The sequence below is a fragment of the Cheilinus undulatus genome, linkage group 11 (genome assembly GCF_018320785.1).
Source record: "Cheilinus undulatus linkage group 11, ASM1832078v1, whole genome shotgun sequence".
In the NCBI taxonomy this organism is placed as follows: domain Eukaryota; kingdom Metazoa; phylum Chordata; class Actinopteri; order Labriformes; family Labridae; genus Cheilinus; species Cheilinus undulatus.
Genome location: NC_054875.1, coordinates 49,789,643 through 49,861,561, shown reverse-complemented (window position 1 = coordinate 49,861,561; position 71,919 = coordinate 49,789,643). Strand labels below are relative to the sequence as shown.

The following is a 71,919-nucleotide window of genomic DNA, read 5'->3' as shown; positions in this document are numbered from 1 at the left end:
TTCACTGCACTCAGGTGATCTTATGACTACTTGCACCAACTGGCTGAACCTCTGTTGAATCAATCAATCAATCAAGAACTTTATTTGTCCCCAGTCAGGGCGATTCAGTGTGCAAAAATATGGGGAGCATAAGAAACATAAAAGCAACATAAAACACGTAAGAAGGGTAGAACATCCAAGGGGATGAATTAGGTCAGTCACTTTAAAGGGGTGGGTTTTTATGAGGTCACTTATTTTACATTACTTATTTTTATTTAATTGGCATTACTTTCTAGAAAACTGCTTTCATTTTCACATTAAAGAGTTTTTTTGTAATTTTTTTATGTCATAAAGCCAAATTATATTGACCATAATTGATTTTATAAAAACAATAAAAAGGGTAAAACATCCAAGGGGGTGAAAACTTTTCATAGGCACTGTATCTTGACATCCTGGGACGCAACTAGAACTAAAGCCTTGGAACATACCAAGCCTTAATTCCAGAGAGAACAGCTGTTCAGTCCATCTCAGCTGCCATAGTAAGAGCTCCGTCTGAGGCGGTAAGAAAAAGAAATGTAGCGCCATCTTTTGTTTAAGGTGTAGAATGGACAGGAGCCTTCAGCTGCTGGTGAAATACCACTGCTCCGAGTGTTTTTTCACTTGCCCAGTGAGGTAGGGGGATCCTAGAGCAGGCTTTCTGCACTGGGATCAAGTACCCGGCCATAGAGGGTTTGATGGGGAGTTTAACCCTCGATGCGCTGCTGCCGGTGTGTTAAGGATAGAAACGTAAGTGTGCCAAATGATGCAACCCGCCACTCGGGCGCTGGTTTGTTTTGGGCTTCAGTTTAGTGGGCAGTTGTTTAAGAAAGAAAAGGATAGCAGGCAATAAGCATGTGAAATGATAGCAGTACTGCAAGTCTGATTTCATCTTGGCAAGGTGTAGGGGCAATCCCTGCAGTAGGGCTTATATGAATCTACAAATGCAACGTAACTCCAGATCCAAGAGCTGATTATCACAGCAGCAGAACTGATTCTCTTGGTGGAGGATGATATGTTTTAAGCATTATGAAACTGGGGAACAATGTTGGTACTAATTTTACTTACGGATGTGGTCATTTCCTGTAGGTGGTGTCTCCTGCGCTCGTGACCAAGTCCCGTCCAGGCAGAAAGAGGAAATCAGAACAGGAACCTACAGTTCCACCACAGACCGCCCCCAAGAAACGGGGCAGAAAACCCACCTCGGCTTCAGCAGCATCATCAGCTGCCACAGCATCCACCTCCTCAGCATCAGCCTCTGGTAGCTCTACAGCTGGCAGCTACACCGCAGCAGCCATTCTAGCCGCCGAGGCTAAACGAAGAGCAGCCAAGGAGTCTTCCACTAAACCTGTCGTCCAGGAAACAGCCCTGCCAATCAAAAAACGTAAAACAAGAGAGACAGTTGAAGAGAAGGAGAGTGTCCAGACACCCACTGCTTCGACAGCTGAGACTGAAAGAACGGCCACCACAGAGGGAGAGGGAGCTAAAGGGGAGGGAGTCGCTACCTCAGAGACTAAACCTGCCACCTCTGAGCAGAGCCAATCACATACACAGAAGCAGCCCACTTCTTCAGAAGAAGGCCAATCACACGGACACAAAACACATAGAGGAAGGAAGCACAAGGAGAAGACAGGAACAGCAGAAGGAGAAGGGGACAGAGGAAAAGAGGAAGCAGATGAAGATGTGGGTGATACTGGTGGAGAAGGAGGAGGAGGAGGGAGGAGTAGCAGCAGCAGCAGTAGCATTAGTCCATCAAAAAGACACAAAAGGAAGGAAAGGACACCTCACAAACACCACCATCACCACCACCACCACCACCATCATCATCGCCACCAACACTCCTCTTCCTCCACAGAAGATCAGCCTCCTCTTCCTCCAGCCTCTGCACCCCCAGAATCCTCTAACCAGTCCAGGCCTGAAGCTGAGCCCCAGACTGTGCCTCAACTTAGACCCCAGCCAACACAGCAGGCTCATTCCAGACCAAAGTCAAAGTCCGCCATTCAGCCCCCATCTGAACCCCGACATCCTCCCCCTCAACCACGCCACCCTCCCCAGCCGCATTCCCAGAACCAGTCACCAACTCAACCGCAGGCCCAAGCTCAGTTCCCATCAGCCCAGCCATCTCCTACAAGGCATGTCCTTCCACAGCTAAGTCCCCAACTCCCCCCGTCCCAAACCCAGACTCAGCCCCAAGCATCCCCCCAAAAAGCCCAGGCAAAGCCAGTCCACTCCTCAGCCCAGCACCAAACCCAGCTTCAGGCACAGCATGCTCCATCTCAGCCCCGACCCCCTCAGTCCTCATCAACCCTGCATGCTCATCCACCCCAAACAAGGCATCCACATCTGCAGACCCAGATCCCAACAGCCCTCCAATCCCAGACCCCGCACAGACACCCCTCCCAGCCCCAACCCCAGCTCAAACAATCTCTACCAGAGATGCGGCAGTCACTTCAGCCTCAGACCCAGCTCAAACAATCCCAACCTGAGACAAGGCAGTCACTTCAGCCTCAGTCTCAGGCCAGGACCCCTACCCAACTTCAATCCCTACCCAGGACCCAGCCTCAGAATCAACCCCAATCCAGGGTCCAACTTCAGAGTCAGTCCCAGGCCAGAACACCAACACAATTTCAAATTCAAACCCAACCCAGGACCCAACTGCAGCCTCAACCCCAGTCCAGAGTTCAAGTTCAGAGTCAGCCCCAATCCAGGACCCCGACCCAGCTTCAAACTCAAACCCAACACAGGACCCAACCGCAGCCTCAACTCCAGTCAAGATCATCTACCCAAATTCAGCCTGCACCCCAGTCCAGGACCCAACTTCAAACTCAACCCCAAGCCAGGACCCAACCGCAGACTCAATCCCTGTCCAGAATTCCCGCCCAACTTCAACCTCAAATGCAGCCAAGAACCTCTGCTCAGCTTCAACCTCACCTGGAGCCCAGGCATCAGGTGCAACCCCAACAGCAGATGAGACACCTTCCACAACATCAACCCCAGACTCAATACAGACCAGAACCCAGACAGCCATCCTCCCAGCAGAGACCATCCCAGTCCCAATCCCAGTCCCAACCTCAGTCCCAATCCCAGTCCCAAGCACAACCACACTTTCAGCGGATTCAAATGCAGCCGCGTTCCCAACCCCAACATCCTCCTCAGCTCACCAGGCCCCCTGTGCAGCACCTCTCATCCCACCGGCCAACTCCCAGCCTAACCAGGACCAACTTGGTCCCTGTTCTGCAGAACCAGAGCGAGCAGCCTCAAGATCTGAGCACCCCACGGCCGAGGGATCGAGGGAGCCTGCTGCCAAATCGAGAGGTCACTGTGGAAAGGGTCAGGGCGGAGGAGAGAAGGCAGCCAGTTGAAAGCAGAGAGGTTGTAGGAGGTGGAAGGGGGTCAAACAGTACCTTGAGGTCCATGCCTCCTGGACCTCCGGGAGTAGCCGGGGCAGGAGTCGGTCTTGTTCCTGGGGCAGAGGGTAGAGCTCGGCTCCGAGCAGAGCCTGAGGCAGCAGGTGAGGGGAGAGAGCTCAGAGACATTGTCCCCCAGTCTGCCGTCCCCTGCCCCAGTCGAGAGGAAACCGTTGAGTCCCGGACTGTGGTCAGTGAACGAGTCAGCTGATCAGTGAGGCTGGTGACCGATCAGCTGGCTGATGGACTAAGTCAGCACCCGTGGAAGAGGAGCGTTACTGGACTGTGTTTTCAGGTAGGATCGGTACTCAGAGCCTTTCCTCTGTCTGATTTTGTCTGAAGCCTCTGTAAAGTTCTGGATCTGAGAATCATCAAGGAACTGAGAGACTGCTGAAGACCAGAATGGATGGATGGCGTCTTTTTCTAGGAAAAAACAAACAAAAGGAAAACCGAAAAACAAGTGTGTGTGTGTATATAATCAAAAGGCAGCTGTTGTGTCCCGCTAGTCTCCGTAGGGAGGGGGGGAAGTAGTTTGGAACTAAAACCCAACGCTTAACAACACATTACTCTGAACGAAACGTTGCTTCCGGAATATAACCTCCTTTTTTAGTTGTATTTTGATAGTTTATTGTTTTGTCTCTGTTACAGCTTTAAACTCTGATATTATTGACTGATGGTCCCTTATTATCGTTGTGCTGCTGACTGACGGTTCCTTATTTCGTATTCTGCTCTTTACTGACAGTCCCTTACTGAAACTGACGGTCCCTTAATGAAACTAGTAATTTACTGAAAGCCTCGGAGGGGATGTGAGGCGGCGGTTTGCACCTTAAACTGGTTTCTCCTAAATCTTACAGTTTGTTTTCCACACATGGTTCCATCAAACCCATGATAGATAAAAAGGGGATCGATAATACTGTCCATCCTCGTCCACACTGCCCCCTTGAGGTAGCCGATCTGATGTATGAGCATGAACTGTTGACTCTACACAGATCTGAGTTTTTTCAGTCTCTGAAGCTAATGAGCAGCCCGCGGAGTTCTTGATGCGCCTTATCAGACTAGTCTGCTGTTTGATAAGAAATCCTGGACTGCTGCTTGTTTGTTCTTCGATTTTGTCAGACGCAGAGAGTCGTTCTTCCATGGCAGAGATTCTTCCACACCGGCCTTCATTGAATCTGTTTGTTTTGGTCGTCTTTTTGTTCCCAAAAGAAGCTCTTTCAGTGTCAACCAAACCCACTTTTACAGTAGCTTTATTTGAGTTTGTAGTCCAAATGAACGAGTGGGAGATGGAGTCATTTTTATCGTGTCTTCGTGTTGAATGTCTGGAACAGTTTGCACTCCTCCAGTTTGTACAATCAACCGCCTGCATGTCGCTCGGACACCCTGTAGGCCTTCAACCGGAGATGCACGTACGCAGAGTTTGACCTCGCCGGGGTTTCGCTGTCGGCCATGTTGGTGATGTGTACGTAGACAGAACCCAGGTGGAGGTCCGGTTCAGTTTCACGTGGAGTCAATGTGCTGGAGACAGGAACGCAAACTGTTCACTGAGCAGGAAACTAACTTCTGAGTCTGGGGGTTCAGATTTTAGAGCATGAAGGAGAAACAGAGCAAAGAATCACTTAACTCGGACCTATGTGCGTGTAGCGCTTCTTACATCTCTTTGGTTAGTGATCTATGGAGCTGTAGAAGAAGATAATTTCAGGATTTAGAAGTTAAACAAAATCTTAACCCTTTAGATCCCACTGGTCATGTGTTACTAACCTCAAATGATGGCAAAACAGCACAATTTTAGTATTCAAGAGGGTCCTATTTACCTAGTAATTTTGTAGAAATAAGTTGTAATTATCTAGTGATTTCTCAAGAATAAGCTGGTAATGAACTTGTAGTTAGTTTGAATTTACCAAGTAATAACTCTGGAAAATTAAGTAAGTATATACCTAGTATTAAAGTATTACTTAACAAGTATTACACTGTAAAATTGTGGAAATTCTCTGGTCATTAGGTCATAACCAAGCAGCAACCTCCAGTCCTGAAAAATGAAGCCAACGCGGAAGTGCAAAATACCCTCAACCTAAACGTTGTCATATTTTGACAGTTCTCTGGTAATTAGGGGGCATTTTACCGAGTAATTTCTAAGAAATAAGATGATGATTTTTTCATAAGCTGCTTGATAATACCCAGGTAATTTCTTTTTTGAACCCACTAAATTAAAGTGAGTTCTTCCTGAATAAATTTCAAGTGTTTTTTAGGGTTTAGGGTTAAGGGGTTTGGGTAGGATTAGGGCTGAAGGATGGGAGTCAGAGTAGGGTTAGGGGTTAAGGGTGAGGGTAGAAATCAGGGATTAGGGTGAAATACCACCTATCCTCCAGAAAATTGCCACAATATTACAAGGAATTACTGGATAATGGGGCACAGATGGCCTAGTGCAGTGATACTCAACCCGCGGCTCTCGAGCTGCATGTGGCTCTTTAGTGAGCAGTTGCGGCTCTTTTTTAAGGCTTATTTAAAAAAAAAAAAAACATAACTAACTGTCATCAGTAAAGATTCACGGTAAGTCATATCAATAAATCTATTACCCACACAAAGAAGACAGGTGTTAACTTCCATCCCTATTTCTGACTCTATCCACTGTTTTTCTCCTTAAAATACAGGCATAAAAAGCCTAAAATATACATTTTAAAAAAGGCATTGCTTGATAACTAATACCTTATTACTAGGTAAATACCTCCTTAATATTAAAGATAAGGATAAACTTTATTGTCCTCTAAGGGAAAAGTACAACTTAGTCGCTCACAGTCAACACATTCATCTAAAAAACCAGACAATACACAGAGACAGACATTACCATATTCCTGAGTTATTACTTGGTAAAATGCCAGCTTATTACAAAGTAATTACCACCTTACTCTTAAGAAATTACTAGATAAATACCAATTATTACTGTAAAATTACTAGGTAATTAGGACCCACTTAAATAAAGTGTTAGCTACAGCTTTAGACCTGAGGGGCAGCCCTGAGTCGAGGCTTGTCCCAAGTTTTATGTCTAAGTGATTCTCCAGTATATGGTGTTCCTACCATTATTTTACTTCACCCACAACAACCAATGAAAGCAGTCAGACTGGGTAGCGCCCCCAGCTGGTTGTTCAGCACTTTTACAGCTCACAACTATAAACACGACTACACTTTCCTCTCAGCCAGGAGTTCATTCATAGTGTTTTGCTTGTTTTTATTTTTGCTGCAACTGTAACACACGCCACAACAGCGAAGGATTTCAGTTGCCCTCCATGTTTGTGCTCCTTATGAAGCCACGTTTGATCATGGGAGTTTCTGTGAGATCTACTGTGTAGGGAATAGAGCTGTCAATATTTATCTGCAGTCCCATCATTTTTTACAGATTTCGCATCCTATTCAAATATTTATGTACATTTCTTATTAATATGTATGTAAAACATTCAGTTGCTTTAATCACAGTGTAGTTACACATTTGTCCACTAGAGGGCGCGCCAATGTTACATCACAGATTGCAATGAAAAAATAATGAGCTAACAGCAAAAGTAGTTAATGTTAATTTTTATCTACTTTTTTTAGCCACCTGCCCCATTTAGAGGCCTTTAATGGGTATTTTGGTACTGATGATCAATTTTTAATTGAACAAATGGGTTAGAAATTAAATATCAAACTAAAATAAATTAAATTGCGATGCTTATGGCGGTGATGACATCATGTTCATAAAGAACAAAACATTTTTAAAAATCTTGGTACTATCTTGTTCCGACACGTTTTTACCTAAAAATATGGGGCGAATTTTCTGAATCAAGAACAGAGCGTTTTTGTTCACTATTGTCCCAGCCATGGAGAAAAGGGGTACGACAGAGTATTAGAGCCAAACGAAGAGGAAAAAAAAAGGAATATATATATATATATATATATGTATATATATATATATATATATATAAAACAGAATAAAGTCATAATATTACGAGAATAAAATATTACAAGAAAGACGCGGTTCTACGACGGAGTATTGTCCTGATAATAATAATTTGATGCTGATGTACCAAAAGATGAAGTATTTCCTTATTTGTGAAACCGATACTAAAGTATAGCTTCACAACATGCTCAACATTGCTCATTTTAATGGAGGCGGCACCCCGGCAGACTTTCTTTCTTGTAATATTTTATTCTCGAAATATTTAGACTTTTCTCGTAATATTACGACTTTATTCTCATGATGTCTATATATATATATATCTATATATTTTTTTTTTTCTTCGTGTGGCCCTAATACTCCGTTGTAGCCCGGGATGCACAGGTAACAGGATACCTGGACCGGAACGTTTTCCACCATGACAGCGGGTTACTGTCAGTGGGTATCGCCGTGTCACTCTCGTACATCAGCATCTCTTGGTGTAGCGAAGTCTCACTTACCAAATCACCACCAGTGTGTGCTCCATTTTGGCGATAAACACCCCCAGTAGTGGCCATCACGGCATCTCTACTACTTTATAAATCTTTCAAAGTAAAAAATAGTAAAGTTTACTTTAACTAATGACAACTGAGTAGCTTCTGAGGGGTTGTTCAGTAAAATCTGATTTTTCCTTATTGGTATACTTGTATATAAATACAAGAGAACAGATCTCTAACCAGGTTGTTCCAGTGTTAATTTTGTTGATTCATTATTTTTGTTATCCACCTTATTCCTAGCCCCCATGATTCTTTGCGTGAAATATGGGCGCAACTTCCGGTCCCTTCTATCTAAATTGGACTTTACATTGAATACGAGATGTGAAATGTAATTTTTAGAGCGATTTGGACATAAAATATGAAACCTTTGACTGCTTCACCTCAATCAGGACATTATTATTTCTCCGCCCTCTACTAAAGAGTACAAAGTGACGACATTACCGCAGATAACCTAGACTAGCATATTTAGCTAGCTTTATTAGCTTCCTATCAGTATAGTAATAAACGATCACATTTTGTTAACTGGGTTTGGACACACCTTCAGATAACATTTCTGGTTTGTGGGGTTGCTGAAATCCTTTTTAGCTACCAGCTAATCCCTCTTAAAGTGTGGGAGTTATATTAATAAAATTATCCATGACTGAAGTTTTCAGCTCTTCAGTTTGGTAAATGTCAAGTTTTGACTTAATGATGAAGTAATATTGAAAGAATTACATCCCAAATTCATTTAAACAGTGAGCTGCATGTTTAAAACACTGTTGTTAGACATATAACTTTGTCCCGTTATTAGTACCACGACCGAAGTAACAGGTACTGAGCATTATAGGAGATATTATTCAAACATTCAGCTCATTTAACTTTATTGAGTTAACAAAAAATGAAGCAGTAGTTATTGCAGCAAATATTTATTTCAGGACAACCACTGTTGACGCCAAATCACTTTAGTAATCCCTTGGAAGAATCGCGTTTTGCTATTATTGCTACTGTACAGGAAGCTCCAACCACATTTATAGCAGTAGACCCCCAGGAATGATGTAATATCCTCCTTATTTACTTACTTACAGCTTACAATACAAATAATGTGAACATGTGATTACAAAAATATATCAGTATTTACAAATTCGCAGTGAATTTCTATCAAACAACTGTTGTTTGTAGTTAGCATCTATCATTAGCCGCTGTATTAAGTTACATGTATTTATGTACTTCCGCCTTAGCACCGGAAGTTTCGCCCATATTCAGATTTACAGTAGCGGCCCCTGGAATAAGGTGGATAGTTTTCGTTAATAGCCTTTTTTCCCCTGACGAAAACGAGAGAGTAACTGATAAAAACAAGTGCACATGGACGAAAACTAAAACGAAATGAACTGACTCTTTAGTCAACAAATAAAAACGAGACGAACATGTTTGACAGAGACTTTATCCAATCAGACCTAATTTCACCATGTCGAAAGTAGAGCAGTTGGGCATATATCCAATCACAGCTACTTTGGCTGTGTGGAAAGGTGGGATGAGACACGGGGGAGATCCAATCAGTCGACTAAATTTACTGTAAATTTCGTCGACTAAAACTAGACTAAAACTAAAACAATTTAGATGACTAAATTATGACTAAAACTAAAAGATATTTTTGGAAAAAGATTAAAACTAAATTAAGAAGTGCTGTCAAAATTAACACAGGGTTGTTCAGGTAAAGCCACACCTCTATAATAAAGTTAAATACACTGTAAATTAACAGTGTTAATGAAACTCATATAGAGTTAAATATATCAGCTAACATAAACTCAGCTACACCATCTTCTCAGCCAGGATTTCACCACTTTTATTTTTACCTTTATTCTTTTTTTATAGCAAAACAGAAGGCACACGGGACACTGATCATCCTCTTTGTGTTTGTCTTCTGATTCATAAAGGTTTCCTGTAGATCTCATGTCTGTGGAATCTCCACTGTGGAATCACTAATGAGAATCACCCAGTGTGTTTTTCAAACCAGTGAATATTTGAAGTTGGTCGAGCCTTATCTGAACTCCTGGTTAGGTTTAGAAGTCTAGCTCAGCTCCTCTGTTAGCTCCTTCATTAGCATTCGGCTCTGAACCTGCAGACTCTGTTTGAATGTTAATCTCTCTGTCGATGACCCGCGTCGTCCTCGACTCTTCGGCTCCAGCACTTCAGCGGTACCGTTGGTTTAATGAGTACTCTCTACCAGAAATAACCCAATAAGTGAATGTGTTTATGCTGGATCAAATAAATGTGCCTCGTTCTTTTAACTCCTCCCACCTGATGTGATGTCATACAGGTGACGTAGTCCGTCTCCACCTGATCCTGAAGCGTCCCCCTCTGCGTACGTGGACCTCCGCCTAATGCCCGGTCTGCTCAGAGCAGCTAACGTGTTAGCATGCTGCTGCGTGGTGCAGCTGCAGAAATCAAACGTCCCTCTGTGACTCCACAGGACTCGCCCCGCACAAACACAGTAACCAGCCACCATATTGCATGTTCCAGAGTTTAGTGCCTATAATATTGTGCGTCTTGCCAGAAGCCACCATGTCAGCCAAGCCATGTTGTGTTTCTAGACTTAGTAGTGATGTGTGTGGTGACTTCATAGTTGCTAATATTGAGGATGAATATTCTGCTTTTACTCTGGTTGGAATCAGTGGAAACTCCAATACACTGTCGCTGTAGACAAAACTAGTTTTTACCTGTTTTCTTATTTTTATTTCTAACTAAAAGCGTTTGTTGTCCCCTGATGTGCCCGTCTGCTTGTCTGACTGTCCACACGCACGCACATGCACTCACAGTTACAGAGGTTTAAACATCTGCCACCCAAGTTCCAAAAAAGCTGGGTCGCTGTGGAAAAGTAAATAAAAACAGGATGCAATGACGGTCATATCTCCTAAAGCCATCAATTTACAAGAGAACATAAACAACATATCAGATGTTGACACTGAGACATTTTAACATTTCAGGAAAAATTTAAGCTCAGTTTTAATTTGATGGCAGCAACACATCTAAAAAAAAAAAAAAGTAGGATCAGGGTGACTAAAGGTTGGAAAGTAAGTGGTGAAAAACCAACTGGAGGGACATTTTACAACTAGTTAGACACTAGATGACACTCCTCTTTAGTCCACAGGACATGGCGTCTGGGGTTTCCTCTGACCACAGAACAGTTTTCCATGTTTCCTCTGACCACAGAACAGTTTTCCATGTTTCCTCTGACCACAGAACAGTTTTCCATGTTTCCTCTGACCACAGAACAGTTTTCCATGTTTCCTCAGTCCATGTTAAATGAGCTTTGGTCCAGAGAAGACCGCGCTGTTTCTGGATCCTGGTCACATATGGCTTCTTCTCTCCATGATCCAGCTTTAACTGTCATTGGTGGATGGCACGGCCAACTGTGTTGACAGACAGTGAGACAATTTTTTGCCCCTTTTCGCCACTTCTTCCCCATTTAAGCTGCCTTTTGCAATTAAATGACCCAATTTATTCACTTCTCACTCAAGTTTTGCAATGTTTTTGGCACATTAAACTCAGTATTTGGTCACTTCCCACTCATTTATGACAGTTTTATCCTGCTTTTTGCAATTTTTTTTGCCACTTTTTACCCATTTAAGCTGTCTTTTGAAACTAAATGCCACTAATTAACCATTCAGCTACTCTTTGATGCTTTTTGCCTATTTTTCCCACCTTTTTTTCTGATTTTTGCCCATTTTTGTCACTTTTCACTCATTTTTTTTCCATGTGTTTGCCACTTTTGGACCATTTTTTGCCAGTCTTCACCCATTTTTGCCACTTTTCTCCCTTTTGTGACACTTTTCTACTGCTTTTTGTAATTTTTTGCCCCTTTTTGCCACTTCTTGCCCATTTAAACTGCCTTTTGCAACTTAGATGACACTTTTTGCCTATTTTTCCCACCTTTCTGCCCAATTTAGTCACTTTGGACTCATTTTTTTGCAATGTTTTTTCTACTTTTAACACATTATTTGGTCACTTCCCACCCATTTTTGCCACTTTTCCCCCACTGTTTGCCGCTAAGTGACCATTTTTTCCACCTTTTACTTGTTTAATAGCCACTTCTGGAATGTTCCTGAGCCCATGCAGTGATTTCACTACAGAATCATGCCTGTTTTTAATGCAGTGGCCCCTGAGGGCCCCTTCAGCCTTGTCCCTTGCTCTCAGAGATTTCTCCAGATTCTCTGAGTCTGTTGATGATATTATGGACTGTAGATGGAGGAGATTCAAAGTCTTCATATTTTTACATCCAGAAACATTTTTCTGAAATTGTTCCAACATTTTTAGACTCAGTTTTCCACATATTGGAGAACCTCTACCCATCTTTACTTCTGAGAGACTCTGCCTCTCTAAAATGCTCCTTTTATACCCAGTCATGCTGATAATTAACCACATAAAATTCTCCTCCAGCTGTTTCTCATTAATACCACTTACTTTTCCAGCCTTTTGTTGCCCTGTCCCTACCTTTTTAAGATGTGTTGCTGCCGTCAAATTCAAAATAAGAGCATAATTTTTCTGAAATGTTAAAATGTCTCAGTTTAATATCTGATCCGTTGTTTCTGTTTTATTGTGAATCAAAATTGAGTTTATGAGATTTGACAATCAATGACTTCTGCTTTTATTTACATTTCACACAGCGCCCCAGTTTTTGGAATTGGGGTTGTATTTAATCTGAAGGTAAGAAAAAAACCCCATCAGACCATCCACAGCTTCCTTGGTGTTTTAGAATATCTGTTTACATTTAAACTTGGTCCTGTTTTCATGTTTAGGCTCTGAATGATTCACCAGTACAGATACTGGGACCTCGTTACTACAGGCTACTCTGATACTGGGTAGTTACTGGGGAATACTTAAAGAACATCACTGTTGGTTAAGCTACACATGGCAGAGTTACCAATGAGTAACTCAGCACCACTGAAATGATCATTGCTACTAGGTTAGTAATAATAATGATAGCAGTGTAGCTGGTTAACCAGAGAAAAAAACCAGTAAAAAACTACTGGTTTACCATGCAATTAACGAGCATTTTACTGCTAGTTAAACCTAAACATGTCATTGTTACAAGAAAATGAATATTGCTAGTTTTTTAAGGGAGAAATACGTACTAAACTGCTGGGTAACCAGGTAATGAGTGAGTAACTAACTGTTCAATGACATACACCTAAAGCAGCAAAGCTGCCAGATAACAAAAAAAGAAACTGCTGAATAAATGATAGTATACCTGCACTAAAATGAGCACGGTTACACAGAAAGTCCCTGCTAACAAACTACAAGTTAACCAGTGAATAACTGACACACTAGCTGCTAGTTCACCAGGGAATGAAGGAACTAACTTCACAGACCTACACTGAATAAGAGCCTTAATAAAATTTAACTAATGCAAAATATTAACAGGTGCAAAAATCATTTTCAGCGTTTCTGAACAGAAGTCACATTTTAACCAAAAGCTGATGAGCTCTGTCTAAACACTCTGTGTATAAATTGCACAAACACGTTGCCAACATCTGGACAGGGGGCTGCAGCTGGAGAGGAGTCAGGGTTTACTCTGAGCACAGGTAAGTGCATTTCTACTTCTCTAAATGTTGAACTGTTCCTTTAACAGCTCAGGAGGATGGACCACCTGCTGACCTCTGATCCCAGCTGACCTAAAAACACATCCTTGTTTTACCTCCTTTGGTCCTAAAAGACTGCTGATGAGAGTTTAAAAGGAAACGGATTAAATTCATGGGGACTACATGTCCCATGAGGCACTGCTGCCACCTGCTGGCTAAACTTGTTAATGCTGGGACTGCAGAATGAGAGAATGAGCACACAAACTCAAATCAACTTTGTTTACAGTGTGAAGCACCTTAATTATGGAAGCCATTTAAAAAAGAAAAAAAGTTTAAAAGTATGAAAAAAATCTTTAATTCATAAGATTAAAAAAAATAATTATGAGATGAGTAAATTATGACATAAATAGTTCTGACTTGTCTCATAATTATGACTTACTGTCCCATAATTTGGGCTTTTATCTGGTAGCAATGACTTTTAATTTCATCATTTTGACATCTCTTTATCTTTAAAGGAAGTCACTGATGTAAAAGGAGGAAGAAAGAAAAAGGCCTTGCTAGCCATAAATGTGAAAATTATTCCTAAATGATAATTTTCTCTGTCAAATGACTCAAAGAAAAGCTGGAAAACAAAACCATTTAAATAACTGGTGAACTAAAAAATCTGTTAACTTGTAAAACTTGTGATAAGGATGATGAGGAGAACAGCCTTAATCAGTGAGTCCTCTGGATTACAGATCAGCTAAGACCTAAATGTACGTGTGCTTTCTAATGTCTGCAGACAGGGTCTCTAGCAAACATTTAAAGTAAAGTTAAAGAGAAGTGCTACTGCAACAAAATAAGTGAAATATTTATTTAGTGCAGTGCTTTCCAAAGTGTGAGCCAAGGTACTTTAGATAGGCCACTAAAGGTAATTTACAATAACCAAAAAAAATTTAAATTAAAAGTAACAATAATAATAAAATCCTGTTTTAAATGATCAAAATAATTGGTTACTTATTATTATTTTAAGACTAAGAAGCAACAAAACACAGCCAGAAGTTTTAACTCATGGTGTCGTTTAATCATAAACTTTGTCTGACGTCTATACCGGTGTCATGGTTCAACTGGTGTTGAATTAACTGGTGCCACCAGTGTTAATTTTGGCAGCTATTTTTAATTTTAGTTTTATTTTTTAAATGAAATGCATTTTAGTTTTAGTTACATTTTAGTCTTTTCTGTTCTTTTTAGCTTTAGTCCATAAAGAGTCCTCACATTTTAGTCTTTACTTTTAGTCCGAGCATTTATTCTCTCGTCTAAATCTGGTACCAAATCATGGCAGTGTGTTCTCTGCCAAACCCGGGGTCCCGGCTTTCTACAGCTGAGAGGCAGAATAAATACAGCTGCATTGTTTTTTGACAGATTTACCCACAGTGGAGAAATATCACAGATTTTGAATGTCCAACGAAAACTACATTACATTTTAGTCTAGTTTTAGTCATCGAGAGGAAAACTGAACGTAGTTTTTGTCAGTTTTAGTCATCACAGATCTATTTTTGTTAGTCTTAGTCTAGTTTTTGTCAGTTTTAGTCATCACAGATCTATTTTTGTTAGTCTTAGTCTAGTTTTTGTCTGTTTTAGTCATCACAGATCTATTGTTGTTAGTCTAGTTTTTGTCAAGGAAAAAAAGGCTGTCGACAAAATTTTTTTAGTCATAGTTGATGAAATTAACACTGGGTGCCACTCCCTAGAACACTGTGCCTCTAGCTTTCTTATTTCATACATTTATCAGTGTCTCTGACTTTAATGCTACTAGGGTAGAGTTTACTGGGCCACACAGTACATTAACAGAGATAGATACATTTTAAGTGACTTTACAGATGCCTGAAAAACAAAATTAATGGCAGTGGCTCATTAATTGAACTTAGTTACCCCATAAACATAGATCAATGATAACATTTCTGAGAGCAAAGCATTTTCATGAAATAAAAATAGATGGATTAAAGGTCAAATTTGAGTCTGGTGTTCTGGTTGTTGGGTTTTGGGGGTCTAATGTCAGCATGAGGTTTGGCAAAGGCTGATTTAATGTTTACTTTTGGAGTTAGACTGTTTTTAAGACTCAATACGTAGAAAATATTCAACTTTGTGTTCTGTGTAGCTTCTCTAATCAGGGGTTCCCTCTGTGTTCAATGGTAAAGCTGGATTATGGCGCTAACTGTTAGCCTTTTGTTAGCAGCTAGCTAATTAAAGCTAGCAAGAGGGAAAAAGCGGTAAAATCTTTCTTGTCCATTTTAAACTAACCAGGCCTTACCTCAATAAAAGTGTGTTAAATAAAAACTTCAAAGCAGATTTTATTATGCTTAAGCAGATATATGAAATAACCTACACGTCCCTATCACCCTAATGTCAGCAGAAAGCGCTTGTAGACCAGATTACATGAAGGTGTCCGCCATTCCTGGTTAAAGGCAGTTTCCACATCATAGACATTACATACGTAGACGCCTCATTGACTGTGCCGCTATACGTCAACATGTCCGCCATATTACCAGAGGAAAGACCGTTCCATAAACAATGTAAGTCAATGAGGGGTGAAGGGTTTTGTGATTAACACACAAGTTTACATTTAAGTGGTTGTTATGAGTCGTTTGTATATAACGTGGAATACCTCTGGCAAGATGGCGGCGGCGTTGACGTACGGCCCACCGGCCAATGAGGCGTCTACGTGTATAGTGTCTATGCATCCACAGCTCCAGAGTTCTATCATCTGTGGGACTTTTCTTTAAAATTCATGGTGAGAAGACGTTAAAAATATTAAACATTTGTCCCTGGTGTTACTTGGAGTTTTTTCTTTCAGGTAAGATAGTTAAAGTTTTTTTTTTTAAATAAAGTTTAACTATTTCGTTTAATTTGTCTTTTTATATTAACACCGTGACCCCAGTGTGACCTCTGACCGTTTGGTTATCCTGCCCTCTCATTGGCTGAGTCCACTGATCTGCAGACAGGTGAACATGGCGGCTCAGGTGTCCGCGGTGCTCGTGCTGCTGCTCGGACTCTCCTGTTCTGGATCCAGTTCGGACTCTGACCGCGGGAGGATGGAGCTGCGGCGCGTGCGGAGCCTGGCAGCTCAGCCCAGGTACGGAGAATGTTGGGCGCGTGCTCTGGACCACCTGGACACTCGGTGTAGGGATTTGACGTCAGAGAGCCAGAGCCGGATCGCGCTGAGCTTCACGCTGTGTCACCTGAGCAGGTAAGAAGAGGGCAGGTGTTCTGGTTCTGTTGGAAACGATGGAAAAGTAGCCCACACACCGGGAGTAGTGTAAAGGAGGCAGAGCATAGCTCCACCTGGTCATGGATTACTCTGGTACCATAAAAATACTCACATATTCAAATCTAATTTCAAAATGATTTCAAAATGCTGATTAAACAGTGGCAAAAGTCAGCGATGTACGGAAGCCCCAAGAAGACATGGTTCTGTTTTACTGATCTGATGAACTCATATCAGGACCACATGTACCATGAAGAGGCGTGTCTGTGATTCCAAGAAATTTGAACATATTTATTGTTTGATTTTGAAACACTAAATAATTATCTATTTCATCTAGAAATTCTGAGCCAATATACTCCTCCATATGAGTAAAATAACCTCCAGATATCCTGGCCTTTATGATAAAATATTCCTGTTCTATAGAGAACTCTGGCTGTCCCATATTGGTATGAAAACCTGCATTTTAAAAATGTTATCAAGTACCACAGTTATGATGGCGTATAAGGGTCACACTAAATAACAAAAAAGGTCTGTCATCATACCCTGAAGATGTTCAGATGCATTATTTTTTAAGATGTAAACAAGTATTTAAAAGAATGACCATAGTACAGTAGATTCATTCTGATATCATCAATGCTGAAATAAAAATACAGGATCCCAGTCGCTGTTGTGTGTCTTTCAGCTCAGGCAGAGATATCCCATCATGCCCTGAGGGGTCAGAGGTCAGCAGTTGTACAGGTGTGATGGACTCTGTGGCCTTTAACACCTACACCGAGTTCTTCACACACACCCACGCCATGTGTCACTTCCTGCAGTCTGAAGCCTGGCAGAGCCGAGCCGAGAGCACCATGTACAGGTAACACACCTGGACAGGTACCACACCTGGATAGCTAACACACCTGGACAGGTACCACACCTGGATAGCTAACACACCTGTATAGGTAACACACCTGGATAGCTAACATTTAATGTATAGGCAACACCATGGACAGGTAACAGACCTGGATAGGTGTAGCACTTAAACTACATATAAATGTAGCTTTTCTGTTCTCAGTTCAAATACCTTTCCAGTTACTCAGCTGTTTTATTGATCCAGTAGTGTGATTGCATCCAAACGAGCTTTATATTCCTTCCATCCATTTTCTATCCCGTTGGGAGTCTCGGGGACTGGAGCCTATCCCAGCTGTTATTGGGCCAGAGGCGGGGTACACCCTGGACTGGTCGCCAGTCAATCGCAGAGCTGATAAATAGAGACAGACAACCAGGCATGCTCACACTCACACCAACGGGCAATTTAGAATCACCAATTAACCTAACAAGCATGTCTTTAGTGGTGGTAGGAAGTCGGTGAGACCCCACACATGCAAACATGCAAACTCTGCACAGAAAGGTTCGCACAGGAACTTTCTTGCTGTGAGGCAACAGCGCTAATCCCTGCGCCACCGTGCAGCCCAGCTTTATGTTTAGTGCAATAATCAGGCTCACGACCAGATTGACAAATGCTGATCTGTCCATGAAATGGACCGTACACCCAGACCTCCACTATCCGCACATTTGATAAATGATGGCCTCTGTGTTTTTTTACAGTAATCAAAGATGTCAGTATAAGGACAATGTCAACTGAGATAAGTCTAGAAATATCAGCACATCAGTCCAGACCTGATAGTGTGCATCCCTGGATCAGAGCATTTCCTTCTGCATGAATCCTGAATATACTAACTGACAGACTCTTAGCCATCATCAGTGCTGTCTGCACTTTTTACCAGATGAACACACTGACAGCACATCAAATCAAATCAAATCAAACTTTATTTATATAGCACCTTTCATACATAAAAGAAATGCAACACAAAGTGCTTTACATTAAAAGACATACACCCCCAATCCCCCACCCCCTCACACGCACTCGCACACGAACACACACAAAAACAGCACACTACACACATGCATACCCCAGGCATACACCCCACCACACCCCAGCCCATCCTAACCCAAAGATAAAATAAAATAAAATATGGCTGAGCACTGAGGGACCGGATGAGGAAACACCATTCATTCTTTGGGAGCCATCCACACCGGGAGACGCTCCAGCCCACGACTACAGAGGGCGCCACCACAGAGACCATCCCGACCCAGACAGACAGGAGCCCACACCACGGCCATAAGGCCCTGGAGCAGGGCCCCCAACCATCCAGGCCCAGACAACCCCCAGGACGGCACCCCCGCAGGCAGGCCAGACACAGCTCCTGGTGTGGAGGGCCCCCATGAGGAAAACACTGGAGCTAAAAACTAAAAGACAACAGAGTAAAATACAATCAATACTAAAAGGAATAAAAAACAATATAACAACATAAATGAGTATTAATAAATTTTAAAAAATTAAACAATACAAGCAACATAAATATGTATTACAGAGTAAAAAGAAATGATTTAACAAGCAACTAAAAGACAATTAAACAATAGAAGCAGCATAAGAGAGTGGAAAGAGAATCAGTTAAAAGCCAGATTAAAAAGGTGGGTCTTGAGGCTGCCCTTAAAAACATCAACAGGTTCTCTGGCAGGCTGTTCCACAGACGTGGGCCATAATAATAGAATGAAGCTTCGCTGTGAGTTTTCGTTCTAACGTTGGGAACAGTTAAAAGACCAGTACCGGAGGACCTCAGGGTGCGCGAGGGCTGATAGGGTAAAAGCAGGTCAGACAGATAAGAAGGCCCAAGGCTGTTAAGACACTGAAAAACTAATAAAAGAACCTCGAAATCAATCCTGAAACGCACAGGGAGCCAATGCAATGGTTTTAGAACTGGTGTAATGTGTGCCCGCTTCCTGGTCCTCGTCAGCACACGTGCAGCTGAGTTCTGAAGTAACTGAAGATGTGAAATACTGTTTTTGGGGAGACCAGAAAGCAGGGCATTGCAATAGTCTATACGACTAAAGATAAAAGCATGCATACTCTGGCTATGTTCTTAAGGTGATAAAATCCTATCTTCGTTATATTTCTAAAATGTGGAATAAAATCAAGCTCAGAGTCAGAAAGGATGCCCAGATTTTTAAGACATTGTGAGGGTTTAAAATCTTTTAGTTTTGGTAAAAGTTTCTCTCTCTTGCCTTCAGGACCAATAATTAATTAATCAGCAAAACACTGAAACATTTCAGCATGGTGAAAACTACATTTTTGTCTTATTTAGTATTTTGTGACTCATAATTTATCCAGTAACCTGAAGATTAGAAATCTTTTTTCAGGAGTGTCTAGATCAAGATTAGCCTCTTCATTTAAAAATAAAGCTCACTGTTCTGTTACAGAGCCAGTTAAATATACATGATTAGGGCTGATAATAAATGTTAAAGATGTTGCTCTCTACTTTTGCTGTGTTGTTTCAGATCAGCTAGCTATGTAACAAAGCTTATTTTTTGTAGAAGAACTTCTAACCTAGCTCACCATATTTTACCAGCGGTTTGCTCAGCACTGCCCGTGTGTTCAGATAACACACATGCTGTAGTTTCACACACCTCTGCAGGTAAATAATAAATGGGCTGTACTTCCTCCAGGTTAACCGAGAGTTCAGCAGGGGTCGCAGAGCAGCTACAGTCCACCAGGCAGATGGCCGAAGAACTTATTGATGCCCAGAGTGCTGCCTTACAGGCTCAGCAGGAGATCCTGAGCAATGGAGAGGAGCTAAGAGTCACTCTGAAAGACTCCACCCAGGGTAAAAAAAAAAAAAAAAACACCCACATAATTTATGTTTCAATAACAACCTGAGAGACTCAACCTAGAGAAAAAACACCTTCATTAATGATGTGTAATCAACCACCTGAAAGACTCATCCCAGGGTTAAAAAAGACCAAAAACCTGTAATTTATTGTTCATTAAAAACCTGAGAGACCCAACCCAGGGTAAAAAAACAACTTCAATATTTTTATTTAATCAACTACCTGAGAGACTCAACACAGGGTAAAAAAAAAAAACAATGGTCTTTAATCATAGTTGATTAACAACCTGAGAGACTCAACCCTGGGCAACAACACCGTCATTATTGATAATTGATTAACAACCTGAGAGACTCAACCCTGGGCAACAACACCGTCATTATTGATAATTGATTAACAACCTGAGAGACTGAACTTAGAGTTAAAATTACCTTCATTAATGATATGTAATCAGCAACCTGAGAGACTAAACCAAGGGTAAAAGACACAACCTATATTTCATTTAAAAAAAACCCTGTAAGATTCAACCCTGTGCAAAAACACCTTTATTGTTGATAATCGATTAACAACCTGAGAGTCTTCACCCAGGGTAAAAATCCCTTATCTATATCGCAATAACATCCTGAGAGACTTCACTCAGGGAAGAAATCCAACCCAGTACACCTTAGTTATTGAGTTCAATAACTTGATTACTCGATGAAATATGTTGACTGTTTTTCCCTGAAATGCCTCATTTATCTAAAAATGACTGAACCTGTGATGTGGATATTTTTAAGTTGCATTCTTGCATGACTTCACAGAGACTCACTCTTAGATTTACCTTTACCTTCAATGCCATCTGTTTTTGTTTTGATTGTGAGCCACCTGGTGGCAGGATTTCATGCTGCATGTTTAATGTAACTAATCACACACCTATGCAGGTTAAAAGATAGCCTTTAAGACACTACTCAGGGCTAAAGACACAGACATGTACCTGATAGACTGTGGATATATTTATGTTTACTTTATTTACTGATGATGAAACCCACCGCTGTCCCTCCACTTGCCTTTCTGTGTGTTCAGGTCTGCGTGCAGTCTTCACTGAGCTTAGCAGTGTCTCCAGGGAGCAGCAGGTGGCGCTGTCTGAGCTCTTTAACAGGGTTTCCTTCCTGCAGAGTTTCCTGATGATGGAGGCTCACAGTCTGAGCTCCTGCTGCTACAACGCCGCCGCCCTCTGCACCTCCTTCCTCCTCACCGCCACCCAGCGCTCCTCCAAAGCCAGGTAACTCTCCTAACCTCCAACACAGACAGGTAGCTCCCCTCAGCTCTACCTAGAGCCAGGTAACCCCTCCCATCCCCCCACCTTTGGTCAGTAAACTCCTCCCATTTTCACCTACAGTGAGTAGGCTTGTCCCACTTCCAACAGCCAGGTCACTGGTAGGGTCTGTGCTGTCAGTTGTGTATTTATTTATTTGTTTTTGTGTTTTTGTGTGTAGGTTGGCTCTGTTGAGTCTGGTGTGTTTAAATTTCTACCTGGAGAGGAAGATCTACCAGTTTGTGATCAGTTCTGATCATTCAGAGCACAGTCACATGGTCAGTAACAATAAGCTGATCTGTTACATCAGAGCTGATGCTAATGGCTCATGGCTGTTTATTCTCTCTCTCTTTGTATTTGTGTGTGCAGGAGCTGGTCAGTGTGTATGTCGGCGTGTTGCGGAGGGTCATGGTGTGTATCGGAGTGTGTGTCCTGCTGTCTGTGTGCGTTCGCTACAGAGACCCGGTGCAGCAGAGTCTGCAGGTGCTGCAGCAGCTCAGAGAGACTCAGAGGAGCCTGCAGGAGGCGCTGCAGCATGCAGGTGAGTCTGCAGACGGACCACTTATATAAGAAGTGGGCGGGGCCAACGTGATGCCACCCATGAAGCCTGATTTATACCTGTGCATCACATAAACGCTGAAGCGAGCATGTAGGCCCATGAACGTACGTTCAGGCTACAAAATAATGTCAATAAGATAAAAATCTGTAATGTAAAATTAGTGACTACATAAATATTCACTCCCTTCAAGTCAATGTTTAGGGACACTTTCTCTGTAGACTCTCTATAAACCAGGCTCTGGAGGGGAAGTTTGTCTGCAGCAATTAAAGGTGGAAAATAGAGGTCAACAGTGCGGTTCTGGAAGTAAAATTGCATTCATTTTTTCCATAGAGCACTGATCATCAACTGGTGGCCCGAGGGCCAAATCAGGCCCCAAAAAGCTTTCCGTCCGGCCCCCAGAAGATCATTAAATTCAGAAAAGGAGGAAAAAAGATGTTCTGCTTTTAGGAGTGTCTTTTGGCTTCAAATGTCTGCAGCTGTTAAATCCATCCCAAAAAATGACTATTGAAATAGTTTTAGAATGATCTGATTTTGACCTGTTTTTACAGAAATTCACTCATTTATAATTAGTAAAAATATATTCTTGAAAATGGGTTAAGATTGACAGAAATGTGTCAAAAATGGCCTGAGTAAGTGATGAAAAGGGGTTAGAGTGGCAAAATGGGTGTTTGAGAGATACAAAGGGGCAAAAATGTGCAGGAAAAGAGGTTAAATGGTAGCAAAAAATTGGTAAAAGAGGTAGAAAAGAGGCAAAAATGATCAAAAATGGGTTATTAATGGCAAAAAATGTTGCAAAAAGTAATGAAAAAGGGGTTAAAAGTAGCAAAAATGGATACGAGTAGCACAAAGGGGCAAAAATGTGCAGGAAAATTGGTTTAAAAGGGGTTAGAGAACAGAAAAATTGTTTGAAGAGGCAAAAAGGTATCAAAAACCAGTTAAAAGTGGCAAAAATATTGCAAAAACAGCCTGGCAAAGTAGAGAAAAGCGGTTAAAGAGTGGGACACGGGAACAGTAATTGGCAGGAAAGTTGCAAAAATGGGTGAAAGAGTGTCAAAATGGACAAAAGTGGCAAAAATGATCAAAAATAATTGGAGGGGCAGAAAATGTTGCAGAAATGTCCAAATGAAGTAATGAAAGGGTTAAAAGTTTCAAAAATGAATGAATATTAGTGCTGAATCACAGTTGGGGAGGGCCCGTTATTTGGGATTTTCAGGGGGTCCGGACGATTCTGTCTCTTTGTGTCCTGCTGCATTATAGATAACAGGGATAGATCTCACTGTAATACCTAAAAATATCCTGTTCCTGTGTTTTGAAAAGAAATACAAATACTACTACAATGAAATTTCAATCAGACCAAAATATTGATTTAATTTTTGTGTATTTGAAAGTCCGGCCCCCAGAGTCTCTGTGGAGACTGAATCTGACCCCTGCTATAGACGATTTGATTATTAGGCATTTTGTTAGAAATAGTTACACATCACATCTGGAGCTAGCTGACTGTAAAAATGATGGTATGTTCTCCTCTAGAGGACAAAAGTTTTTAGCATTTTAACCTGATTTTGAGAAACAGTTAATTTGCAATGGTCGCCAAAGATACTACAGTACCCACAATCCTAGAGGGTCACTGTGACGTCTTTATAAATATACCTGCACAGTCCTGCAGCTTTGCCTTTTCCTCTATTTTAAATGTTTTTGCTCCAAATCAAATGTTTGATATCCAGGAGCGTAGAGGTAGCTGGTTAGCTTGGTCATGCAGTAAAAGAGTTGCTACAGAGGTTTTGCAAAATGTCGGCAGAGGATTTGAAGGGTGAAATTAACTTCTGGAATCAGAGCTGCCAAAAAAGTGGGCGGGTACTGTTGAGCTCTGAGGCTGCTGATTGGCTGATCCTTTCTGTTTCTCTGCAGAAAGTTTGGGGGAACAACAGAAGAAGAATCAGTCTGATGTGAAGGTGAGACCTGAAGTATCAGTGGTCCCTCATTCTTCACTTCCTGTTATGGTATAGTTCTAATGACCAATCAAATCTTCTCCAGAGGAGGTCAGAGAGCAGAAGAAAAGAGGAGACGCCGAGGAGGAGGAAGGAGATTAAAGAAGAAGAAGAGGAGGATGAGGAAGAGAGCACGCTGGTGTCTCCAACCATAGACGGCTCAGACTTATCTCATCTGTCTCTCACCGGTCAGTACCAGCGGCGCCGCCGCCGTGATTTAACCTCATAGTACACAGAAGAATCATCCCAGTGCATGGAGGACACGTTCAGGTTCCTGTGGGTTCATCAGTGACTGAGGGAGCGAGAGAGAAAGCCAGTGCACTGATGCTACCCACACAACACCAAAACCAGAACCAGCAAGCTGGCCTTTAAAACCACCAGCTTGATTTTAGGACTAAGGTGCCCCAGTTTTAAAAACAGTGTTGGGTGCAACATGGTATCAAGTAAAGCTGGGTGTACACTCTGCAAAATTAATCTGATTCACAAATTTTTAATCGTGCAACTGAATTGGAAGCTGCGCTGACTTCCTGTCGGACTGTGCGTCGTTAGTGGTGGTTAACGACCCCCGACCAAGACCTGACTACGGCCCGACCAGCTGCTCCAGACCGTTGGATGCATTTCTGACATGTTTGTTATTTTGGTCGTACGATTCCCACAGAGAGAGCAGAAGCACGAGCAGAATCCTCAACTTTGGGGTATTTTTTCTTCTGTAAACTGTCAGACAGCGTCTCAAATCTTTAATCACTATGACAACAGCAGACCTAGACTCCTCTAGACTCTGGTCTCCCTTCGTCAGTCTAGACCAGTGGTTCTCAAATGGTGTTCTCAAGTCTAGGTGTGCCTTGGGAATCTGGCTGGACCCCTGAAAACCCCAGAGAATGGCCCCTCCCCAGCTGTGATTTCCTGATGAGTGTGTGTGTTGGATCAGTAGCATTGGTGCTAGCATCCTGGCTAACATTTACCTCAATTGGCAAGCTATTACTGAGTTGAAATTGGTGTTGAAATGATCATTATTCATGCTACTTTTAACCAAGTTAACCAGTCTTTCTACCCATTTTGCCACTTATTTTGTCAATGTAAACAATTTTTTCTGCTTTTTTTGCAATTTTGCAACTTTTTAAAAATACTTTTGACCCATTTTTTGCTACTTTGTTTGGAACTTTTTGCCACATTTAACTAATTTCTGCTACCTTTTTGACGGTTTTTGCCTTTTGCTATTATTTGGACCTTTTTTTGCCAATTTTTCATCACTTTTTTCCATGTTTTGGCAACTTTAACCTTTTTTTGCCACTTTTCTGCCACTTCTAACCTATTTTGTCACCTTTTTGACACTTTCAACCCATTTTTGGCACCGTCTTGCTAATTTTCACTCACTTTGCCTTTGTTTGGCCACTTTTTTGCCTAATTTTGCCCATTTTTTAAATTACTTTTAAACTATTTTCACCACCTTTTTACAACATTTAACCCTTTTGGCCACTTGTAACCCATTTTTGCCACCTTTTTGACACTTTCAACATGTTTTGCCACTTTTAACCATTTTTTTGGCCCCCCATGCCAGTTGTTAACCATTTTTGACTTTGCTTGACACTTATTACCCAATTTTGCCATGTATTATCATCACTTTAACCAATTTTTGCCACCTTTTGCCCACTTTTGCCCTCCGTTATGGGCCACCTTGACTGTTATATTATTTAAAAGTCTGTTTTGTATTGATATGAATATGGTGGGCCTTGAGATTTTGGCTTAACCTTAGGTGTGCCTTGGGTGAAAAAAGTTTGAAACCCGCTGGTCTAGACCTGTAGTAGGAAGTCTGCAGGACTAAGTCATAGTGATCTGGATCTCCTCCTCTCTAGGTATAATGGTTTAATGTTTTTGTGTTTTTGCAGGTTGGAGCAACGACAGTCTCCTAAGCAGCACAGTGAACCAATCAGTGAACAGCTTAGTCGCTGACATCACTCTGCAGCCAAGCTTTACCCAGCATGCCTCAGTGAGTCGTAGCAGGCGTTCTCGTGGCTCCTCCCACTCTCCCCTGGTGTACAGCGTGCTGGTCGAGGACGGACAGGTGAGTGATGAGAGAAGGTGAAGACAGGAAGAGGACGGTGCTTGTGTTTAAATGTAGAGGAATAAAATCTAAACTCTCTCTGTTCTCTCCTGTATGATTGCATCATCTTCACCTTCATCATCGCTGCCTCCTGATTGGTCAGCCTCGTTACAGCCTGAGGAGCAGACGATCAGAGACGCACTGATCTTCACAGCAACTTCATGTAGGACGCTTTTATTTTTTTACACTAATTTATCAATAAAACAGATTTTTATATTTAAATAGAGAAAAGTGTCGATCATTTCAGACATCGATGTTGGACCCAATATAGTCATTTAAAACACTAAAAACTAAATCTAATCAAAACTGACCAATCAGGGTAGAGACTGATCATTCCTGTGATCTGAGGGATAGATGAGATAATTCATGCCTCTGCAGCAGAATGCAGTACTGCATGTTTTCAGGGTTGTCTGTGCCTCTATCTGTTATATTTCAGTGATGCTTGGACTGATTCAGGATGAACTCAGTAGTTTTGTGGTCATATAGAAAGGCTACTGGGCCTCATGTTCAACCTTTGCCCATAACCTTTCTACAAATTACACAACCTATCAGTCACCACCGCTCTGCTGTAGCACTGCAGCGATTAGGAACCTTGTAGCTGCCAGGAGGCACTTCTAAATATCAGTGTAGTGTCAGGTGTGTGTTTGTAGAGAGAGCTGTAACGGCCTTATGGGGTTAGAAATGTACCTACTGTTCATGAAAAGCTCCGTATCTGCAGGGTCCTTCCTGTAATGTGATGGAAACTTAGAGTAAAATGAGAGCGTTGGGTCTGACCGTGAGAAGAACTACTTCACATTCTGACTATGAATGTTAAATTTACATTTTTGAATGCAAACCAGTTCAATTTAAAGATGCAATTAAAATGTGTCATTTACCACCCCAATTCCAAAAAAGCTCCAACACTGTAAAATGCAAATAAAAACAGAAGTCAGTTATGATTGTTAAATCTCATAAACCCATATTTGATTCACAATAGAACAGAAACAACAGATCAGATGTTAAACTGAGACTTTTTAACATTTCAGGACAAAATTAGCTTGTTTTGGCTTTCCACAAAGAGTGGAAAATAAGTGGTACTAGAGAAAAACTGCTGGAGGAGCATTTTACAACTAATTAGGTTAATTATCAACCGGTCAGAAACATGACGGGGTATAAAAGGAGCATTTTAGAGAGGCAGAGTTTCTCTGAAGTAAAGATGGGCAGAGGTTCACCAATCTGAGAAAAAATGAGTCTAAAAACTGGAACAGTTTCATAAAAATGTTCCTGAATGTAAAATAGCTCAGACTTTGAATCTCCTCCATCTACAGTCATAATATCATCAACAGATTCAGAGAATCTGGAGAAATCTCTGAGAGCAGGGACAAGGCTGAAGGGGCCCTCAGGGGCCCTCAGGGGCCACTGCATTAAAAACAGGCATGATTCTGGTCTGAAACCACTGCATGGGCTCAGGAACATTCCAGAAGTGGCTATTAAACAAATAAAAGGTGGAAAAAATGGTCTAAAAGTGGCAAACAGTGGGGGAAAAGTGGCAAAAATGGGTGGGAAGTGACCAAATAACGGCGTAAAGTGGCAAAAATGTTGTAAAAAATGAGTGACAGGGACTAAATTGGGCAAAAATGTGGAAAAAATGGAGAAAGTGTCATTTAATTGCAAAAGGCAGCTTCAATGGGCAAGAAGTGGTGAAAGGGGCAAAAAATTGCAAAAAGTAGGATAAAAGTGTCAAAAATGGTCCTAAAGTGGCAAAAAAACATGGAGGAAAATGAGTGAAAATGACTAAAATGGACAAAAAATAGAAAAAAGGTGGGAAAGATCGGCAAAAAGCATCGAAGAGTGGCAAAATGGAAAACTAGTACCATTTGATTGCAAAAGGCAGCTTAAATGGGTGAAAAGTGAAAAAAGGTGCAAAAAATTGTCTCAGTGTGTGTCAACAGAGTTGGCCGTGCCATCCACATCCATCCATCCCTTTAAACAGGTAAATCATCTCCATTCCAGATGTGTGCAGCTGTAAATCATAACCCAGAGCGTTGGCGCCCCCTGCTGGCCGCAGCTTTTTAAGGTCAAAGTGAAGTAAAAGAAAATAGACGCTGTGATGTGGAGCAGAAAACCCGCTTTTCACCCTTTTTGCCACTTTTTTCCCCATTATTGCCACTTTTGTCCTGCATTTTGAAGTTGTTTGCCCCTTTTTTGCCTATTTTTGCCACTTCTCACCCATTAAAGCTGCCTTTGCAGTTAAATGCCAGTTGATTCCTGTTTTCCTACTTTTTTTCTGATTTTTACCTTTTTTTTCTACCTTTTGACTAATATTTGCCCATTTTCCCTACTTTTTTTCTGATTTTTGCCACTTTTGCCCTACCTTTTTCAGATTTTGCCCATTTTTTCCAGCCTTTTTTCCTGATTTTTCCCATTTTTCCTAACTTTTTTTTCTGATTTGCCCCCCAATTTTTTTGGAATTGTGGTTGTATTTGAGGTAATGTAATAACTAAAATCTATCTCGAGTTGTTTTTCATTCACTGAGAAATTTCAGAGTGAAAATTCCTCCCATTGTCCCTTTAAACAGGTAAATCATCTCTAATGTGAGTGTTGTTGGAATTCCAGATGTGTGAAGCCGTAAATCATAACCCAGAGCGTTGGCGCCCCCTGCTGGCCGCAGCTTTTTAAGGTCAAAGTGAAGTAAAAGAAAGTAGAAGCCGTGATGTGGAGCAGAAAAGAGTCAGGGAGAGAGGGCAGGATGGAAAGAGACGAGGAGAAATAAAAACACCGCTGGAATTTCTCTCCAGTTTTTCTTTTGCTTCAAATTTCAGCCTCAAAAAAAGGAGAGAAAATGAAAAACAGACCGCAGAGGAGGAGGTGGAGGGGGGCAGACTGGGATCAGATGTCTGGACGAGGAGAAAGAGGAGGAGGAGGAGGAGGAGCTGTGGTCTCGCTCTGCAGCTCAGATCAGATTTTCACACAAAAGCTTGAAGCTACAGAGAGAGAGGGACGACCGAGTGACCGAGTTAGAGTTTTTATAAAGTGGCACTGGAATGAAAGAAGGAGCGAAGTCTGCAGAGGAGGAGAAACAAAGAGAGGAGAACCTGGAGCAGGAGGAGGAGTAAACTAAAGAGCAGAGCAGAAGGAGAGAAGCTCTGTGGCTTTGAGCTGACTCTGCACATTCTCTATTTCTGCTTCTTCAGGAGGAAACTTTGATTTGATGGGACGTGGCTGACTCTGGATCAGCTCGAGTCCAGGAGGAGGGACGCTTAGGACCCAGACGGCTTTACTTTCAACGGTTTTTATCTGATCATGTGAGCCGACTCTGCTGATGGACGGAGGGATGGAGAGAGAGTCTGCGAGGGATGAAGGGAGGATGAAGGGGGGAGGACAGACTCAGAGTGAACTTTGACCTGTTGGTGAACCCGACAGACAGGAAGTTATCAGAACTTTCACATTAAGAGTGTGGGAGAACCAGGAGTGGGCTCTGGACCGTAATCCATCGGCAAAGACCAAAACTTTGACTGCAGTTTGTTAGATATTGATCTTTACTGTGCTTTGCTGCCACCTTCTGGTGATAATCTGATGTTGCATCCAAGATTGCGTGATTATGACGATAATCCCGACTATGGCACGTTGACGTTTAAGCCCGTAACTATTAGTACCAGTGGTAGAAATACTCTGGTACGGCTGCGACGCCGTTAACCAGGGAAAAATTAACGCTAATGCTATTAGCATCATCCCTACATCGATAGGAAGTTCTCATTCTCATGATTCTCGCCGTTTCAAGATCTAATGCAGGAATCTACACACCCATCAACAAACAACCAACCATAGAGTCCTCTAACTTCTCTGCCATCCTCCCTAAAACAGCCCTGCTGCCTCCCAGCGGTCCTTATAGGGTTAATTTATCCTTAAAGATCCATGGATTCAGTTAAATCCACAAATATGTGAAGCTTTTTTATGTTTATTATCAATGTTTTCTCTCCAGCAGAGCTCAGGAGGTACGTAACTCTGTCCAGGCTGAAGCAGCACTTCAAAATAAAAGCACCCAGGGCAGAGACGGGCATTTTAGCTGAAATGTGCACCTGTTTGAAAATGACAGAAACTGAATTTAGCAGAAGTTAAAGGTGCAGATTTTCAAAATAAAGTTTATAAAAATAACTTTAACCCGGGATTAAAGGGCAGCTGTGGAGTCAAACCCGAGGATGGACTGATCCAGACCCCGCTGTGTACCTGTGCAGGTGAGGGGATGCAGCTGAACCGACCTCACAGCTCCCTGCTCGGGTTCAGCCTCCCCCCTCCTCCTCGCCCTCCCCCCTCCTTCTCCAGTCAGTTCGGCGCCACCAGGTTCTCCTACCACCTCGGACCCCCGACCCCAACGCAGCAACGCAGCGCCCTCAACAGGACAGGTGAGTCACCTGCAGAGCGACCGACCTGCACTGTAAAAACATAAAAACTGGAAAATTCTTTCCTGCTTCGTGGATGACGAGCAAATTTAGTCTGAAGTTTTTAAGGATGAAGTCAACTTGAGGCTAAAACTTAAATCTATTTCTGTGATTTTCTAGAAGTTGGTCCATATTTTGTTTTTCAGCATGCAGCTGAGGATGTTCGTGTGCCAATGAGCGTGAGCGGTTACCTTTGAGCTCATGAACATGAAGTTAGCGTGAACACAGCTGCTCTGAGCCCAGGGGAATATTGGAGAAGTCAGGCATCTTTAACCCCGCCCCCGCCGCCCCCAGCAGCAGATATGAATGAAGCGGTGCAGTTATAAATAGACGATGGAGTTGAATGACCTCCAGCTCTCCTCTGCTACTGCTCTGGTTTTTATTTCCATGGTTCTTCTGTTTGTTCTAGTGGTTCAGCGTTATCGTCTCACATAGTTTTTCCCAGACTGCTCTCTGCTCCTTCTTTACTGTCTTAGGAGTTTATTTTCTACCCTATAGTTGTCGAGTTTCCTCTCCTGATAGAAACTCTGCTGGTTTTATGAAGTTTTATGTTTTTATGTTGTTGATTTCTGACTTTCCTGCTTGATCAGCGTTTCTAAAGCTCCTTCTATTTTCTGAACTTTTGTCTTGTTCTTCAGCTCTCTTGGCTTATTCAAAAGTGTTGTTGATGGTTTCAGAAGAAGGTTTTTAAATTCCACATGATGTTAGAAATCTGTGAGGGTGCTGCCCTCTACTGGCTGAAACTGGTTGACATTAGCTGATCTGGAGGTGGGCTGCACGGTGCTGCAGTGGTTGGTGCTGTCGCCTCACATCTAGAAGGTTAAACCTCATTGGACTGCAGCATTTCTGTGTGGAGTTTGCATGTTCTCCTTGTGCATGTGTGGGTTCGCTCCAGTTTCCTCCTACAGACTAAAGACGTCCTCGTAAGAGCAGGGGTTCTCAACCTCTTCAACCCGTGACCCCCAGAATAAAGGTGCCAGAGAGCGGGAAGCCCCACTGGACCTGAAGGTGGTTCAACACGGCCATTCAAGAATAGTCAGTGCAGACAAGACGGCCCATAAGGGGGGCCCAGCCAAACTGGGGACCAGCAAAACCATGGTCCATTATAAAGTTAAGCTGTGATCCATATTCTATATCTAACCTGATAAAATAACCACTCTTACCAAAGAAACAAAAATCTTTTTAATCATTTGTGCAGTAAATAGCCTTCTTAAAAATGTAAATCCCTTTTGTGGAAAAAAAAAGAATTTAAATGGATTAAAATCTGCTAAAATGGGTTAATAATGGCAAAAAAGTTGTGAAATTGAATTTTTAAAAGAAGCAGAAAAGGGTTAGAAGTGGCAACAAGTACATAAAAATGGCAAGGAAAATCAAAATGGGTTGAAGTGGGAAAAAATGGGCATAAATAGTGATAAAAGGGAGTTCAAAAGTGGCTGAAAAGGCTTTAGGTTGGCAAAAATGTGTGAAAATTTGGCCAAAAAATTGAATTGAATAAAAAAAAAAATGATATAAACTGGCAAAAAAGTGTAAACTAAGAAAGGGAAGATAGGCAGATTCTGGCAGGAATTGGTTAAACTAGCAAAAATGGTCACGTCAGATAGTGAAATGTGGGTAAAACAGGAAAAATTGGGTGAAAAAAGTGGTAAAAAGGGTTAATAGTGGCAATAATGAGTCAACAGAGGCAACATTAGGCTTAAGTGGTGAAAATTGGTTTAGTAGTGGCAACAACAGGCAGAAAAACGTGGTGGAAAGAGTTTAAAATGGCAAAATGTGTTAAAATTGGTGAAAAGTAGCAACAGTGTAATTTTAAAAACATTCTTAGTTTTTTAGGGAATCTGGGGACACTATCTCAGTGTCTCACGTCCCCTAAGGGGGTCCCAACCCCAACGTTGAGAACCCCTACGTTAGGGTAATTGGTGACTCTAAATTGCCCGTAGATGTGATTGTAAGCATGCCTGCCATCCAAGGGATTGAACCTCGACTCTCATCATTGACATCTGGGATGGGCTTCGCCGTCTGATCTTTTGATGACCTCCCAGAGGGTCAGGACCCCCCCCCCCTTTAAAAGCCCAGGCAGGAAGTGAATGATGGCAACAGCATGAAGGAGTAAATCTTTGGCTCCTGATGCTCGGTGCCACGATGCAAGGAGAAATCTCAAGAAACTTGTGTAGAAATGATCTTATTTCTATGAAATTACTTCATAATAAATGTGGGAATTGCCACACCATTATAAGTAATTACTTTATAATTAATATATTATTACTAGGTGAATAATTCATGTATCTGAGTTAGTGCATGGTAATTAAACCTTATCTTTAGAAATTACTAGATCAGGGCTTTTTAAAGAGCGTGAGCCTCCCTCAGGAGAAAGTAATTTATTCTGTGGACCCCCACTCTCATAAAAAATATGCTTTAACAACTATATTTTCAAACATTATGCCCCATCTTTTAGCATTTTTATATTTTGGTCTGATTATGTTTTTAACCACCCATCTTTTCCAGGCTGTCTCTTATTTAGTTTTTCACCTTTTTCTGGTTTTGGTTCTGGCCTTCCCTGAAGTCCTGTGGCGCCCCCCAGCTGTACAAAATAATTCTACTTACTACATTAAAACTGATTTTGTAATTACTATAAAACTACTGGGTCATGTCTAGATTGTTAGGGCCCACTAAAATAAATGTTACCTACCAGATATTACAGATATTTAACCCTTGTGCCCTCCTCAAATTTACTACCCTCCGGACACCTTCGAGACACAAATGTACACGTACAGAAAAAATACCATTAAATCAGCATATATTAATATTTATTCTACTTTTTTTCATAAATCTCTTCAACAACTTCAGACCTGCTCAAAACTACCAAACGTTCAATAATTTTCAAGATTTCAACCCTTTTAATGCCAGTTTGATTATTTGAAATATTTTATTTTTTCTACAAAAACACAAAAAGTGAATTATTTTCCATATAATAAATAGTAGAAAGATGGGGCTTTGGGGGTAAGAAGAGTCTTGGATTAAGGCGCCCACCGTGTACAAGGGCGGCCCGGGTTCAAATCTGGCCTGTGGCCCTTTACTGCATGTCTCTCCCCACTTTCTTCCCTGTTTCCAAGTCTATCCACTGTCCTCCTCTGTCCAATAAAGGCACAAAAAGAAATCTTTGCAAATAAAAACAAAAAAAAAGTGAAAATCAGACCAGAGAAATCTGTCCAGCACTAGACCACAGTAGAGAACATCTCTTCCTCCATATCTGCTGCTACAAGCCTGTTCGTCCCAGCTTTTCTGGTAACCAGCTGGTGAAAATCAAGCTTTGCAGTTCTCGTGACCTCCCTCAGTCTCTGGGCGTCTCTAGCTTCTAGCTTTGTGTTGCTGCTTTTGCAGGAGTTTGGATAGATCTGATGGAGAGTTGATTCAGTTTAGACTCCACCGTCACATTTTTGTCCTTTAGTCCAACAGATCCAAACTAAAGTTCAGGTCTGCACCCGTCTGCAGACGTCCTTATCTGAACCGCTGTTGTTTCCCTAACGTGTCATTAATGTGAATCGGTGAGCGTGCATTAAAAGGGCGCTTGATTTGTTTTTCCTGTTGTCCCACTCTTCAGGTAGTTGGAGGGTTTACAGTAACACCAGTAATGAGAAGATTATTTTAGAGTAGCAGTAATGTGATTACTGAGTTAGCAAGGCGCTGGAGGATGTTCTGAATTCCCCAAATCCCCTTCCTTCTGTTTAGCCACAGCAAAGCTCCCAAACCAGGCTAATTTTCCTGATGCGATGGACAGGATCACTAATGTAGTGCTGCTCGTCTGTCGGCTAATTCAGGACAAGATTTTTGACGTGGCGCCATCGTAAAGGACAAAAACCGTAGTTTAGTCTGACCTGGCCTTTAGCTGCCCCCTTTAGTTTGGTCCTGATTCTGTCTGGGGTTTCCAGACTTTCTCCTGTTTCTGATGCTTTTGTAGACTTTATTTATTTCCACTGGGATTAACACATTTATAGGTAATCATCCTGAGCCATGTAGCTCCTCCCACTTCCTGTCTGCCCCCTAAACTGAAAATATAGACATTCATACTCTTTTAGCTGTGACATCAAAATGTTAACATCCTCCCGACAGCTGAACTCTGCAAAGGCACTTCAAGGTCTCTCTCTCTCTCTCTCTCTCTCTCTCTGCATTCATAGATGTCCCGGGGGAATGGCCGAGCGAGCCTCTCTCTCTCTTTGGGTCACTGGGTCGCTCCCTGTTGCTGCAGGGGGAGGGGAGGCATGTGTGTATATGTCAGAGGTCGTCCTGTGGTTTTATCTCCTCCCCTGATAAAAGGGTGTGTTGGTTTTTCCTACGCTCAGATGTGTTTTAAGTGTTTGGGTGCGTTTGTTTTCCAGCCCCTTAGACAGATGGGTGGAGTTAAACTCTGCCAGCACAGACAGATCAAAAACTTGAGGGTGTCTTTGATTTGTTATTCTTCAGCCACCTTTCTGGCTGTCCAGCTGCTGAGGTGTGTTTGATTTGAAGCCCATTAAAGCTGATTTTGTTCATTTAGTTCATGGTCTCAGTTTCTAGTTCCATGATGTTCATCAGTCAGTTATGGTCCTACCTGAGGTCAGTGAATGTGTCTCAGTGATTGTAGTATAAAGACACCTGAGTCTGGAAGGTCCAGTCACTGGTTAATCAGTATTCATGGCTACCATTACACCATGAAGACAAAAGAACACTGAGAGAAAAGGTTATAGAAAAGTCTAAGTCAGGGGATGGAGACAGAAACATCTCCAAGTCTCTGAACATCCCCCAGAGTTCAGTTAAATCCATCATGAAGAAATGAAGGAATATGTCACATGTGTAAATCTGCCTAGATCAGACCGTCCTCACAAACTGAGTGGGCGTGCAAGAAGGAGACTAGTGAGAGAGGACACCAAGACACCTATGACTACTCTGAAGGAGCTCCAAGCTTCAGCAGCTGAGATGGAGAGACTCTGCAGACAACAACTGTTGGCCGGGTTCTTCACCAGTCAGAGCTTTATGGGAGAGTGGCAAAGAGAAAGACACTGTTGAAGAAAACTCAGATTCAATCTGGACTAGAGTTCACCAGAAGGACTGTGGGAGACTCCATGGTCAAGAGGAAGAAAGGTCTTTGGTCTGATGAGACCAGAATGGAGCTTTGAGACCATCAGACATGAAGCCAAACACTGACATCACCACAAACACACCATCCCCACTGTGGAGCACGCTGGTGGCAGCATCATGCTGTGGGGATGCTTCTCAGCAGCATCATGCTGAGGGGATGCTTCTCAGCAGCATCGTGCAGAGGGGATGCTTCTCAGCAGCATCATGCTGACGGGATGCTTCTCAGCAGCATCGTGCAGAGGGGATGCTTCTCAGCAGCATCGTACCGAGGGGATGCTTCTCAGCAGTGTCGTGCTGTGACATTTTTATTAAATCAAACACTTTTAAAATAAATTCACAGTTCAGTGAGTTCTGAGTGTTTTTTACCGTAGCTAGACCTCCCGCTGTCATTGACTGACACTCATTTTGAGCAGCTTACCCCTCTCTAAGATGGCAGCCATGTCAGGCAGCATCTACAACAAAGGCTTATTGCCACCTCTTATCCCCCTCATTTACCCCAACAGTGTTTGTGTCCACATCTTGTGGTAGGGCATCCTGATTCTGGGTGAACGGAGGGGGTTGGGTGAAGAACTAGGACTACAGAGACCTTCACATTTCCAGAAGCATGCTCCAAACCATCATCCCCTCCTCCTGCTGCAGCGGTCCGGACTAACAGGCTTCCATAGCAGGGGCCTGGTGCAGGTTTTAACTTGCCTCAGGATCTTTGGTCTGAACTGGGCTCAAGGTTGCAGACAAAACAACAGCAATGACTTCATTTATTTATAGATAAAAACATCAACACCAGTGTGCTATAGCACTGTGTGTAATATGAGAGAATGAATACACAGAAACCCTCACAGGAAAACAAACATAAAGAGGATTACATTAATGTGACCCTGGATTATTTTATCTTCCTTTATCTTAAGGAGATCAGATCGCTGTGTGTTGGTGTGGACGTCTTTGTGTTGTGTTGTTTTTGTGTTGAGTTGTGTGTGTTGTGTGTGTGTGTGTGCTGAGTCCAGCTCTCATCCTGGTGCCGTCAGGCCCCGTTGTCCAAACACATGTCTCACGTGTGTTTGTGCAGCAGATGGTCGAGCTCTCGGGGGAAAGTGGAGGTAAATCCCTCCATTTAGAGCGGAGACGGATTAAATGATTTTTTTAATGCTGGTTCATAGAAAGAGTAAGAGGGCGGGGCTTACCTGTCCATCTCTCCAGCCTGTTCTTTCTCTCACCTGGCAGACACAGTCTCTCATATCACCATGACTGACAGCTCTGTGGACCAATGAGGCTCCTGTGTGCACCGGATTATCAGAGTAGAGGAGGAATGATGAGAGAACCTTTCAGAACTGTGAGTTTCTGCTTCAAACAGACACCAGAACCAGTTCTGCTGTAGACCGGATCCACCTGAGTTCGAGCTGAGGACTTATCAGGATGTGTGACCTGGGTTTGGGTCAGAGGAGGTTCAGCTCAGCTCCCTTTTCCTTGCCTTCTTTGAATTCCTGTATGTTTGGTTCATAGATGAGTAAAATCACTGCTCATCACTGGTCTGCACACGTGCACGTCTTAACCCACAATATCAATGATCTGGGACGGACTAGTACTCAGACTGAGCCCCGGCATATTTCCTTTGGAACAGGGTTGTCCAGAGTTCATCCACTGTGGGCCACAGACATAAATCCATGAGAATAGTGGGGCCACGTTCATAGACCTCACCTTGACCATATTAGAGTTAGTATAAACCAGTCTAACGTACTGGAGGTTAAAATATGCTTACTGATTGACTATACTTAAACGGCAAGTTAAAGGTAAATAGCAAATCATTTCAAGGGTTTGGGGAGGCCAATCAGATCTCAGGAGGCTAGTCTTAAGGCTAGTCTGGGTGAATCTTAAGGCTAGTCTGGGTGTGTCTTAAGACTAGTCTGGGTGTGTCTTAAGGCTAGTCTGGGTGCGTCTTAAGGCTAGTCTGGGTGTGTCTTAAGACTAGTCTGGGTGTGTCTTAAGACTAGTCTGGGTGTGTCTTAAGGCTAGTCTGGGTGCGTCTTAAGACTAGTCTGGGTGTGTCTTAAGACTAGTCTGGGTGTGTCTTAAGGCTAGTCTGGGTGCGTCTTAAGGCTAGTCCGGGTGCGCCTTAAGGCTAGTCCGGGTGCGTCTTAAGGCTAGTCCGGGTGCGCCTTAAGGCTAGTCCGGGTGCGTCTTAAGGCTAGTCCGGGTGCGTCTTAAGGCTAGTCTGGGTGCGTCTTAAGGCTAGTCTGGGTGCGTCTTAAGGCTAGTCTGGGTGCGTCTTAAGGCTAGTCTGGGTGCGCCTTAAGGCTAGTCCGGGTGCGTCTTAAGGCTAGTCCGGGTGCGTCTTAAGGCTAGTCCGGGTGCGTCTTAAGGCTAGTCCGGGTGCGCCTTAAGGCTAGTCCGGGTGTGTCTTAAGGCTAGTCCGGGTGCGCCTTAAGGCTAGTCTGGGTGTGCCTTAAGGCTAGTCTGGGTGTGTCTTAAGGCTAGTCCGGGTGCGTCTTAAGGCTAGTCTGGGTGTGTCTTAAGGCTAGTCTGGGTGTGTCTTAAGGCTAGTCCGGGTGCGTCTTAAGGCTAGTCTGGGTGCGTCTTAAGGCTAGTCTGGGTGCGCCTTAAGGCTAGTCTGGGTGCGCCTTAAGGCTAGTCTGGGTGCGTCTTAAGGCTAGTCTGGGTGTGTCTTAAGGCTAGTCTGGGTGCGCCTTAAGGCTAGTCTGGGTGTGCCGTGGGAATTTGTACCATCCGTTATTACTACAACTTTATGGAAAGAACTGTAACCAGTCCTGCCCACAGACCTGGACCCCTGAAAACCCCCAGAGAATGGGACCTCCCAGTTGGGATTTATTGATGATATCAGTGTGTGTGTGTGTTGGATCAGTAGCATTGGGGCTAGCATCCTGGCTAACAGTTACCTTTTTAAAAGCTGAAAAGCATGGCAAGCTATTATTGGGTCGAAATTATTAATTTATGCTATTTTTAACAAAGTTAACCCATTTTCTACCCATTTTTGCCACTTCTTATTACTACTTGTGACCCATCTTTGCTACCCTTTTGCCACTTTTCACACAATTTTGCTGTTGTTTGGCCGTTTTTGCCATTTTCTCTCATCACTTTTACCCCTTTTTACCACCTTGTAGCAACTTTAACCCTTTTTTCTAATATAATCAAAATTTTATTTGCTTTTATAACAGTGAACAAAAACAAAGAATAAACAAAAAGAAATCTATAATTAGAAACATAAACAAAACTGGCAGGAAGCATGACAGACACTGATAAAGGTACAGTACATTTGATACAATAATGCACCATTACACTAATGTGCTTATACAGTCCATCCTTTAATGGACCAGATCAGGTTCTTACTTCGGCTAAAATCGTCCCACTGCTCCGTCGATAAATCATCTTTCTTGTTCAGTTTTCCAAGCATCTTTTCACGTGCAACTATTGCCATAATATCTTCTTTCCACATCTTCAGTGTCAAAATTTTGGGCTCCATCCAGAACCGCAGGATTAACCCAACACGTTATCAAACCAGTCATCAGTACTCTGAATGCATACTTGCTTAAGTTAGGAACAACTGTTTTATCTCTGAGGAGACATAACTGTGGCGATCTAGGCAAACAACATTTTAACCACTCTTCCATAACATCCAAAACACATTTCCATAACAGAAGACCATCCGGCAGTCCCAAAACACGTGAATATAAATACCACATTCTGTTGTACACTGCCAACACAAACCATCTTTATTTAATCTCATATTGTGTGATCTTGTAGGAGTGTAATAGTATCTGTTAAAGGGATACTTCAGCATTTTGGCAAATTCATCCATTGCCATAATCCCTACAGTCTTAGTAATAGGTTCGTTACCTTCAGTTGTAGGTGTAAGCTGTTTTTAGATCGCCGCTGCCGAGTTCGGACCTGCCGTGCCAACTCAATGTAAGCAGACGGTATTCCGGCTTTCCCTCATCAAACTCATCAAACACACAATCCAACAACTCCAAAACACTCTTGTGGACAAGTTGTGACCTGCACATTCACCACGCTATGAAATAATCATGGAACATTACGAGACGGAGATGTTTTAAAGCTAAATGCAAAGCCGGAACTACACTCCAGACATGGCTGCTGCACTGTGTCACTCCGCCCAGTGGTTCACTCAAGAAATAGTTCCCAGTATTTGCTTCATAATGTTAATGTTACATAATTGTATGTTATCATTTCATAGCGTGGTCAATGTGCAGGTCACAACTTGTCCACAAGAGTGTTTTGGAGTTGTTGGATTGTGTGTTTGATGAGTTTGATGAGGGAAAGCAAAAATACTGTCTGCTAACATAGCGTTAGCGGTGCAGCTGGTTTAACGGTCCCCCCAGATCTAGAAACAGCTCGCACCGACAACTGACAGAAAGGAACCTATAACTAAGGCTATAGGAATTATGGCAATGGGCGAATTTGCCAAAATGTTGAAGTATCCCTTTAAATACCACTGGTTTCCTCTTTTTTCCCCCATTTTTGCTACTTTCTTTACCCACTTTTATCTCATTTTTGCCCTTTTTCACCATTTTGTGCCACTTTTCGCCCATTTAAGCGACCTTTTTGACATTAAATACCACTTGTTTCCTATTTGTTGCCCATTTTTGCCACTCTTGACTGTTTTTGCCCGTTTTGGTCATTTTTCTCTCATTTTTCGCCACTTAGATTGTGGCTCTTGCGAATGTGTTTTTCCAACAGTGAATGATCTACAGGATGGATGGACACACATTCACACATTCACTCCAGTAGAGAGGAGGCTGTTGGAGCTGCAGGAGGAGGAGAACTCCAGATTAAAGAACATGGATGTGAAACACAACCTTTAAGTTTCCTTGGTTTGCATCGACCATCAGCGGGGAGGAAGCTGACTCTCCATGAATAGAAAAACGCCATAACATCAGGTCACATCGCCCACCTCTACCTACATGTATATGTAGGTCATATATGACGGGATGACATCACATGATCAGAATTCTTCTGTTTGTCACTGATCAGATTCACACTTTCACTAACATACCCCCCCCCCAACCCCCCCCCCCCCCACCACCACCACCACCACCCACTACAGAGGCAGGCTTTCCCTAATTTGTCGTCAAGGAAACCAAAATGAAGGAGAGAGATACACCATCCCTCTCTCTCTCTCTCTCTCTCTCTCTCTCTCTCTCTCTCTGCCCCCGCCCCCCCTCCTCCCGCTCTCACACCGGGCAGTGCTGTGAATCAAACCGAGCGGGTCTCTCTCTCCCTCGGTCGGCAGCAGCTCCTCGGTGAGTCCGGACCGTTCTGCTCCGGTTCGGCTCGAGCCTCGGTGCTGTGAGGGTGTGTGTGTGTGTGTGTGTGTGACCTGGTTTCTTCCTCGCGCCGTGGATCGGGAGAGCCGCTCTGCTCTCTCCCCCGCACCGACTCTCTTTAATGACAGGATTTGTGTTTTGCTGCGCGATGTACATGGACAGAAGCAGCCTGCGAGGTGAGCTCACACACACTCCGCCACATTTGCACCTTTAGGTAGCACGTGCACGCGCACGGGAGCGTGCACATCCTGGTGCCATCATGCCTGTCGGTGATTTTTCCTTCATGTAGCTGAATGATAAAATGCTGATGTGTGTCTCTGATGGTGATGGGGGGGTTGGGAATGACATCCGCGCGCTCACACAGGCTGTCGATCGCGCACGCGCACACACTGACCGACATCTCGCCGCAGTGAATGTAGGCTAGTATGGCTGCGTGAGACTGCGGGTCTGCCAGCTGTGAGCCTCTGCTGCACATCTGTGCCTCACACAGCCGATCACACTGATCGATCACCACCGCAGATGATCGATTATCACCGATCAGGTCGTTTTTAGCAGCAGTTAACACCGAACCCTGCAGCTGGAGCACACACTCCCATCCAGACGGTGTGTGTGTGATCTCATTGATTGGCTGCTGATCCATTGATCGGGGCTGGATGGAGGCTGGATGGAGGCTGATGTGGATGAACGCTGTCACTGTGCTGTTGGGTTGATTCTGCAGACAGACGGACACACCCCCTCCTCCACATACACACTAACGCGTTAACCCCTCTCCTGCTGGTCTCTGCAGCATGGTGCAGCATCTTTCGGTCTCATCTCCAGCCCAGTAGAACCGCCTGATCGGATCCGGATCTGTGTGGTTCAGCCCTAGAACACGATGAGGCTTCATGTTCTCTCCGTCTGACCCTGAAACCAGCAGACAGAACCAGAACCACTGAACCCCCTCAGCAGCAGAACACCCATAAATAAGGCTGTCAGGATGTTTAACACGCAGAGGACATTCGATCACCATCATAGTGTCCACAGTTACCATGGCAACCAGTGTCATCAGGTTAATGTGGTGAAAATATCTGACAATGACTGAAATGTCAAAGGAAATCACGTCACCAGGTGTTTTATCGACGCCCCCCCGGTGTCAGGTGGAGGTCTGGGACTAGGGATCCAGACTGAGTCCATATAGGAGTACTCAATAATACCATTAATGTTCTTACATTTATTTTCAAGTTTGTTTTATGTTCATCAGATGTCCTTCATCCTTCCTCTAGACCACTGATCATCAACCGGTGGCCTGGGGGCCAAATCAGGCCCCCCAAAGCTTCCTGTCTGGCCCCTGAAATTTAGATTTTTAAATTCAAAGAAGGAGGAAAAGCAGATGTTCTGGTTTTAAGAGTATCCTTTGGCTTTAAATGTCTGCAGCTGTTAAATCCATCCCAAAAACAATTAACATAGTTTTAGAATGACTCAACATTTGATCTGTTTTACTGAAATCTACTGTCATAATTATTAGATATTTAAAAATAAGGTTAAGGTTGGCAGAAGTGCTGCAAAAATGACCAGAAAAAGTGGTGAAAAAAGGTTTAAATGTGGCCAAAAAAATTTAAAAAAGGGGAAAGGGGACAAAAAGTGTCATAAATTGGTTACAAATGACAACAATAGTTTAAAAAAATAAAATAAAAATAGGTTAACAAGTGGCAAAAATAGATGAAAAGTGGCAAAAATGGATAAAAGATTGGCACAAAGGGGACGAAATATGCAAGAAAAGTGGTTTAAATGGCTAAAATTGGGATAAAGAAGCAAAAAGGGGCAAAAAGTATAAAAAATAGCCTGGGAAATTAGTGAAAAGATGTTCACGAGTGGCATACAAGGGAAATAATTGGCAGTAATGTTGCTAAAGGGGGTTAAAGATTAGCAAAAATGGGTGAAACGTGGCAAAAATGGATAAAGGAGTGGCACAAAGGGGATAAAACAAGCAGGGAAAAGTGGTTTAAATGGGTTAAGGAGTGGCCAATATTGGGATATAAAGCAAAGAAGAAAGGTTAAAATGAGTTCATACTGGTGCTAAATCACAGATGTGGAGGGCCCATTCTCTGGGATTTTCAAGGATCCGGCCGATCCTGTTGTCAGGTCTGTCTCTTTGTGTCCTGCTGTGTTCCAGATAACACGGACAGATCTCACTGATAACGACTAAAAATGTTCGGCGTTTTGAAAGAAAATAAAAATACTGCAATAATATTTCATTTTTGTGTATTTGAAAGTCCGGCCCCAGAGTTTCTGTCGAGACTTTAATCTGGCCCTTGTGCAGATGTGGTTGATGACTGCTGCTCTAGACCCTTGGTTCTCAACTGGTGGGTTGGGACCCAAAAGCGGGTCCTAGATGAGTGCCTGGAAGAAATATATACCAAACAGTCTAAGCTGTGACTTTATTTGAAGGATTCGTCCCAGTCTCCTTCTTCCATCTGTTGACCCATCTTCATTAAAGGTCTTTGCCTGATAAATGTAAGAAATTTGGGTCATGACTGGTCATTAAGGAGGGGATGTTAGTCCACCAGTCTAGAGCAGTGGTTCTCAACCTTCACAGCCCCCCAAAGTAAAGGTGCCAGAGACCGAGACCCCCGCTGGACCTGAAGATGGTTCAACACGGCCATTCAAGAATAGTCAGTGCAGACAAGGCTGTCCATAAGGGGGATAAATGGGAGAGCTTTCTGGGGCCCAGCCAAACTGGGGCCCATGGAGGTCAGCCAAACTGGGGCCCATGGAGATCAGCCAAACTGGGGCCCATGGAGGTCAGCCAAACTGGGGCCCATGGAGATCAGCCAAACTGGGGCCCATGGAGGTCAGCCAAACTGGGGCCCATGGAGGTCAGCCAAACTGGGGCCCATGGAGGTCAGCCAAACTGGGGCCCATGGAGGTCAGCCAAACCATGGTCCATTAAAGGGTTAAGCTGTGATATTTTATATTAAACTGAATAATAACCACTCTTATCAAAGTAACAAATATCTTTTTAATCATTTGTGTAGTAAATAGCTTTCTTAAAAATGTAAATCCCTTTTGTGGAAAAAATAATCAAAATGGGTTAAAATTTGCTAAAATGGGTCAATAATGGCAAAAAAGGTGGAAAAAGTTGTGAAATTGGATTTTTAGAAAGTAGCAGAAATGGCTTAGAAGTGGCAACAAGTACATAAAAATGGCAAAAAAGAAAATCAAATGGGTTGAAGTGGAAAAAATCGGCGTAAATAGTGATAAATCTTTTTAAAAATTCTGTCTCATTTCTTTCAGCCGACCTTGTTTCACACGTTTTGACTTATTAATAACTTGTGAATATTTTGCAGACTAGTTTTATTTTTCTTTTTTTTATCCTTTTCTTGTAAGGTAACCTTGAGTGCTTTGAAATATAAATAAAATGCATTATTATTGTTATTATTATTATTATTATTATTATTATTAAAAGGGAGTCAAAAGTGGCTGAAATGAAATTGGCAAAAATGTGTGGAAATTTGGCCAAAAAAATTGAATTAAAAAAATAATATTAACTGGCAAAAAAGTGATAACTGAGAAAGAGAAAATAGGCAGATATTGGCAGATTGGCTAAACTAGCAAAACTGGTTGTATTAGAGAGTAAAATGTGGGTGAAATGGGAGAAACTGGGTGTAAAAAGTGGTAAAAAGGTGTTAATAGTGGCAGTAACGGGTCAGCAGAGGCAACATTAGGCTGAAGTGGCAAGAATTGGTTCAGAAGTGACAAAAACAGGCAGAAAAAAAGTTTAAAATGGTAAAAATGTGTTAAAATTGGTGGGAAAATGGTTGAAAATTAGTGTAAAGTGGAAACAGTGTAAGTTTCAAATCATTCTTAGTTTTTTAGGGAATCTGGGGTCACCATCTCAGTGTCCTGACCCCAGGGTTGAGAACCATCAGAGCATAGATTTCCATTCTCTTCTACTTTTATCCTCATTTATGGTCAAATATCACCAAACTGCAGACATGGCTCCAACTTGGACTTTATCAGTGATCAAATCTGTGGTTCTGGAGCCTCATGTGGCTCTTTGGTGATTATTTGTTCCTTTTTTATGTCTTGATTTTAAATATTATTCCCCAGAAAACCTTAAAAAGCAGACACTTTTTGCCATTTTCACCATTTTTGCCTCTTTCCACCAATTCAAGCTACCTTTTGCTATTACATACCACTTGTTTCATTTTTTTTTTCCATTTTTGCCCCTTTTGACTGCTTTTTGCCCATTTTAGTCACTTTTCACTCATTTTTTGCCACTTTTGGACCATTTTTTGCCACCTATAACTCGTTTTTTTGTCACTTCTCCCCCATTTTTGCTACTTTCTGACCATTTTTCCACTTTTTCACTCCTTTTCACACATTTTTTCCACCTTTAACTAATTTCTGTTGCTACTTTAAGCCAGTCCTTGCTGTTAAAATCACCCCCACAGCATGATGCTGCCACCATGCTTCACTGCTGGGATGGTATTGGGCAGATGATGAGACATAATGTTTAGAATCTTGTTTCATTAGTCGAGAGGATCTTGTTTCTCGCAGTCCGAGAGTCCTTCAGGTGCTTTTTGCAGACTTTCATGTGTTTCACTCTGAGGAGAGTCTTCATCTCTCCTCTCCTCCATAAAGCCCAGATCACTGGAGGGCTGCAGTGATGGTTATCCTCCTGAAACTTCTCCTTAGTTTGTCCAGTTTGGGTTTGGTTAACCCTAGCTCCTGGAAGAGACCTGGGTGAGCCAAACCTCTGTTAGAGAATTCTGGAGGCCACTGTGCTCTTGTGAACCTTCAGTGCATTCAATCCTAGTTAGGATTACACAGATTAGCCTGGTGAGCCTAGCTGTTGTCGCTAACTGCTAATTAGCCTGGTGTCTTGTGTCGATAAAGACTGGTGTTGCTGCAGTGTTTTACCTTGTTTATTACATGACTCATGTATTACTCCTGACTTTCTGGTGGTAAAAGATCCTGAGGTAATCCAGAATCTTATCTGTTCACTGCCATGTTTGAGGGGGGGCACAGAATAAACATAACGAATTGTCATAATCATATCAACTTTGACATGAAATGTTTGGAAAGAGGGTGAAGCGGGACAGAAGTGGTTAAACCGGGGCGTAGATGGACCTGGTTCATGGCCACCTTGGCTCCTTTCCTGCATATTATTCCTCTTTCTCATCACCATTTCCAACTCTATTCATCCGTTCTCTATACTAAAGATGCAAAAATCCCCAAAATAGATCTTACCCTGTGGTGCACTGGTAGGAGGCCTTTCTTGCCCACCAGGGGGCGTTTCCATGAGTGTGCAAGATCATCTGAAATCTCTGAAAAGGTACCAAGATTTTTGTTGCTGTTAACACATTCAGCAGTCTGAGTTTGAATGGTTTCCGACTCATTTTTAGAATATCAGAGGCTGTATTGTTGCTAAAATCATTTCACAGTTCCAGGAAATAGCGTCTGTGTGATTCATCAGAGCTATCCCTGTGCATGTGTGTGATTTTTGTGCTCAAAGAATGCATTTCCTGTAGCTCTCTGCTGCACAAAGCCGCGCTGCGACGCCTTTCTGTTATCAGCTCTGTGCTGTCGAGTCTCTGCCGTCTGTCTGCAGCTCAGCCTACATCACTGACACACATCCATGTCTGAGTCTGGGTGTGTGAAGGTGACGGATAAACCAGATGAATTAAAGGAGTAGTCTGCCATTTTCATTCCTCTGATGGTTCCAGTTTTCAGTCTTTGTTTCCAATCATAGAGACATAGATGGGGTTAGCCTAGCCTAGCATAATGGAAACTACCAACCATACTGTTGGACTAACTACTGACCTACTGACCCAGGACCCAGCCTAGACTCTGACCTACTGACCCAGGACCCAGCCTAGACTCTGACCTACCAACCCAGGACCCATCCTAGACTCTGACCTACCGACCCAGGACCCATCCTAGACTCTGACCTACCGATCCAGGACCCATCCTAGACACTGACCTACCCACCCAGGACCCATCCTAGACTCTGACCTATCGATCCAGGACCCATCCTAGACACTGACCTACCCACCCAGGACCCAGCCTAGACTCTGACCTACCGACCCAGGACCCATCCTAGACACTGACCTACCCACCCAGGACCCAGCCTAGACTCTGACCTACCGACCCAGGACCCATCCTAGACACTGACCTACCGACCCAGGACCCATCCTAGACTCTGACCTACCGACCCAGGACCCATCCTAGACTCTGACCTACCGATCCAGGACCCATCCTAGACACTGACCTACCGACCCAGGACCCATCCTAGACTCTGACCTACCGATCCAGGACCCAGCCTTGACTCTGACCTACCGACCCAGGACCCATCCTAGACACTGACCTACCAATCCAGGACCCATCCTAGACACTGACCTACCGACCCAGGACCCATCCTAGACTCTGACCTACCGATCCAGGACCCAGCCTAGACTCTGACCTACCGACCCAGGACCCATCCTAGACTCTGACCTACTGACCCAGGACCCATCCTAGACTCTGACCTACCGATCCAGGACCCATCCTAGACTCTGACCTACCGACCCAGGACCCAGCCTAGATTCTGACCTACCGACCCAGGACCCAGCCTAGACTCTGACCTACTAACCAGGACCCAGCCTAGACTCTGACCTACCGACCCAGGACCCAGCCTAGACTCTGACCTACTGACCCAGGACCCAGCCTAGACTCTGACCTACCGATCCAGGACCCATCCTAGACACTGACCTACCGATCCAGGACCCAGCCTAGACTCTGACCTACTGACCCAGCCTAGACTCTGACCTACCGACCCAGGACCCAGCCTAGACTCTGCCCTACTGACCCAGGACCCAGCCTAGACTCTGACCTACCGACCCAGGACCCATCCTAGACTCTGACCTACCGATCCAGGACCCAGCCTAGACTCTGACCTACCGACCCAGGACCCATCCTAGACTCTGACCTACTGACCCAGGACCCATCCTAGACTCTGACCTACCGATCCAGGACCCATCCTAGACTCTGACCTACCGACCCAGGACCCATCCTAGACTCTGACCTACCGTATCCAGGACCCAGCCTAGACTCTGACCTACTAACAAGGACCCAGCCTAGACTCTGACCTACCGACCCATGACCCAGCCTAGACTCTGACCTACTGACCCAGGACCCAGCCTTGACTCTGACCTACCGACCCAGGACCCAGCCTAGACTCTGACCTACCATCCCAGGACCCAGCCTAGACTCTGACCTACCGACCAGGACCCAGCCTTGACTCTGACCTACCGACCCAGGACCCAGCCTTTACTCTGACCTACCATCCCAGCACCCAGCCTAGACTCTGACCTACCATCCCAGCACCCAGCCTAGACTCTGACCTATCGACCCAGGACCCAGTCTAGACTCTGACCTACCGACCCAGGACCCAGCCTAGACTCTGACCTACCGACCAGGACCCAGCCTTGACTCTGACCTACCGACCCAGGACCCAGCCTAGACTCTGATCTATCGACCCAGGACCCAGCCTAGACTCTGACCTACTAACCAGGACCCAGCCTAGACTCTGATCTTCCAACCAGGACCCAGCCTAGACTCTGATCTACTAACCAGGACCCAGCCTAGACTCTGACCTGTTGACCCAGGACCCAGCCTAGACTCTAACCTATCGACCCAGGGCCCAGTCTAGACTCTGACCTACTGACCCGCCTGACTAACTGACCAAACCAATTACTGACTGACTTGCCAGTATCTCCATCCCAGTCTGGTTTCAGAGCTCGGCTGTGTTCCACAGGGTTGTTTTATAGGATTTCTAAGACAAGAAGTCCAGGAGAGACACAGCGGTTAAATAAAGCTGGGAGCTCTAGGGCTTAAATGATTTATTATGTATTATTTAGATTACTAAGAGAATTTAGGAAGTGAAGAGCAGAGGTTAGGAATCAGTGAGGGAAGTTAGGTGGACCCGTACGCTGTTTGACATTATGGCTGATAATCCGAGTCTTTATGGAGAAAATCAGACAGATTTTTACTTCCAGAGCTGTACTGTTGAGCTCAGAGGAGAGGTTTGGGGTCAGGAGGATTCTGGGTAATGTAGTTTGTTAAGTAGACAGACTGAGGAGAATAACAAACAAGTGAGCTGAAGAAAATCTCCTTAATTTAGCGTCTAATGAGTGAGGCTGCTGTTATTCTTAGACCACACACCATCTGCTTTACATTAGCCGCTGATGTTTTCCCATGACCTCTCCATCGCGCTCACATCTGCACACAGCTTCCTGTTTGTCATCACTTATTCCTCCTGATTCATACTTTACATTCTGTGATACGCTGCCGTTTTCATTTAGTTACTGATGATTGAAAATATTTTATATCAGTAAATATTCCCATTCAGATAACCACACATCTTCCCCGACCAATCAGATCCCTCCTCTCCTCTGACGTGGAGGTTGGCGTTGGGTCCCAGGAGTGGATGCGGATGTTTCTCTGTGGTTTCAGGTTCACTAAGTTTGTCCAGCTGATGTCGGTGCAGCGTTGAAAATCTGATTCTGATAAATAATGAATCAGTGTGAGAGGAGAAGGAAACAGAGACTCAGCAGGAAACAACCTCACATCCATATATGGTCACGCCTGGTTAGAAAGATGGCGGTGACTAAAGTAAAGATGAGCCGGGAGAATTTTTCAGTAAAATATACAAGAACTGACAAGGTAACGATGAGTAGCTAAAGCTACGTGTCTACTAAGGGGTCCGGTTTAGTCTGGGTCCTCAGCCAAAAATAACCGATCCTTTATCCTACCTCTCTGTAATCCTGGTGTTGGGATAGTGTACCTGTACCTGTCTGACCTCAAAGAGGACAGGAGGCTGTGGAAACACGAGCTAGATCAGGATTGAACCAAACTGGACAGCTGGTAGAAAAGCTGCAGAACTGCTAGTTAACTAGGAAATGAATGGGAAACTTCCTGCTAGTTTTTTTCTCTTTAAATCAGTATTTTAGGCTTTTATGCCTTTAGCCAGATAAAAACTAGGGAGTGAGAGCGGAGAATGACATGATGGAAAGGAGCCACATGCTGGATCAGAGACCAGACTGACAGGGTAACAGCAGACCACCAGCCCCTCTACCTGCTGCATAACCAGGATAAATGACTGTTAAACTGCTAGGTAACCTAAAACTGGCACACTTTCTAGGAAACTACTGCTTAACCAGGAAACAGAAGACCTGGCTAGTTAACCATTTAAGTGAACTAACCTTGTGTTAATGAACCTCATTAAACTCTGCATAAATAGCTGTGATATCTATGAATCAGTGGATAGTCTAGACCAGAGGTTCTCAGCTGATCTGGCCTCACCTGATTTAAAAAAGAAACGATGCAAAACTGACAAATTTAATACCCTCTCTGTCATTATTTGTAATTTTTGCCAATTTTCCAGAGAACTTGTGAAATTACTTCATTAGCATGGGAAAAGAAGACATTTATTGCAAGAAAAGGAGATCAGTTAGTTGAAATACTGATCAAATTTTTACATTTAAACAATTTCACAGTAAAACTGGGAAAGATGAAAGATATCCACGCATGTCCAAGAAGGACTTCAAGACTTTACGCACAAATTTGACTTTCAGACATCTAGTCGCGACCCACTGAAAACTGCTCCACGACCCACTTTTGGGTCCCAACCCACCAGTTGAAAACCACTGGTCTATACTCAATACTTGTTAACTGGGTAAATAAGGAGTAACTAACTTCTAGTTATCTGGGAATGACTAACTAGAACCTAGTTAGCTAGGGAAGGATAAGAAACTAACTACAAACAGGAAACAAATGAGTACCTAACAGCTAGTTAACCCTTTACCTACTGACCCGGCGCTGTGTTTTATAGGGAGTATTATTACCGTAACTCTGTCAAAGTTTGTCTGATCAGAAAAATTCCAATAATGTTGGAAAGCTGAGAATTGTGGGCATGCGCACATATATGGTTGATTACAGTACTCACAACCATATGATGTGGGCATTCATTGCAAAACACCAGAAGTATCGTGAGACCGCTACACGGATTCTCAACACTGTAACTCCTCAAAAGTTTGCTCAATCTAAAAAATTCCAACGCTGACAGAGAGCTGAGAATCTGTGCTTTCCGGCGATATATGATGTGCGGTATGGACCGTGCGTAGCAAATGTATTAGACCAGCTGTCATCTCTGTCTCAGAGACCATCCAGCATCATGAAGTGCTTTAATGCCGACTCTTTCATTTTCAGTCAGCTCTCCACGTTTTACCATTTTGAACAGGAATGAGGAATTTCAAACTGAATTCACCCAAATTTGAGCCGGCTCACTGGGCTTCTCTGAGAAGTCAGAAATGAATCAAGCATAACATTCAACCACTAAAACTCATTTTTCTGTTCAGGAATGACAGTAAATAACTATAATTTGACATATTAATCAAGAAATATTAATGTGCTTTAATATTTTTTCAGTTTTTTTGTAAATCAGTACATTTGAAAATTCATGGATAACAATAATAATTCTATTTTAGCATTAAAAATATCATCGGGGTTAAAGAGCTTCTACATGTTGGTGTATTAACCATTGCAGAAACATCAAAAATGATTTTGTAATTACCAATGCTGTTAATTTAGGGCAGCTGTGGCAGAAACCTGACTTTGTTAGGGTTAGGGTGGTCTCATACATTTGTTAAGCTCTGTATATTACAGTGATGTCCAACAGCACCGTGAAAACGGCGGCTTTGACAGAAGACGAGTGAGAAAGGAGAGTGAAGGAAGAGAGTAAAGGAGAGCGAGCCAGAGTGGTGTTTAGTTTTCAAAAATAGCGTTAGATAGTGGCATTTGTGCGTGTCTGTCATGTGCAATAACAATATGTTACTGAGAATGCTGAGAATGCATTTTTCCACCTTTATTTGCACTGTTGCCTATGTATACAGTTATCTTTTGCACACTCAGAGTCCTAGACTCATAAAATGACTGCTGATTGTTCTAAACATGTATAGGTTCACATTTCAAATGTCAAATCAAAACTTCATGAGCAATAACAACATTTCTTCTCATGAAAGCCATGAAAAACAAATCTGTTTTTGTGTTTTTCTTCTTTTAAACTGCTGACAATTCCATATAATGTGCAATAATCATTAACCAGATGTTGAAAAGTCAAGTTCAAGTACTCCTGGGAAAAGGGACCAAAGCTCTCAGCCTTAGGGCATTTCCTGACTATTTTACAGCCAGAATAACTAAATATTCCCAAATCGACATTTTTGGACTCAGTAGGTAAAGGGTTAACCAGGAAACAGTTAACCTAGCTAGTTAACCTACCATGTTAACTAACCTTGCAGTAATTAACCTATGCCAGAGTTGGTCTAACTTCTAGCCAATGAATGGGTAACTAGATACGTGTTAACTGGGTAAATAAGGAGTAACTAACACCTAGCTAACTAGGGAAGGATACGTAGCTAGCTCTAGCTGAGTAGCTAGCTGCTCGTTCTCTACTGAATAAATGAGTAAGTTACTAATATCAACCACTAGTTCAGAGATGGGGATTAATTCCTCCTTCAGCCTGAGTGCTGGAGGTCTGTGAGGAGTCCAGATCAGTCCTGGTTGAATATCTGTAGCCAGTTTTATTCCCTGACCCCCATGCTGGATGTTTGTTTGAATAAGAAGCCTCCATTACCCATGTTCCCCTGGTTAGTTAAGGATTAATGACCTGATATCTGTGTTAGTTTTAGAGTTTCTGTTTTATTTAAACACAGTCTAAAACTCCAGCCTCTGTGAATGAGCAGATCTCTCTGTTATTAAACCTCGCTGTGCCTCTTCATGCCGTCTCCAGTTAAATTTATTCTCATGTGTCGGACGCAGATGTGTTGCAAAGCCTCCTGGGAGTTGTAGTAGCTGTAATACGATCACAAATCAAAGCCCTGAGGAAAAATAACCGTGTTACTACAGTCTGGACGGCTCGGGTTCGTTTTAAATCTGATGTTATTTTAAAAGAGTCTTTCAGCCAATCAGCTGTCAGGAATGACGGAGACTCGACCAATGAGCTGCAGCCGTGACAGACCACAAGTATCTGCTCCGTGCTCCATGTGGAGGTTATTTCTGTCCTCATGTGGAAGCTATTAGAGTGTGGAGGCTGTTATTACAATTAACTGATTTCTCTGAGCTTCACACAGACAGGCCGTCTGCCTCAGGTCTGCTGGGTCACTGAAACTTTATTTAAAACGCTGACAGATAACAAGAGCAGAGGGGAAAAGATGACTAAAATCATAATATAACACTTCAATCTGCTATCCTTGTTTTATTAGTGAAATGATGAGGCAAAATAAACAGAATAAGAAAAACTACATTTTTAAACTGTTTATCAGAGCTGTCAGCACTGATGGATTCAATGGGATGGAAATTATGGTCTGAAATAATGCATTACATATTAAAAACTGCATTAATCCTGTGGCGGCGCTACCATAGAGGAGAGGCAGCTGGAGGAGGCAGCCTTATTTTACTCTTTATTTAAAGTACAGTGCAGAACTTTGAGGCATGTTTGGGCCAAACGTTTAGGCAGCAGTGAGGCGTAGATGTGGGGAGACACAACCCCAGACGTGCTCTGGACATCCCTGCATATCATCAGAGTCATGGGAAAATAATCTGTTGATAATAAAGTCCACACCTTTTGGGCGGGGCCAGGGGTGGATTTGGTGAGTAAGCACGACCTAGGGCACTGATCATCAACTGGTGGCCTGGGGGCCACATCAGGCCCCCCAAAGCTTCCTGTCCGGCCCCTGAAAGATCATTAAATTCAGAAAAGAATATTTTAAGAGAGATCCTTTTGCTTTAAATGTCTGGAGCTGTTAAATCCATCCCAATTAATATTGAAATAGTTTTAGAATGACTAACCATTTGATCTGTTTTTACAGAAATTTACTGTCAAAATGAGTCGACATTTAAAAAATGGGTAAGGTTGGCAGAAGTGCTGCAAAAATTGGCAGAGAAAAGTTGTGAGAAAAGGTTGAAATGTGTGAAAAAAAATGGTAAAGGAGGAAAAAGTGGCAAAAGGTATCAAAAATTGGTTACAAATTACTAAAAATAGTGCAAGAAAGTAAAGAAAATGGGTTAAAAAGTAGCAAAAATTGAAGAAAAGTGGCAAAAATTGAAGAAAAGTGGCATAAAGAGGATAAAACATGCAGAAAAAGTGGTTTAAAGGGGGTTAAAATTTTAAAAATTTGGGTTAATCAGGCAAAAAGGGGCAAAAAGTATCAACAATGGGTTAAAAGTGGGAAAATGGTTTTAAAGTTGCAAAAATTGTTGAAAAAATGTAATAAAAGGGGTTAAAAAGTAGGAAAAATAGAAGAAAAGTGGCAAAAATGGATAAAAGAGTGGCACAAAGGGGATAAAACATGCAGGAAACTTGGTTTGAAAGGGGTTAAATTCATGCAAAAATTGGGTTAAAGAGGCAAAAAGTATCAAAAAGGGGTTAAAAGTGTGAAAATGGGTTAATATTGGTGCTCAATGACAATTAGGGAGGGCCCATTCTCTTGGATTTTCAGGGGTCCGGCCAATCCTGTCGTTAGGCCTGTCTCCTTGTGGCCTGCTGCGTTATGGATGACAGGGATAGATCTCACTGGTAATGACTAAAAATGTGGACTTCATTTTGACCAGGCGAAATGACGTCACTTTTGCCATTCCTGTGTATGGGGTTTCTCATTACAGATATCCACAATGTGAATAACGGATATCTGCAAATGAATTGTGGATATCTGTAATTCCAATTCAAGATATCTCTAATTATATTTTGACCAGGCAGAATAAGAATTACCGATATCTTTAATTCACCTCAACTCTATACAATTCAAAATATCTGCATGTCCCTTTTCAGATATCTTAAATTAAGTTTTGAAATTACATTGTAGATATCTGTAAATGGAATTCTGCCTAGTCAAAATGGAATTGTAGCTATCCTGAATTGGAGTTACAGATATCTACAATTCATTTGCAGATTTCTATAATTCACATTGTTGATATCCGTAATGACGTTGTAGATATCTGTGATGACAGTTGTGGATAGGCAGAATGTATCTGCAGATATCTGAAGTGTTCTTTTTGACCAGGCAAAATTGAATTATAGATATCTTGAATTAAAATTCCTCCTATTCAAAATGTAATTACGACTAGTCAGAAAGACTTTGTTGATATCTACAAGGTTAACTCCGGATAGTCAAACTTAGCTTTTAAATGTTAAAACTGCTTGCCATACGACTTTAGACATGTCAGTACTCGACTTTTGCCGTTTTTGAAAAGAAAACAACTCACTGCTGTTCTTTGTTCTTTTAATGAAGAATTGTTGTCAAGTTCTGATAAAACTGGCGCTTTAGCAGCATCCACGCTAATCTCTTCCGCCATATTTGCACCAGCTCTTGCTGCTGCTTGTTTACGTCACGACTCTGCCGTGCCTGAAAGTACCGCTCCCTATCGCTGATTGGTCCTGTCACTTTCCAACCGGGCCCAAACGGTTCAGATGGGAGCGTAACAAGATGGATTCGCCAGTGAGAAACATGGAAATCTGCTTTGCAAGGTTCTGAGCTTTATGGAAATGTGCAGAAATACGGACGAAATGAACGGGGAGCACGGACAGAAGGCTCCGCCCGGATCCGGATCCGTATTAAACGTCGAGCATAAATGGGCCTTTAGTGCCCTGCATGCCGAAAACACAGGACTGTATTTCACTTCACGTACCTCTCCATAGCAAATTTTAAAACCAAGGTTGAGCTTATTTAATCAGAAGTTCCTTATTTTCTCTAACAGAAAGTAAAACTTTAAGCAGCAAACGTAAGGGCTGCAAATTTAATTGAAATCAATCATGATCATGATTTTGACCTTCCAACAGTCAAAGAAAAATGTTTTTATTGTAATAATTCATCTTAAAATGCATTCAAAAAGCCTTCTTCATTGTTGTTGTTATTTTTTTTATTAAGACTTATTTTGGGGCTTTTTTATGCCTTTATGACAGATACAACAGTGGACAGAGCTGGGAACAGGAATGAGAGCAGGGCAGGAGTCACAGGCCGGATTGAAGCATGCACACATGCAGCAGGCTCTAACTGCTGGGCCATCTGCGCCCCAAAAGCCGTCCTAATAGGCTTAAACATTAGCTACTGTTTAATAAAACTCATTCTCAGAGGAGGATGAAGATGAGACAGCAACCTTTTTTGACCTACTTTATTTTGCTTGAGTATAAATATTCTGGGGCAGATGTGGCCCTAAATCCCGGTCAGGGGTTTTTGTCCCAGGTGAGCTGCAGGATATACGTATGTGATTTTAAAACAAACATGACATAAGAATTTTCAAAATCCTTACATTTTTAAAAGTGCTGTGATTATCATCATGGAAAAAACTCAGCCCTTGTACAAATTACAAAATAAAAGCATAACAGAGAACAGTTTGTTGATGAAATCTCTTATTTTGATGGTCAAACTGAACAGAGAGAGTGACTAAGTGTGAACTCTTAAAACGTGTAAGTGCTGTCATATTAACTGGGACTCACTGAGCATCAGTGAGTCATTTTGTACATGCTCTCCTCCATATCTCTTCATGTGTTAAACCATGTATCTGACTGGAAAGCTTGTTGAAGCTGTCTCAAAGCTCTAAATCTTGTTTTCAGACCACATTGGTGTAGCTGTGCAGCAGTCTTTTAAATAATCTAAAAGTCAACATCATCAAATGCATCTCTGACTTCATTTAAGTCACTAATCAACACACTGGAAGGGTTGATTTACATCCTTAATTCAGGGATGTATCAGTATTCTTGTTTCAGTTGGATTAAAATATGAGTTAAAGCAAAGATCTAGAAAAAGTCCTTTAGTATTCCTCTGCAGCATTTAAAAATGTTTTTAATATTTCACACCTTAACCATGTCTGATGGAGCAGACATGGCCAAGTGTTTAAAAAGTACTGCTTTTTGACTGATGAACCTAAAGGCTTTTATTGTGGCGGTCTGTGGGTGTGGCCTGTCCTGAGTGACGTATCCTGTTTCTCCTCAGGTCCCTCCTCCTCCAGTCCCAGCTTGCTGACAAAGAGTCTCTCTCTGGAGCCGTCCTGTTCGCCCTGTGGCCACACGGGGGCGCTGGATGCCGACACCCCTCAACAGCCGCTCTCTGACCCGGGGCCCAGCTCCTCTTCCTCGGGCCCCGCCTCCTTGGAAGGAGTGCCTGAGCTAACAGAGCGCCGCGGCTCTGCGAGCGGGCTGCTTTTGGTCAATGACACGGGGCCTCCGGAGCGGGCCGCTGCCACAAAAACACCACCGACCAAGAGAGCGCCGCTGCCCGGACCGAAGCCTCAGGGTAAAACGTCGACTTTTCATTCCTCCTGTATTAACAACTGTCTACAATATGAAACAGACACCACACAGTACTTGGTTTTTATCAGCTGATCCAAAAATCCCTCCTCCTTTGTGTCTTCACTGTGTTTTTAAACTTGTTTAATGCATTTTTGTTGTTTGAAACTTGTCAAAGAAGAATCATGACCTACCTACCTGCCATCATACTCTACCTATCGACCTACCTACTTAAAAAACCATCAGCCTACCTGACTACCAACCCGCCAACCTACCTACCAACTAACCTACCAATATACTGACAGCATACCTACATATCTACCGCCTACTTCCTTTATACTTACCGGCCAACAGACCTACCAACCAACCTACTGACCTACCGCCCAACATACCTAAATATTCTACCAATCTATCCACCTACTTTCTTACCTACCAACCTACCCATCAACCTACCCGCTGACTGACCTACCTGCCAACCAACCTTCCGATACACCAACAACATACATATCTACCATCTACTTACTTACATACTTACCGACCAACAAACCTACCAACCTACCTATGTACCAACAGACACGCTGACTGACCTACCAACCAACATCCCTAGATATTCTGCCTGTCTACTTATCTACTTACCTGCCCACTGATCTACCTACCTACTGACCCACCTGCCAACCCACCAACCAGCCTCCTTACCATGTACCTACTAACCTCCTAGTGACTGACAAAGCTACCAACCTACCACCCAACATACCTAAATATTCTACCAATCTACCTTCCTACTTTCTTACCTACCAACCTACCGATCAACCTACCTGCTGACTAACCTACCTGCCAACTTTCCTACCAACTAACTTACCTATATATCTATTAATCCACCTACCTGCCTACCTACTAACCTACCTTCAGACTGATCAACCTACTGACCATCAACTGACCTACATACTTACCTACCTACCTCCCTACTTACCCACATACCTAACTACCTCATGACCTACCTACCTACATACCTACCTACCTTCATGCTTACCTACCTACCTACCAACAGACCCACCCGTCATTATCATTACTCAGTAACAATTATTGAATTGATTAACCCTCCTCTCTCCACAGTCCCCCCAAAGCCCCCCCACCTCCAGCAGCAGGCGGGGGTCTCCAGGCCACGTCCCCGGGCCCCTGAGAAGCCCCTCCCTCCCACTCCGCCATGTAGACCCCTCCCTGCTGACCCCCGTGGAGGCCGGAGCCCCCCTAACCGGGCTGATGGCACCGCCTCCCCCACCTGTGTGCTGTCCCTTATTGAGAAGTTTGAACGGTGAGTTCTGATTGGTCTGAGGAGGAGTGATGTCATCAGTTAGTCCTATAAGGAGATATTAACATTTGTCTTCATGTGTGCAGTGAGCAGATCATCATGGTTCCTGACATCACTGGGGGGGCTTTGTGTCCCCGCCTCCCTGAACCCCCCTCATCCAGACCGTCATCGCCTGCAGTCCCTCCCCCACCAGCTGAGGACTCGCCATCTGAGCCAGTGGGTCCTGATGACATCACAGCCAGTGATGATGTGGAGGAGGGGGCCCTTCCTCCTGATGATGAGGTCGTTGACGATGATGATGATGATGATGATGATGACAGCGATGACGATGAAGAGCTGGCAGCGGCGTGTCGTGAAGACATTCATCAGAAACGCCTCTCCATGGAGTCAGGTTACAGCGCCTCAGAGAAACACCTGGAGGACGACGTGGTCGCCGTGGAGATGAGGGAGCAGCAGCAGCAGCCACAGCTGCTTGACCAATCAGAGCTTCCCTCTGAGCGTCTCTCCCTCCCTTCCTCCCAGACGGACGGGAAGCTGGCCAATCGGGACAGTGGCATCGACAGCATCAGTTCCCCGTCACACAGCGAGGAACTCTGCTTCGCCGGTGTGGAGGACGGGGGCGGGGTTTACCCTTGCAGCCCCGCCCTCCTTCCCCGTCTCTCCAGCTCGTCCTCATACGCGGGAGAGGGAGGGGAAGGGGAGGAGGGAGAGGGGAGGGGTGCCAGGAGAAGGAGGGAGTTCTCTGAGGAGGGAGACAGTGACCTGGAGGAGGAGGAGGCGGAGCTTACACTGGTGCTGCCACCACCAAAGACAGAGAGACAGGACTCAGTGGAGGTGAGACGGCACGGACTCATACAGGTCCTAGAAACAGTATTGACTTTGTTCTCTCTACCTTAACACACCTGCACACAGACCAGCAGTCTTATGACCTTATATGGGCATACAAGAAACATGGTTGTTCTTTAAAGTCATGGTTGAATTGCTGGCAGATCTCTAACCCTTCCTGTCCGTCTCCTCAGCTGTCCGTCCAGCAGAGGGTCTTCAACATCGCCAATGAGCTGCTGCAGACAGAGATCGCCTACGTCTCTAAGCTCCACCTCCTGGACCAGGTGAGATGTTCCTATCTCTGTTGCCATGGGATCCCGCCAGTATTTCACACCATGCAGCAGGTGAATGTGGGAGGTGTTGATGGCCTGTTTATCCTCCCTCAGGTGTTCTGTGGTCGACTCCTGGAGGAGGCGCGGTGTCGCTCGTCGTTCCCCTGTGACGTGGTTCAGGGAATCTTCTCCAACATCTGCTCCATCTATGCCTTCCACCAACAGTTCCTGCTGCCGGCGCTGCAGAAACGCATGGACGAGTGGTGAGTGGCCCCGCCGTTCTCCTGCTGCTGCTCCTCCTCTTCATCAGAGCTGCTCTCATCTGTGTCCTCTTCTGTTTAGGGAGGTGAATCCTCGGATCGGGGACATCCTGCAGAAGCTGGCTCCTTTTCTGAAGATGTACGGAGAGTACGTGAAGAACTTCGACCACGCCATGGAGCTGCTCAGCACCTGGAGCCAGAGATCAGCGCCGTTCAAGAGCATCATTCAGGAGATCCAGGTCAGCCGCCACACAGACACATCTCTCTGTGTTTTCAAAAAAGTTGGGACGCTATGTTAAATGTAAAGAAAAACAGAAGCCAGTGATGTCAGATCTCATTATAATGAATTTCAAATTTTGATTCATCTGACCACAGAACAGTTTTCCATGTTTCCTCAGTCCATGTTAAATGAGCTCTGGTCCAGAGAAGACGGACCACGGTGTTTCTGGATCCTGTTCACATATGGCTTCCATCATCCAGCTTTAACTGTCATTGGTGGATGGCACGGCCAACTGTGTTGACAGACAATGAGACAATTCTTTACCCCTTTTTGCCACTTCTTCCCCATTTAAGCTGCCTTTGGTGATTAAATGACACTTTTTGCCCAATTTATTCAGTTTTCACTCATTTTTTGCAATGTTTTTGCTACTTTTAACTCATTATTTGCTCAATTCTCACCAATTTTTGACACTTTTATCCAGCTTTTTGCAATTTGTTGCCCCTTTTGACGTTTTGTTTTTGCCACTTTTCACCAATTTAAGCTGCCTTTTGCAAATAAATGGTACTAATTTTCCAACTTGCCACTTTTTGATGCTTTTTGCCCATTTCTCCCACTTTTTTTTTTCAAATTTTGCCCATTTTAATCACTTTCACTCATTTTTTTCCATGTTTTTTTTGCCACTTTAGGACCATTTTTGCCACATGTGACTCATTTTTTGCCACTTCTCTCCCCTTTTTGCCAGTTTTCTCCCCTTTTGCCACTTTTCTCCTGCTTTTTGCAATTTTTTTCCCCTTTTCGTCACTTTTTGCGCATTTCAGCAATTAAATGTCACTTCCCCCATTTTTCCCACCTTTTTGCCCAATTTAGTCATTTTTCACTCATTTTTTACAACATTTTTGCCACTTTTAAGCCATTATTTGGTCACTTCCCACCCATTTTTTGCCACTTTTCCCCCACAGTTTGCCGCTTTTTGACCATTTTTTCCACCTTTTACTTGTTTTAATTCCCTTCTGGAATGTTCCTGAACCCATGCAGTGATTTCAGACCAGAATCATGCCTGTTTTTAATGCAGTGGCCCCTGAGGGCCCCTGAGGGCCTTGTCCCTCCAGCTGTTTTTCATTAGTACCACTTACTTTTCCAGCCTTTTGTTTCCCCGTCCCAACTTTTTTGAGATGTGTTGCTGCCATCAAATTAAAAATTTGCTAATAATTCTCATGAGATGGTAAAATGTTTCAGTTTAACATCTGATTTGTTGTTTCTGTTCTGTTGTGGATCAAATGTGGGTTTATGAGATTAGACAACCATCGACTTCCGTGTTTATTCACATTTTTAATGGTGTTCCATCTTTTTTGGAACTTGGGTTGTATTTGATGAGCAAACACTGATAAAACTGGTCAAGTTTGACAACAACATAATCATCAATAATAGTTTTAGTAAATATAATAAATAAGTGCAATAGATAAGTAAAGCTTAGAGCGGACTCCTGGCTGAAGCTTTGCTGCAGTGAAGGTTAATTTCACTAGAGTAATTAGAAGCTTTATTTTGAAAGTACCTCAGCCCACTCTGCCTGTGTGTGATTATATCTGTGTTCATGTGTGTGATTATATCTGTGTTCATGTGTGTGATTATATCTGTGTTCATCTGTGTGCAGAGGGAGGAGCGCTGTGGGAATCTGACTCTGCAGCATCACATGCTGGAGCCGGTCCAGAGGATTCCTCGCTACGAGCTGCTGCTCAAAGACTACCTGCACCGCCTGCCAGAGGATGCGCCTGACTACAGGGACGCCCAGAGTATGTAGTCACACAGACACTGCCCTCCTCTGGTCATTTGGTGAACTACCTCCTTTGCACTGAAATGTGAGGATGTGCAGAGGAGGGAAAAAAAAGATGGTCGGTAATGCCAGTTCACCTCCTGAGGCTTGAGTGCCACCTGTCCAGGCGCACATTGGATCATTACTGCATGTCCACAGGATGTATGTTTGTAACCTGCTGTTTCTCTCTGCAGAGTCTCTGGAGCTCATCGCCACCGCAGCAGAACACTCCAACGCCGCCATCAAGAAGATGGTGAGAGTTTCACACAGCCGATCCACACTGAGGGTTTCAGTGTGTCATTAACCTTCGCTCTGTCTTTAATTAAAGAGCTCTGATTACAGCTGTGGGCTTTAAATGCGTCATATTTCTCCTCCTCTGTCATCAAGTTCCCTCAGCTCTTCGTTAGTACTAAACTCTGCAGGCTGGCACGCTAACACCCTGAACTACATCTCCAGGCAGAGGGCCGGTCGCCCTGTACTGTGTTGGTGCATGACTGTACCCCCTCCCTAGTCCTGAGCCGGCCTGCTCTCACATCGCTCTAGTGAAGCCTTTCTAGAACTTCAGTCTGCTGCAGCCAGAGTCTTTTATCATATTTTTGTTTCATAGACAGGAAATTAGTTCAGATGTTCTCGAATCTCCATCATTGTTTAAACGATTGTTAAGAGCAATGTTCGTAGGAACTACATGCCAAATCTACATCATGCATGAGCATTAGCAGCTGTGGCGGGCTAAAGCTCACCTCTGCTATCCATGCTGGGGCAAAGAAATGTTCTCTGCTCATGCCCGCACACTGGTCAAACAAACTGGGCTTTGGTGGTCAAACATACTGGTTGCTTTGTGTGAGTGGGCCCAGCCCAACTAGGGGTCTATAACTTGACCTTCTTCTGACTCCACCTTTGTGTGTGTGTGTGTGTCTCTCTCTCTGTCTACCTGTACACCTCACAGGAGCGTATGAGGAAGTTGTTGAAGGTGTACGAGCTGCTGGGCGGAGAAGAAGACATTGTTAACCCGACAAACGAGCTCATCAAAGAGGGACACATCCTCAAACTGTCCAATAAGAACGGGACTACACAGGACAGATACCTCATCCTGGTACATACCTGCCCTAAACTCACCTGTCCTAAACTCATCTGTCCTACACTCACCTGTCCTACACTCACCTGTCCTATACTCAACCTTTACTCTAAACTCACCTGTCCTATACTCACCTGTCCTACACTCACCTGTCCTATACTCACCTGTCCTATACTCAACCTTTACTCTAAACTCACCTGTCCTACACTCATCTGTCCTAAACTCACCTGTCCTACACTCACCTGTCCTACACTCATCTGTCCTACACTCATCTGTCCTAAACTCACCTGTCCTACACTCACCTGTCCTAAACTCACCTGTCCTACACTCACCTGTCCTACACTCATCTGTCCTACACTCATCTGTCCTAAACTCACCTGTCCTAAACTCACCTGTCCTAAACTCACCTGTCCTACACTAACCTGTCCTACACTCATCTGTCCTACACTCATCTGTCCTACACTCATCTGTCCTACACTCACCTGTCCTACACTCACCTGTCCTACACTCATCTGTCCTACACTCATCTGTCCTAAACTCACCTGTCCTAAACTCACCTGTCCTAAACTCACCTGTCCTACACTCATCTGTCCTAAACTCACCTGTCCTACACTCATCTGTCCTAAACTCACCTGTCCTATACTCACCTGTCCTAAACTCACCTGTCCTAAACTCACCTGTCCTACACTCATCTGTCCTAAACTCACCTGTCCTAAACTCACCTGTCCTACACTCACCTGTCCTACACTCATCTGTCCTACACTCACCTGTCCTACACTCATCTGTCCTAAACTCACCTGTCCTAAACTCACCTGTCCTAAACTCACCTGTCCTACACTCACCTGTCCTACACTCATCTGTCCTAAACTCATCTGTCCTAAACTCACCTGTCCTAAACTCACCTGTCCTACACTCATCTGTCCTAAACTCACCTGTCCTAAACTCACCTGTCCTAAACTCACCTGTCCTACACTCATCTGTCCTAAACTCACCTGTCCTAAACTCACCTGTCCTACACTCATCTGTCCTAAACTCACCTGTCCTACACTCATCTGTCCTAAACTCACCTGTCCTACACTCATCTGTCCTAAACTCACCTGTCCTACACTCACCTGTCCTACACTCATCTGTCCTAAACTCACCTGTCCTAAACTCACCTGTCCTAAACTCACCTGTCCTACACTCATCTGTCCTAAACTCACCTGTCCTACACTCATCTGTCCTAAACTCACCTGTCCTACACTCATCTGTCCTAAACTCACCTGTCCTACACTCACCTGTCCTACACTCATCTGTCCTACACTCACCTGTCCTACACTCATCTGTCCTAAACTCACATGTCCTAAACTCACCTGTCCTACACTCACCTGTCCTACACTCATCTGTCCTAAACTCACATGTCCTAAACTCACCTGTCCTACACTCACCTGTCCTACACTCATCTGTCCTACACTCACCTGTCCTACACTCATCTGTCCTAAACTCACATGTCCTAAACTCACCTGTCCTACACTCACCTGTCCTACACTCATCTGTCCTAAACTCACCTGTCCTACACTCACCTGTCCTACACTCACCTGTCCTACACTCACCTGTCCTACACTCACCTGTCCTAAACTCACCTGTCCTAAACTCACCTGTCCTACACTCATCTGTCCTAAACTCACCTGTCCTGAACTCACCTGTCCTACACTAACCTGTCCTACACTCATCTGTCCTAAACTCACCTGTGCTACACTCATCCGTCCTAAACTCACCTGTCCTATACTCATCCCTCCTATATATTAATCTGTCCTATACCTACCTGTCCTACACTCACCTGTCCTACACTAACCTGTCCTATACTCATCCCTCCAATATACTCATCTGTCCTATACTCACCTGTCTTATACTCACCTGTACCCACCTGTCCTGAACTCACCTGTGTCATATGGGACTGACTGGCTTCTGTCTGTCTCTGCAGTTTAACGACCGTCTGCTGTACTGCGTCCCAAAACTGCGTCTGATTGGTCAGAAGTACAGCGTCCGAGCTCGCATCGACGTGGACGGGATGGAGGTGAGTAGAGATCAGCTGATCATCACCTGTGACACAAACACCTGACTCTGCTGTAACCCGTCTACCTGTCTGTGTGTCCAGCTGAAGGAGACGAGCAGCGCGGCGGCGTCCAGGACGTTCTTGGTGTCTGGCAAACAGAGATCATTGGAGCTGCAGGCCAGGTGAGCACAGGGACACACCTGGACAGGTGAATCATTGAACAACACCTCAGTCATGCTCTAACGGTCTTTGTGTCTCTGCAGGACGGAGGAGGAGAAGAGGGACTGGATACAGGTGAGAAATCAGAGATTATTTATTTATGTAGTCAGGTGAGAGTGAGGGGCCAAAGGTGGGCTAAAGGTAAAATTAAAGATGCGGCTCAGGTATAAAATCTGGTTTTAAAAAAGGGTCTGGATCAGATGGTTTTTAAGGATTAAGGCTTTCAGAGCTATAGAGGATCTGAGGTGGTAAAAGGACTGAAGTTAAAAGACTCTGATGGTCTTTTCAGTAATTGGAGACACCAAAAGGAATTTCTCTGCTTTAAATAGAATATCTGAAGACAGGATGTGATTGTGGTCCTTTCTAGCTCAGTTTTACTCACCTCTTCTTTGTTCTTTGTTCTAAGGAAGCTTTTAATGTGAAATCTCCACAGGAGGTGTCACAGCTGTCAGTACCTGGTTTTCCCAGACTGTTGATTATTTAATTATTTCAGGAACCGTCTGACATCTTAGAATATTTGTTATTATATGTATTTATTTATGTTTGTCCTCTTTGTGTCTTTAGGCCATCCAGGCCACCGTACAGAGGCACGAGCAGACGATGGAGAGCTTCAGACAGCTCACCTGTTCCCTGCGAGATGACGAGTCCACGCCTCCTCACTCCCCGGTAAAACAGCTGATCTCAGACCAGACTGATGTTCTTGACCTCCTTAAGATGATCCTTCAGCTGGGGAATAAAAATCAGAGTCTGATGGCCCCAGTTCTGAGCTCCTTCACTGCAAGACAATCAGGATCCAACATGTTTCTGGAACTTTATTCATTGTAGACCTTTATCCTAAACTCTAGAGTACATCTGAGCAGCTTCATGGGTTAATTTAAGCGTCTGATGAAGATGTCAGACTCGCTGAACCATGGCCAATTTTAGGTCTCATTTCAAACGTTTATTTGTCCAAATAACCGCTCTGTATGTGTGCAGATATGGTTATGTTAGCGCTGAGCCTCTCTGAGCTTACATCTGAACTCTCAAATATGTTGACAAATAAGATGACAAAGATTGCATCATTTTAAAACGTGGTAAATTCACAATCTTAAATTCTCCAAGAAAACTCCCACACAATCTCCAACATGCAAAAAAAATGCGGGTATTTACGTTTTGGTACTAGACCCTCATCACGTAAACAGTGGCTGTTTGCCTGATGTTGGACAGGATGTGGGAGTTTTCTCTGACCTGTTGGCTGGATACCTTGCCCTCCGATGCACCTGTCCCAAGAAATACATGTGCAAAGCAATTCCTCCCTTTTGACGGTCTTAAATTCTGCACAACTTAAAGCCTTAAAATAACAAACGGTGTAAAAATCAGCCCTAAAGAGGCCAAAACTGGATTTGCACCGAGCTGTAAACAGGTTTATTTCTGCTGTAAAGTTTGACATTTTAACATGAAGCTCTACGAGGAGTAACTCACTGCAGGAGACAGCCTCTGGTGGACACCAGAGGAACTGCAGCAAGAAATAGTCAATCGAGATGTCCCAGGAAAATCTGTTCTTTTAATCATCAAGATTTGCAGACAGACTCTTGAACCAGCTCTGCCCTCTTGTTCCCATGTTGACATTACTTTTCTCCTCCTGCTCTGAAATCCTTCTTAGGTTTAAAAGCCTTTAACCCAGTGTTACTCAACCCTGCTCAACCAAAGAGCCAAACTGTTAAAAAATACCTTTGCAAGAGCCACAATCTAAGCGGTGAAAAGTGGAAAAAAAGGCTTGAAATAGCAATAAAAATAAGTTAAAGATGACAAAAATGGATGAAAAGGGGTGAAAATGAGGAGAAAAGTGAAAAAAGAATCAGAAAGTAGCAAAAATGGGTGAGTTACAGATGGCAAAAGATGGTCCAAAATAGGCAAAAACAAGGCAAAAAATGAATGAAAAGTGACTAAAATGGGCAAAAAGCAGTCAAGGGTGGCAAAGATGGGCAAAAAATAGGAAACAAGTGTTATTTAATTTGAAAAACTGCAAAAATGAGATACAAGTGGCCAGAAGAGGAGGCAAAAATGAGGAAAAATGAAACATGTGGTATTTAGTTTAAATGGTAGCTTAATTGGGTGAAAAGTAGCAAAAAATAGGAAACAAGTAGCAAAAAGAAGTTTCAAAAATGAGCAAAAAATGGAAAAAAGGGGTATTTAAAAGCAATTCATTGCTTAAATGGGCAAAAAAGTGGCAGCAAAATGGTGAAAAGGGCAAAAAAAATGGGGAAAAAGTGACCCAAAAAAACGGCAAAAATGGGATAAAAGTGGCCAAAAGAGGAGGTAAAAATGGGGAAAAAATGAAACACATGGTATTTAATTGGTAAATGGTTGCTTAATTGGGCTAAAAGTAGCAAAAAGAAGTTTCAAAAATGGGCAAAAAAGGAAAAAAGGGGTATTTAATAACAATATATGGCTTAAATGGGCAAAAAGTGGCAACAAAATGGTGAAAAAGCGCAAAGAATGGTGAAAAAGTGACAAAAAGAAATGGCAAAAATGGGCAAAAAGTAGGAAAAAAGTGGTATTTAATGACAAAAGGTAGCTGAAATGGGTGAAAAGTTTTTTCTGGGGGTATAATATTTAAGATTAAGACATAAAAGAGCCAAACGTTGAGTGTCCGCTCTAACCCATCGGCCGGTCTGAATCATATAACTCTACATCCCTCTCTCTCTCTCTCTCTCTCAGAGCTGTGTGGAGTTGGGCAAACGAGCTCCGACTCCGATCAGGGAGAAAGAAGTCACTCTGTGTATGAAGTGCCAGGAGCCGTTTAACTCCATCACCAAGAGACGTCACCACTGTAAAGCCTGCGGACACGTATGTTTCTCTTTAGTGATTGGTGCAGGAAGTAGAGGCTGGATATCTAGCGCTTTTATTTTGAAAGTGTAAAAACAGAGGCGTGGTGCTTTGAACCAGCAAGTATTTGATGTCTATGATGCTTTTGTCCATTAGTTGAGGTGTTACCATGGCGACAGCAGTGTCACGCTCAGCTGACTGATGTTTGTCGTCTCCAGGTGGTTTGTGGGAAATGTTCAGAGTTCCGTGCTCGCCTGTCGTACGACAACAACCGAACCAACCGCGTCTGTGTCGACTGCTACGCCATGCTGGTGGGGGCGTCGCCCTCACCTGCTGCGCTGACCAGCAGCACCACCAGGAGGCGCTCCATCCTGGAGGTAAGTGGGACATCACTGTTCCAGAACCTTTTTTTTTTTTTTTTTTGTAATTTCTTATTGATGAAAGAGTTTTTGATGAAAATGTCCCCGTTAAGATTTCACAGAACGCTGATGCTCCCTCCCTCCCTCTCTGTTTCTTGTTGCCATAGAAACAGGCCTCCCTGGCAGCGGAGAACAGTGTGATTTGTAGTTTTCTTCACCACATGGAGAAGGGTGCGGGACGGGGCTGGCAGAAGGCGTGGTTCGTCATCCCTGAGAACGAGCCGCTGGTGCTCTACGTCTACGGGGCTCCACAGGTGAGTTATGGAAACCTGCAGAGGAGGAGCTGCCCCCTACAGGCAGCAGAGAGCACTGCAGAGAGGGGCAGGTGCAGGTCTTCAGGGGCCGAGTGTACCAGCTGGTGGTATGTTCGGGTGTAATGAAAACAAATTGACCAATCAGATGACATCACTACCATCTCCTGCGTGCTGCCATCTGATTGGTCAGATGGCAGCATGCAGGAGATGGTAGTGATGTCTGTTTCTTCTGCCTTATACCTTCTGTATATTACCCATGATGCCCTCTGATTACTGTATACGATGATTGCATTTTTTCCCTCCAGGATGTGAAGGCGCAGCGCAGCGTTCCTCTGATTGGCTTCGAGGTCTCTCTTCCTGAACCATGTGACCGTCTGGAGCGACGCCACGCCTTCAAGATCTCCCAGAGTCACCTGACTCTGTACTTCAGCGCCGAGGGGGAGGAGTTACAGCGGCGATGGATGGACATCCTCACCAGGGCCGGGAGGGGGGAGGAGCCTCAGATTCACCGGCCAATCGTGGAGAGTGTGGAGGAGGAAGGGGAGGAGCTAACAGCTGCAGCAGAGGGGGAGAACACATGATTCTATTGGACGTGAAAGATGAAGAAGGCGGGGCCAGTTTAGACCAGTTTAGACCAGTACAACCACAACACACTAAGCTCTGCCTCACCTCAGCTCTGTCACCATGGTAACACCTCAGTCACTCTTCATCATAAATCCATTAGGGTAAATTTGTCTGTCTTAGAACCCTGAAGCCCTCTGATTGGACGGTTCGTGAACATTACCAAACATGAAGCACATTAAAGTTCCTCACAGTCAACCTCATCAGGTGTTTATTTACCTGTGAACAGAGAGGGCGGGGCTTTTATACTCTTCTCCATCTTTCTAATGTCAGCTGTGGAACCCCTCAGAGAACATTCTAGAACTAAACAAACGCGTTTTTCTCTCTGCTTTACCTCCAGAACACCGGCTGGGTTGGTTCTCCTCACAGGTCTGACTTTAAAAAACAACGAAAACACAGAAACTCTCAGTACGTTTACATGCACAGGCAGCAGGTTACTATTAAGGCTCATTTATTCTCTCTACATATAAAAACACATCTGTGTGTTTAAACAGCCGTCACTGCCCACATACTTACGCTAGGGCAAAAATCATTGTCCCAATTATTTTGGTGTTTACTGAGATAGGCTGCAGTCTCTGATGTATAATCATAAAGAACTGCGTTAATCACCATGAGCTCAGCACGAGCAGAATTTAGTCTCGTGTTGACAACCATCTGCCATCTGGTAGGAAAGGGGAGGGGGGTTAGAGGGACAAGAGAAACAACAAAACAACAACATTTATGGCGGTCAGGGCTTTAAACTTAACTCCCATTTTGTAGGAAAAGGCTATAAAGTCAGTAATGATGGTACCAATACTATCATAAGTTTACTGTAATAAAGTATACTAATGCAGAGCAGGGGTTCTCAACCTTTTCAGCACATAACCCCCAAAATAAAGGTGCTAGAGACCAGGGACCCCCACCGAACCTGAAGCTGGTTCAACAGGGCCATTCAAGAATAGTCATGTGCAGACAAGGCTGCCCATAAGGGGGGGTTAAATGAGAGAGCTTTCTGGGGCCCAGCCAAAGTGGGGGCCAGCAAAACCATGATCCATTATAAAGTTAAGCTGTGATACATATTCTATATCTAACCTGATAAAATAACCACTCTTATCAAAGAAACAAGTATCTTTTTTAATCATATGTGTAGTAAATAGCCTTCTTAAAAATGTAAATCCCTTTTGTGGAAGAAAAATTAAAATGGGCTAAAATTTGCTGAAATGGGTTAATAACGGCAAAAAAATGAAGAAAAAGTGGTGAAATTGAATTTTTAAAAGTAGAAGAAATGGGTTAGAAGTGGCAACAAGTACATAAGTTGTGTTGTGAGTTGAAGTGGAAAAAATGGGCATAAATATTGGTAAAAGGGGGTTCAAAAGTGGCTGAAAAGGCTTTAAATTGGCAAAAATGTGTGGATAGGCAGATATTGGCAGATTGGTTAAACTAGCGAAAATGGTCATATCAGAGAGTGAAATGTGGGTAAAATGTGAAAAATTGGGTGTAAAAAGTGGTAAAAAGGGGTTAATAGTGGCAATAATGGGTCAGAAGAGGCAACATTAGGCTTAAGTGGCAAGAATTGGTTTAGAAGTGGCAAAAACAAGCAGAAAAAAATGGTGGAAAGAGTTTAAAATGGACAAAAATAGGTGTTAAATGGCAAAAATGTGTTAAAATTGTTGGGAGAATTGTTGAAAATTGGTGTAAAGTGGCAACAGTGTAATTTTAAAAACATTCTTCATCTTTTTAGGGAATCTGGGGACACCATCTCAGTGTCTCGTGACCCCCAAGGGGTCCCCACCCCAAGGTTGAGAACCCCTGATGTAGAGTGCGCTATTTGGAACATACTGACAGTTTTCAATGTGGCAGACTGAATTCAAAAGCCTTCATCAATAACCTGGTGTAACTGAGGCTCAGTCCAGTATAATCTCACTATCCCCCTAGCTTACGGGGATATCTTTTCCTTTTTTTAGCACAGTTTAGCACGGTTTCATTCAGACTATCATGCTAACATGTCTTTATAAAAGTCCACTTTTAGGGCGCAGTCATACCAGAGCTGTCTGGTCCGCTTTAAATGTACTCTGGCCCATTTTCCTGGATAGTCCGGTTGGTTTGGAGTGGTCTGAAAGATCACACGAACTCTGGTGCTGACCAAACAAGCGGATTCTGGTCCGCTTGAAAACAGGGGGTCTTGGTCCGCTTCCAAACGATCCCTGGTGCGGTTCGTTTGAGGTGTGAAAGCAAAGCGGACTAAGTTGTCACCCAACAGGAAGTGTCACAAAGTGTAATGATATACGGATTTATATGTGATTTGATACACTCAAATACATGTCGGTACCTCGCTTGGCGTCTGTGTAGCCATAGCAACA

At 43.3% G+C, this 71,919-nt stretch overlaps 3 protein-coding genes across 3 annotated transcripts in view; all 3 read left to right on the top strand.

Moving 5' to 3' along the window:
- mecp2 (methyl CpG binding protein 2) overlaps window positions 1–5,742 on the top strand; it is a 19,664-nt gene extending 13,922 nt beyond the window's left edge. Inside the window, exon 6 of the mRNA XM_041800003.1 lies at window positions 1,105–5,742. Within this exon, the coding sequence (XP_041655937.1) occupies window positions 1,105–3,633 (2,529 nt within the window). The 3' untranslated portion in view covers window positions 3,634–5,742. The remainder of the gene's footprint in view (window positions 1–1,104) is intronic.
- Window positions 5,743–16,411: 10,669 nt separating this feature from the next.
- LOC121517717 lies at window positions 16,412–26,551 on the top strand. Its single transcript, XM_041799704.1, has 10 exons — window positions 16,412–16,667; window positions 17,368–17,541; window positions 20,232–20,389; window positions 21,453–21,651; window positions 21,866–21,962; window positions 22,054–22,225; window positions 24,149–24,192; window positions 24,275–24,416; window positions 26,115–26,290; window positions 26,433–26,551. Exons 1-10 carry the CDS (start codon window positions 16,429–16,431, stop codon window positions 26,472–26,474), a joined length of 1,443 nt encoding a protein of 480 aa, XP_041655638.1. The 5' UTR covers window positions 16,412–16,428; the 3' UTR covers window positions 26,475–26,551.
- Window positions 26,552–30,551: 4,000 nt separating this feature from the next.
- Window positions 30,552–69,540, top strand: fgd1 (FYVE, RhoGEF and PH domain containing 1). Its single transcript, XM_041799894.1, has 18 exons — window positions 30,552–30,711; window positions 57,161–57,460; window positions 58,567–58,765; window positions 58,849–59,596; window positions 59,782–59,871; window positions 59,974–60,122; window positions 60,202–60,358; window positions 61,991–62,129; window positions 62,344–62,402; window positions 63,096–63,242; window positions 65,188–65,280; window positions 65,362–65,441; window positions 65,523–65,553; window positions 66,043–66,144; window positions 68,179–68,307; window positions 68,505–68,663; window positions 68,813–68,959; window positions 69,265–69,540. The coding sequence occupies exons 1-18, from the start codon at window positions 30,552–30,554 to the stop codon at window positions 69,538–69,540; spliced, it is 3,165 nt and encodes a 1,054-aa protein (XP_041655828.1).
- Window positions 69,541–71,919: the final 2,379 nt, after the last annotated feature.

Coding starts and splice junctions, on each gene's coding strand:
- LOC121517717 (XM_041799704.1), top strand. CDS start 16,429: ATGGCGGCTCAGGTGTCCGCGGTGCTCGTGCTGCTGCTCGGACTCTCC. Junction 22,226..24,148: donor GGAGGCGCTGCAGCATGCAG/GTGAGTCTGCAG, acceptor GTTTCTCTGCAG/AAAGTTTGGGGGAACAACAG. Junction 26,291..26,432: donor TGCTGGTCGAGGACGGACAG/GTGAGTGATGAG, acceptor CTGATTGGTCAG/CCTCGTTACAGCCTGAGGAG.
- fgd1 (XM_041799894.1), top strand. CDS start 30,552: ATGCAGCTGAACCGACCTCACAGCTCCCTGCTCGGGTTCAGCCTCCCC. Junction 30,712..57,160: donor CAGCGCCCTCAACAGGACAG/GTGAGTCACCTG, acceptor GTTTCTCCTCAG/GTCCCTCCTCCTCCAGTCCC. Junction 60,123..60,201: donor CAGAAACGCATGGACGAGTG/GTGAGTGGCCCC, acceptor TCTTCTGTTTAG/GGAGGTGAATCCTCGGATCG.